This window comes from Giraffa tippelskirchi, chromosome 10 (assembly GCF_054371585.1).
Source record: "Giraffa tippelskirchi isolate mGirTip1 chromosome 10, T2T-mGirTip1v1.2.pri, whole genome shotgun sequence".
NCBI lineage: Eukaryota > Metazoa > Chordata > Mammalia > Artiodactyla > Giraffidae > Giraffa > Giraffa tippelskirchi.
In genome coordinates, this window is record NC_137284.1 from 93981476 (window position 1) to 94053564 (window position 72089).

A 72089-nucleotide genomic window follows, 5' to 3' on the forward strand; every position below is an offset into this window, starting at 1 on the left:
CATTGCAGTTTTTTCATCTATATATCTTTTCTCTCTAGGCTACAAATAATATGTCTAAAGCCTGTCTTAAAGAACCTTCCTCAAAGCAAATAATTCATTCTTCATCTATTTATTGACCACTGGCACATCTTACTGTGTTCTTACTTTCTAATCTGCTTGATCTTGTGGTTCCCATAGTGTTGAATGTGATAATAAGGTCAGACTATTTGATTATATTTTTTCAGTCACAATATAGTGTATGTCTACTCTATGGAAAACATAGTGCTGGATATATGGAGATTCACAGAAGGGCAAAAAAGAAGAAAAGAGAAAAACATACTAATAAAATGGGATAGTGATAAGGCCAAGAGGGGTTCTACCCTGAAAAATCTGGGGATACAACTAGTAAATAATTCCTCTGTGTGGAGGAAGTATCTACATATAGGAAGGAGACACTGGCCATTATTTCTCCCCTGAAACAATGACTACATATAGTCAAATTTTAGGGACTATATTAGGACTTGGGGAAGAGCAGGGTTCTTAATCTCAAACCACTAAAAAAGTCTGAAGTATTTGCAAGTTTAGTCATAGAACAGACAATATTTGCATAATTGGACTTAGATGAGTAGTTCCTACAGAAGCAAGAAGATTCAAGAGGTAGAGTCTAGCATTTCTGAAATAATGTATGTTTGTGTGTGTGTGTGGTGTCAGGTTGTCAGGACTTAGTTGCCTCTATCTGTTGAATGATCTGGGGAACAGAGTTGGCCAAGCTTATGGTCCCTCTGTGGTCACCCCTACCAGCCCCAAACTGCCACTTCCACTCCACCCACCTACCCCTCCACACATTCTAGGTAAATCACAGCTTGGCCAGCTCCTGGGGGGTGGCTTCTTGGTGCCTCCCTCAAACCAACCAAGAAGGCTAACTTAGAAGCTTCAAAAGCCACCAGGCTCCTATAGGAGTACTCCTTTATAGGAATACACTTTGGAAAGCTGATAAGATCCATCTAAATATTTGAGAGGCAGCCCTTGAGTTAATGGCTTACCCATTGATGTCAACTATTACAGCACTGTTTATAGAAAGCTAAGATCCAAGAGGCCTGTGGTAAAAGGAGACAGATTAGATAATCATTTATCTCTCAGAGTAATTGAGAGAAACTCTTAATTATCCATCTCCAAGGAACCTGTGAGGCCAAGGCTATGTTCACCTATTGTCCCTGGGCCTCAGTGGAGTCCATGAGAGCCTAGGTTGAAGGATGAACTCTGGTATAGGAAACCCTGGAAAGGAGGAGAAGGGCACTGTTTCAAGATCTAGAAGGAACTGAGGTTACTGGAATATACAGAGCTGCTATAAAAGTGACTGAGGATGGCTTTTCTATGGATTCTCCACTCCCCTGGGAATCAGGAGCCACCTCCCAGAGACCCTCTCGCTGGTGAGTACTCAGCTCCCAACCCAGTGACACCAAGAAACCTATTTTGTCTGCAGTCAATCACTGCTCTCAAGAAGTCTCCACCCCCAACACACACACACACACATGCACACATACACATACACACATACACATTGTACTTTCAGTCTGAGCCTGTGATATTTTGGAGCCTAAATGTTTTGAAAAATAGAAAACTGTCTCACCAACCTAAGGAAATGAACTTTCAGACCTTGTCTTTGAAAATGTTCAACTTGATAACCAGACCCCTGGATCACTAGGTTTCTCTTTCCTCATCCCTCAATTACAGGGTATGAACAAGGGGTCATTTGCATTTCCATGAGGGAAAATTCATTGAATGGGCTTCGCAGGACTAATGGGTTTCCTTTGCTCTTTAAAATCTTCCCACCAGGCTGGCTCTCTAATAGCATAGCTAGGAAGCCTTTCTCTCCACTGAGAACTAAGTGGAAAAATAGTTCACGTGTGCGTGTCTCATGAATGCATATCTGGTTTGAATCTATGTCATTTTATAATAATTGGTTTGCACTCTTGAAATTAAAAAAAAAACAAACAGTTCATAGAGTAAAAAATACATATACTTTCATGCTTAGTTCTCTGTGTGTGCTTTAACAGGAAATGCATTTCTTACACTTTTAAAATGAGCAATCACACATATAATCAAGTTGGTTAAAACTTCCTTCCTGGTAACTGCAACACTTCCTCTGCATCTGGATGTGAAGGGAGACCCAGAAAAGCGGAAGAGTTTAGAAGCACACTGGGTACGTTTGAATTTGTTTTGTTTTTAGAAATTAAACAAATGATCCTTCAACATCATTGCCTCTGCTGCTGTATCAGGTATTGCTTCCTTCTATTTTTTGCCCTTTGTTGGGTCTGACTCGCAATAGTGACACTTCCTTCTCGGCCAGAATATTTTTATCTGGAACTGCTGTCGCTCTTCTGACGATGCTGCCACTGACTGTTTCATCGTCTAGTCCAACCCGTGTGTGTGGATATTCACAAGGTTCCGGCAATAGCTTTGCAGGTGCATCAGTCCTTTTTTGTTTTTGTTTGGGAGGAAGAGGGAGGCCAGCCAGCCTTCAAGTTCTTACAGATGAATGATTTGCGATTAGTGTGCTAAACAGTGTTTTTAACGTCTCTCTCTCATAAAAGGAGAAAGCTTCACAGCCTCAACCATGAAGGAAAGCAGTGAGTATTTAGTCAGCCAGTTTTTTTCTGCATCTCGTATCTTGTAAGTCTGTTTGATGTCATGAAGGGAGAAGTAATTGCTGTGTATTTGCATGTTGCCTAAATTTGGACCTATTTTATTTCAAGTTAGTGCCAGTATTCGCAGCTTACAGTTCTCTTACTTTGTCATTCTGTAAAGTAGCAAAAGAGCAAATAGTGAAGGGCTTAAGCTGCAAGAGACAGTTCTCTGGGACAGTTGGTTTCATGTATTTAGTAAGCGTAACTTCATAATATGTTGAGAGAGGGACTGCTGACTTTAAAAGTAAATTTAAGTCAAGATTTAAGTCAAGAACAGAAGTTTGGATCTAATGAAACTTGCCTTTCTTACCTTTTAATCAAACTCTTCTTTTTGGTATATATCAAATGCTCCACTGTTTCTTAAGGAAATAAAGAATTACTTTTATGTTTCACTAACATTAGTACTTTAAGAATAGTATTTTCTTAAACATTAATTTTTGTTTTACTAATTGATTCTTATTTAGAATAAGAATCAAAATATTAAAGGGTAGTACTAAATAGTAAAATCAAAATACCTTATCCATATTTCAACTTTAATATGTTAAGCATTTCAATTGTTATTTGAAGAGTTTCACACTGCAATAAGTAACATTTATACTTAAATGCTTTGTGAAAGTAGGTCCTTATTAACTATTTGTGGAAATAGTGGATAAATTATTGAGAATACATTGGTGAATTCTAGTTATAGAGATGAAAATATTAGAGCAAAAAGAAGTTAAATAGTCAATAGGGGTCCCAAAGCACGTCCTTCCTTCCAACGTGTAGGTTCTCCAGAGGCAGATGAGATGAATTGGTACAAAGGTAACACTACTTGAAAGTTCATATTTGGAGAGTACAGCCCTGGGGACTCCCCTGAGATACTGCCCTAGTGGAGCAATGACAGTCAAGATACTTACATATTTCATGATTCACAGTTAAGAATATCTGCAAATGTTCTTGAGAGGAGCTTCACCAATTCTGATCTTTTTGAGTTTTATCAATGAAATGAGTACCTCTCCTCATTAGAAAGAAAAAAATGAAGAGAAAAAAAATAGACAGGAAGTTGACGGGGGCGCAGATACCTGATCCAGACAATTTGAAAAGGGATCATGAGGCAACTTGGATAAGGTGTCTGAGTCCCCCAGGAGACATGTGAGACTGAACAAAGAGGAAATAAGCCAAAGGCTTGCTTTCAAAGGGAGTTGTTTCAGCATCTCACATGGCACCTTGTAAACTAGAACTTGATGCTCTAACCGGATTATTTGACTCATCCATGCGTTTCAATATGCTTAAAACAATTACCACTTAGAGCCATTACAGTTCATCAGACAGCATGCTAGAATAGTGCTTTACCTCTCTCTTTTTTTCAATTAAAATTTCAAACATAACAGAAGTAGAGAGAATAATCAATGAGTCCCCATCTACCCATGGCCCACATTCAACAAGTTATTACCTTATTTAATGCTCCTGTCTACCCTCTGAAGTATTGCTAACCCCATTTGATGGATAGAAAACAGGCTCAGAGATTAGTTAAGCACCTCCTCCCCCAGTTTCTAAGTGGTGGGGCCAGGATTCCTGGGCCCCTATTCCAAACCTCCTGTGTCCTCCTGCACATGTCCCTGCCATCCGTCTACACCTTCTCCTTGCCAACTCACAGGCCGCCATAAAAGGCAAGCGCCCTCCCTCTGAAGAACCCTCTGTTCCTCTCTCTGCTCTCAGGTCACGTAGGGCATGGAGCTGGAGAGCCATGAACAGCCTGTGGTGCTGAGAGAGGACAACTGCCGCCGGCGCCGGAGGATGAAGCCACGCAGTACGGCAGCCAGCCTGTCCTCCATGGAGCTCATCCCCATCGAGTTCGTGCTGCCCACCAGCCAACGCAACACCAAGACCCCCGAAACGGCACTGCTGCATGTGGCCGGCCACGGCAACGTGGAGCAGATGAAGGCCCAAGTGTGGCTGCGTGTGCTGGAGACCAGTGTGGCAGCCGACTTCTACCACCGGCTGGGCCCCGACCACTTCCTCCTGCTCTACCAGAAGAAGGGGCAGTGGTATGAGATCTATGACAAGCACCAGGTGGTGCAGACCCTGGACTGCCTGCACTACTGGAAGGTGCTGCACCGGAGCCCCGGACAGATCCACCTGGTGCAGCGGCACGCGCCCTCAGAGGAGACGCTGGCCTTCCAGCGCCAGCTCACTGCCCTCATTGGCTACGATGTCACAGATGTCAGCAATGTGCATGACGACGAGCTGGAGTTCACACGCCGCCGCCTGGTCACCCCGCGCATGGCCGAGGTGGCTGGCCGCGACCCCAAGCTCTACGCCATGCACCCCTGGGTGACGTCTAAGCCCCTCCCTGAGTACCTGCTGAAGAAGATCACCAACAACTGCATCTTCATCATCATTCACCGCAGCACCACCAGCCAGACCATCAAGGTCTCAGCTGATGACACCCCGGGCACCATCCTCCAGAGCTTCTTTACCAAAATGGCCAAGAAGAAGTCCCTGATGGATATCCCCGAGAGCCAGAATGAACAGGACTTCGTGCTGCGTGTCTGCGGCCGCGATGAGTACCTGGTGGGCGAGACACCCATCAAAAACTTCCAGTGGGTGCGGCAGTGCCTTAAGAATGGTGAAGAGATTCACCTGGTGCTTGACACTCCGCCGGACCCAGCCCTGGACGAGGTGAGGAAGGAAGAGTGGCCACTGGTGGATGACTGCACTGGAGTCACGGGCTACCATGAGCAGCTGACCATCCACGGGAAGGACCACGAGAGCGTGTTCACTGTGTCCCTGTGGGACTGTGACCGCAAGTTCAGGGTCAAGATCAGGGGCATCGATATCCCCGTCCTGCCCCGGAATGCAGATCTCACAGTTTTTGTGGAGGCAAACATCCAGTATGGGCAGCAAGTCCTTTGCCAAAGAAGAACCAGCCCCAAACCTTTCACAGAAGAGGTGCTCTGGAATGTGTGGCTTGAGTTCAGTATCAAGATCAAAGACTTACCCAAAGGGGCTCTGCTCAACCTCCAGATCTACTGTGGCAAAGCACCAACCCTGTCTGGTAAGGCCTCTGCAGAGACTCCCAGTCCCGACTCCAGAGGCAAAGCTCAGCTTCTCTACTATGTGAATTTGTTGCTTATCGACCACCGATTTCTCCTGCGCCACGGGGAGTATGTGCTCCACATGTGGCAGTTATCTGGGAAGGGGGAAGACCAAGGAAGCTTCAATGCAGATAAGCTCACATCTGCCACCAACCCCGACAAGGAAAACTCAATGTCCATCTCCATCCTCCTGGACAATTACTGTCACCCCATAGCCTTGCCTAAGCATCAGCCGACCCCTGACCCAGAAGGGGACCGGGTACGAGCAGAAATGCCCAACCAACTTCGGAAGCAACTGGAGGCAATCATAGCCACTGATCCACTTAACCCTCTCACTGCGGAAGACAAAGAATTGCTTTGGCATTTCAGATACGAAAGCCTTAAGGATCCCAAAGCATACCCTAAGCTCTTTAGCTCAGTGAAATGGGGACAGCAAGAAATTGTGGCCAAAACATATCAATTGTTAGCCAGAAGGGAGGTCTGGGATCAAAGCGCTTTGGATGTTGGATTAACAATGCAACTCCTAGACTGCAACTTTTCGGATGAAAACGTAAGAGCCATTGCGGTTCAGAAACTGGAGAGCTTGGAAGACGATGATGTTCTGCATTACCTGCTCCAACTGGTCCAGGTAGGGGAGGCGCTCATGTCAAGGAATTTATCTGCATGTGCAGACAGTCACCATATTAAGCCATCTTCCAGTGCACATTGTCCAAAGAGAGTCAATGATCAGTCAAAGTAGATCTCTCTTTTTTTTTTTTTTACTACTCAAAGAGTAGTAAACATTTCCTTTTACTTTTTTTCTGTCTTTGAGGGCTTTCTGACCAGCATTTTGATGACACGAATAATTCCACTTTTTTAGGAGAACTGGCCCAGTGGGAATGAGAGTTTACACTGTTAATGATAGACTTGACTTATTGAATTCTCCCTTATGCCAAGGCTCCAAGTGATCTACATAGTTTTCATGTATTATCACATTTAACTCTCCCAACAATGTTGATAGCGGTCCAGTTAATATTTGCATTTTATATATAAGGAAACTGAGGCACTGAGAGGTTAAGTAATGTGCCCAAGGTCACATATTTTGAAAGACAAATTCAAACCCAGAGGTCCGACAACAGGTCTGCTCTTTTCATTGTGTCCCAATATCTGCATGTGTGCAGGATAGTATGTCCTAGAGAGAAAAGGTCATACTCTCTGATCATGTTTGTCACAATTCATAGAGTAACATCTCAATTCTGAATGGGACCTTGAAAGCCCCTCTCTTTAGACAGGTCTGGTACTCTGTTTCCACTCTTCTTCATATGCCTTTCCCTGTGTCCAGAGAGACTAAATCATTTGTCAAAGGTTTCCTTAGGAAGTTAAATAAAGGAGGACTGGTTCTCTTGCTCACTATAGACATTCTCAAAGTATATTGTACTGCTTGACAAGCAAGAGGGAAGACAGGAATTGGAAGAGAATTCTACTTTACAGAGCAGATGTGTTCATTCACTAATTCAACAACTCAGACTGAGTGCTTCCCCTTTTCTCGTTGTTGGATATAGAGCAGTGATCAAAACACAGCTGGACTCTGCCCTAGTGTAGCCTGTAGTTCATGGAGACAGACATCAAGTGAGGACACATACAGGCAGATATTGAATAACATATTGTGACAAACATTTTGAGGAAAAGCTATAGAATGCTATGAGAAAATAGTCAGGAGTCCTGGGGACACTTAATTTAGATTGAAGAAGCCAAGGACAATTCTGAGTAGGTGATGTTTGTCAGGCTAACTGTTGGACACCAAACTGTCTAATCATTATCTATATTTATAAGCAGTTTCTGGAGTTTTCTGATGCAAATTTTGGATAGTCTAAACTTTGAATCTTCACCCTCCCATTACTCAGATACTTGAAACATAGTTGGCCTTTGTCTCTATCTAATCAAATATACCCAAAGCTTTTCTCTGCCCATGAGTTCAGAGGCTAGCCTAAACACTAATGAAAATTTAATAAAAATCAAAGTATCCTCAGTTTTCTAGCTCGCCATAACAAAAAGAACATGAGGCAAATTTGAAAGGGATCTGCTTCAAGTCCCAAGGCCATCATGAATTATTTTACATTGTCATTTTCACAAGTGAACTTTGCAGGCTTGGAAAATGTATAGTATTCTTCTTAGAAACGTGTAAATAAAAGAGGTCAGTGATATTAACATTGAGTTTGTGGTCCTAAATTTGAAGAAGAGCAGTCATTTGCAGATATGGCCAAATGACTCATTCATTCCTGATTAAAATGGTCTCCTCGTTGAGACCTGCATCATCTTTACAGAAGTGAAACACGAAGAAGGTCAAAAAGACTCACATTTAGGTTAAAAACTTAGTAACACTTCTGAAGTGACTACTGGTGGCTAAATAACCATATTCTCAGAACTAAGATCTTAACTACAGTTAGAGTGGCACCAATTTGAACATACATCATCTTTGAAAGCATGGGGATAATTGAAATATTATCAAGTCAGTATTGATCATTTCCAAACTGGAAAACCAAAGTAAGGATTAGAAGTTACCCAAAAGTTCCCAGGCCCTAAAACATAAAGTGAATGGAAATTTCTCCTGTTTCTTAGGGAAAAGGATAGACCATGTCTGTTTATAAAGGAAATACTCCTGAGATATTTAATTTTAAACTTCTCTATATGCTTATATATCACATCTATCCTGTAACTTTATATATGCACCTCTAATAATCAAACAGTATTTGTTAGTCTTACTGCATTTAAAATTATGATCTATTGCAGACATGAAGAAAAGTACAGAAAATGATGTAATAAATATCCATGCACCCACTAGAATTTAATTTTTTTTCAGTTTTTTTTTTTTTTTGGCTGAGTAGCATGTAGGATCTTAGTTCCCCCACTAAGGATGAACCCGTGACCTCTGAATTGGAAGCACAGAGTCTTAACCACTAGACCATCAGGGAAGACCCTACATTTTATTTTTTATTTGCCCAGGCTGCCCTGGGGAAGGAGTTAGGGTGGGAGTGGGGGACAGAGTTTGGGGCAGCCACCCACCTGGGCCTTATTTTTTTTTTTTTTACTTTTAATTGGTTCTTTTCTTTTTTCAGCCATAGGGCTGCCACCTTTGTAAATATCTCCGTGTTAGCCAAGTGATGCGAAAACTACTCAACACTGCTAAACCTGAGGAAGCAGATAAAACAAGAGATTTTCAGGCAAAAAAACCCTGTATACTCTGAATCATAGAAGGGAGTGATGATTACTCTGTTGCAGTAAGAACCTGGGAGGCAGTTGAGTGACTTGCTAGTGAGATGCCAAGCACATATCTTGAGCAGAAGAGGAGCTACACAATTTTTAGGATCTTCATATCTAACAGATATTTTTCTCCCCAAGTGTACAATATCCCCACTGTTTATTTTCTTCCCAACAACCTTTCTTTCCTTCCCCTTTTATAGACTTGTGTCCGTCTTTCTCTTCTATCCTTCCAATCAGAATCAGGTAAGCCCTTCATGGGAACAAAAGCCCTCCCCTCTTCCTCTTTAAAGTTATCAAAAGCACGTTATTATGAGTCAAGAGTTCTGGCTTCTAATACTGGTTCTTAAGCAAGTGGTTCACTCTGGCCCAAAGTACCCTTGAAGAGAAAGGGCTGAACTTAAGTGACTGGTCAGTTTCTCATCCTCCTATCCACACAAACCCACCAAGGCAGAGACCAATTTTTCTCCATTTCCTGTTTCCTGATTAACCAATGGAGAATGCAGTCCTACAAATGCCAATATGTTCTTTCCTTAGGCTGTGAAATTTGAACCATACCATGACAGTGCCCTTGCCAGATTTCTGCTGAAGCGTGGTTTAAGAGTAAGTACTTCTATTTTGATAAGAGCATGACATTTAAAAGGTTATTGAGAATTGACTGATAGATCTGGAGCATTAGTCATAATAATTTTAACCTTCTTGTTTCCACTCTCAGAACAAAAGAATTGGTCACTTCTTGTTTTGGTTCTTGAGAAGTGAGATTGCGCAGTCAAGACACTATCAGCAGAGGTTTGCAGTGATCCTGGAGGCCTACCTGAGGGGCTGTGGCACGGCCATGCTACGGGACTTCACTCAACAAGTCCAAGTAATCGACATGTTACAAAAAGTCACCATTGATATTAAATCACTCTCTGCTGAAAAGTATGATGTCAGCTCCCAAGGTATGGGTGGCTCGATTTTCTTGGTGCTCTTTCCAAATGCCTTTGTCTCCAAATACCATCCCTGGGATCCTTATTCCTTCTGGAAGGCAAGTCGTACCTTCCTCAGGGTAGCCAAGAATACATTTTTAAATTTTCTGTCTTTCTTCAGTAAGAAAATTTCAAGTTCTCCCTTTACAAGTTAATACGTTTTGAAATGATATTTATAGTCTAATGATGAAAGTATGATAATAGATGTTAAACTCTTTGAAAAATTAAAACTGCATTATGCAGATGTAAGATGTATTTTTAAAGAGCAACTGTGCACGTACACATACACAAAGATTAGTTATTTCCAAATATTTACCCTTTCAAAACATGCATATAATTTTCAAATCTTCACTCTTTCAAAGTAATGAATTATTGAGAATTTTTTCAATTTTTTAATATATATGTATATGTATACCTCATACTTTGCAAGATGTATATATATTTATATATGTGCTTCTTATAAAATATATATATCACCACCTCTATGTTCCAGTGTTGTCTTATCTCTAAGAAATTCTAAATGAATCACTCTTTATCTATATTCCCATTGGTTTTGGTTGATACTACATTAAATTAAAGCTATTAACACATTTTTCTGGTCTACTGAGCTGTATGAGCCTTGAGCTATGAATTATCTCTTATCATGCTTGTATACCTAGATTCAGCATTATAGCTCATAATGGACCCTCACTAACATATTCAACCAATTTTAAGCTTTTGAATATTTTGATTTTCCATTTTTCCCTTTGATTCTTTTCCAATACACCAATAATTCTCTCTCCTACAAATAATGGTGATAATAATCTTACCTTTTTTGTTGTTGTAAGAAAGAAAGGAGAAAATTTGTACCAATCTCCAGTCTATCTGTTACCCAAGCAGTAATTTTCCATTTACATATTTGCCTTTAGAATTTTGAGGCTATCATATTATTTCTATACAACCTAACTTCCTCTTTTGAAAAGAATTTACCAAACCCCAACCAAATCCATTTAATATGGTCTTCAGATATGTTTCCTAAATCAGATGGCAGTTTAAAGTTTCACATGTTGGAAAGAAAACTACAGTAATTCCCTAGCATTATTCATAAAGCATCCTTCTGTACCTGTCTGGGTATGCCATATATATTCAGATATTTCTGTCCCCTGTTGTAATGTGTGTGCATAGTTTGTTGGTCTCAGTAAACCTGTCACCATGAAAGGTTAGTTTCTCAAGGACAGAAACCTACTCCCTTTTCTCCTATTCTTCACCTTACCAAATGTGTAGAATGTTGTGAATATGTGTGATTTCAGGAAATGTTATAGGTGATATTGGTAATTTCTTGAACTCATATAACTCTTGTGTGCTTTTGACAATTACAGTTATTTTCCAACTAAAGCAAAAGCTTGAAATCCTACAGAATTTGAATCTTCCCCAAAGCTTTAGAGTTCCATATGACCCTGGACTGAAGGCAGGCGCACTGGTGGTAGGTATCGTTGTGATGTCTCCCTGTGGTCTTCATGTCTTGACAATGTCTCTGCCTGCTTCACCAGGCCTTAGTGAATAAAAGCTGACATTTACTGAGATACAGGGAAGCTGGAAAGTCCCTGGATGGGCTTCTGTCAAGCTGTTCCGCAACTGCTAGATACTAAAAACCTCAGCACTGGGCAATGTCCCATCCATTTTAAGTCAGCTTTCTTGAGGAACCATTTGTATACAATAAAATGTATCCATTGCAAGCTTACAGTTCAGTGAGCTTTGCCAAATGTACACAACCACATAACCATCACCACCACCTCCAATTATTTTGGCCACCTGATGTGAAGGGCTGACTCATTAGTAAAGACCCTGATGCTGGGAAAGATTGAAGGCAGGAGGAGAAGGGGATGACAGAGGACGAGATGGTTGGATGGCATCACTGACTCAATGGACATGAGTTTGAGCAAGCTCTGGACTTTGATGAAGGACAGTGAAGCCTGGAATGCTGCAGTCCATGGGGTCGCAAAGAGTTGGACATGACTGAGCGACTGAACCGAATTAAACCATCACCAAAATCAAGACAGAGAATATTTTCATAGAAATTTGTAGAAAAATTCTTTCATATCCCTCTGTGATTAATCCTCTCCTCCTTCCGTACTCCATTCTGGATAACAGATCTGTTTTCCATCATGAAATTTTGCCCCTTCTAGAATGTCACAAAGTGGAATCATACAATATGTAGTTTTTGTTATAATCAATCTTTTTAATTTTAGCCATTCAAATGGGTATGAAGTGGTACTTCACTGTTATTTTTATTTTCATTTCCCTAATGATGTTGAGCATCTTATCATGTGTTTATTCTCCATTTTTTTTTGAGAAGCTTCTTTTCATATCTTCCATTCATTTTTAATTTGGGCTATCTTTTTATTCTTATTTACAAGTTACTTATATATTCTGGATACAAATCCTTTATCAGGTATATAGTTTACAAATATTTTCTCCCAGTCTATGGCTTATTTTTCATTTTCTTATTAATGTATTTCAAAGAGCAGAAGATTTTAATTCTGATTAAGCTCAATTTATCATTTTTTTCTTTTATGGTTCACACATTTTGTATCCTAAGAAATATTTGCTTTATCCAGTGATTTACAACCAGGGGTGAACCCCTACCTCCTCCACCAAGGGATGTTTGGTAATGTCTGGAGACATATTTGATTGTTCCTACTGGGACAATGCTACCAGCATCCAGTGGGCAGAGACCAGAGATGCTGCTAAATATCCTACAATACACAGGATAGCCTCCCCACCAACAAACAATTATCCAGTCCAAACTGTTAGTAGTGCCAAAGTGGAGAAACACCTCCTAATTCAATGTGACAAATTTTTTTCCTAAAGTTTTAATTCTCACATTTAAGTCTTTAATCCATGTTTAATTTTATACACAATTAACAGTAACCTGGCTCTTTAGCAAAAGCACACACTACTTACTGTCCTTTTGAAGTTAGAAATTGGTTCATGCTCAGTCACTTCAGTCCTGTCTGACTCTTTGCCAGGCTCCTCTGTCCATGGGCTTTTCCTGGCAAGAATAGGGGAGTGGGTTGCCATGCCCTCCTCCAAGGGATCTTCCCCACCCAGGGATCAAATCTGCATCTCTTGCATTGCAGGTGGATTCTTTACTGCTGAGCCACTGGGGAAGCCCGAAAACTTAGTAGGAATAATGATATAGTAATACAGCTTCCTATCATTTGCTTTTTTAAGGTCACATTTTTGATCCATAATGAATTCACTTTTGGCTAAAACTCCTAAGATTTTCTATTTGGAAAGAGTAGCTGCTAAATCACCTTTCTCCCACCTTGAATTCATTTCAATGTTACTTGGGTTTTCTGGAGGGGAAAGGCATTGTATAATATCGGAGTGCAAGAGTTTCATTTATTGCTGTTAAATTTCACCTTGTTAGATTTGGCCTAGAATTAGATTGCATCTAATTTTGCAACAACCACGTTTAGGCAGTATGGTAGCAACAGAACTCTTTTTTCAAATTAATTCTTAGAATGAGGCCAAATATATAAACAAATAACAGCAAAATTGCTCTGTGTTAGAGGGGACATAAAAGTACAAGAGTCCTATGAGAGTGGAATATCAGAAGATGGGATATGCCATGCCTCCTTGGCACTCCACAGATGCTTGGGTTTCCTTGGAACACACTTTGAGAACCACTGGTTTAAGCATTGTGAATTGCTTTCACTAGCATTTTTGGATTTGGTGAAAATGCCATGTGCATTTTTACCCAAATCACTGAAATCCTTCTCCAACTGAAAACTTGTTCCTAGGTGTTTATAGTGATGCTTTGCAGGAAGATGTATGTCTCCACGATGTGTTTTCAATTGTGTGTAGGAAATACATGGCTGTTTTCTTACAGATTGAAAAATGTAAAGTGATGGCCTCTAAGAAAAAACCCCTGTGGCTTGAGTTTAAATGTGCTGACCCTACAGCTCTATCAAATGAAACAATTGGAATTATCTTTAAACACGGCGATGATCTACGCCAAGACATGCTTATTTTACAGGTATACTGTTGTTAAGGATTTTTTTTCAGTTGTTCAAAAAAGAAGTCTGTACTAACTGTAAAAAAAAAACAAAACCTTCTACTGACCCTGTTCCATTCTCCTATTTTGTATAATGAACAGTGATCAAAGATAACATAATAGAGTTTTCAGTGGGGGAGTATGGCCACAGACCATTAGATATGAATCTAGTGAGCCTCATGGTTCTGTCCACTCCTGAAGAGATGCATATCCAGCATTCCCAAATAACCTGAAACACATCCCTCACCTAACTTCTTTTCTATACACCCCATTCCTAGTGTGGTAGCGTGAAATAGAGATACATTCACCCCCAAGCATCTACTTTATTCACATTCATTGACATTCGTTGATTCATTCACATTCATTCATTACACACTCAATGGACGTGGATTTGAGCAAACTCCAGGAGACAGTGAAGAACAGGAAGACTAGCTGCAGTCCATGGGGTTACAAAGAGTTCGACACAACTTAACGACTGAACAATGAACAACATACACTCACAGATGTTCTCCTTACATACATCACCTTTGGTATATATCCACATACACAAATTCAAGTGAATGATCTGATAGGATGGAGGGAGAAGATGAATAGGGAGATGATTGGAGAATTCATGCAGTTTACATAACAAGAGTGAATAGATTTTTAGAACAGAAGGTGGATGACGAAGGTATCAATGTTGATCATTTTCATATTTTTGAACATAAATTTTAGCTTTGCAGATTTGTAAAGTAATATTTGCTGTACCCTAGTTGTTCAGTACTGTAGAAGTAATATAATTTCTAATATGTCATGTGGTTTATTTAAAATAGGTAAGCCATGGAATCAAAAATATGGTACAAATGAACTTATTTACAAAACAGAAATAGACTCACAGATATAGAAAGCAAAACTATGGTTACCAAATGGGAAAGGGTGAGGGGGATAAGGCAGAAGTTTGGAATTGAATTAACAAATACACACTACTATATATAAAATAGATAAACAAGGACATAGTAGATAGCCCGGGGAACTCTATTCAGTATCTTGTAATAACCTATAATGGAAAAGAATCTGAAAAAGAATGGGAATAATAATCATACCCACACTAGAGGGTTAATGCAAAGGATCAACATAAAACAGCCTCAGTGAATGTCAGTTATCATTCTTGTCATTGTTACTGTTGCCCTGGTTGGAGCCCAAGAGCGCTTTATGGATAAAAATGTGTAAAGATGTTAGAATGGAATTTATATTCATTATAGCAAAATATACATAACTAGGAATAATAGATGGATCATGGCTAAAACCTACCCCCAAAGAAATCCAATTTTCCTCTTCTCCAAAGTACCACTCAGGAGCCAAAACTGAGGCTCCCAAGGAAGGGAAACATTAGAGTACCAGGTTGACAAATAAAAGTACATTCATTATTTATGTATGTTACATTCACTTCAATATTTTGTGTTACCAGAAAAGATTGTTGTCATTTTTAATGGAGAAGAGAAATATGTATTTGTAAAGGAAACATTTTTGTGTTTTGATGTCCAGATTCTACGAATCATGGAGTCCATTTGGGAGACTGAATCTTTGGATCTGTGCCTCCTGCCATATGGTTGCATTTCAACTGGTGACAAAATAGGTATGTGGGGACCTCAGGAGATGAATATACTGCTCAGCTCATTTTGAAAGGCCATCATCCCATGGGACATCCCTGGTGGTCTAGTGGTTAAGACTCCCATTTCAGGGGGCATGAGTTCAATCTCTGGTTGGGGAACTAAGATTCTGCACACCACATGGTCCCCCCAGAATTTTTAAAGACCATCATCCCTTCAGTGTAGGCCTTTAATAAATGAAAAATTATGATCATAATCCATATAAAAGGAAGAGGATGTTCCAAGTCTAGTGAATGTGACTCTTACAGGTATACTGCTGTAAGACATGTTGAAAATATGGACATGTTGAAAATACATGGACATGTTGAAAATACATGAATGCATGATTTAATTCCTTGTGACTACATATGGAAATGATTTTAACAAGAACTTGTTCCCTCCTCTAAACTTTAATATGGACATGTTGAAAATACATGAATGCATGATTTAATTCCTTGTGACTACATATGGAAATGATTTTAACAAGAACTTGCTCCCTCCTCTAAACTTTCACTCTTTTCATTGCACAGTAAATTTCTCTCTCACAAAAAACATTCAAAAGTAGATGGAAAGATCTGCCACTTGTTTTACGAGCCTGACTTCACATTATCAAAGCTATTATATACTCTCCTCTTAGGTGTGTTTGTAGACATTTCACATTTTAGTTTCAATTAAACAAATTTTTATTCCAGTTTCCAATTTGAGAAGTAGAGAACAGCCTTCCCATTTGACTCTGGAATTTAAAAAAGAAAAAGGAACAGGTTGCCAAGTGAAAAAAGATGTGCTTGGCATATTAATGGTTTTGCTTATCAAAAACCAGCCCTTTCCTCTTTTCATTCATGGATACTGAAAGCAGGTCCCACACAACTTCCCTATCCGCCTCCTTTTCTTTCTCTTCCTCATAAGGAAACCACCAGCATGAACCTGGAAAATAACCTTCTGGTTGAGAAAGCTCTCTGCCCTCCACTGAACAAAGACACAGCCATTCCTCTCTGGGTCAGGTGCTCGGCTCCAGTTCACATCAGATCTGTGCATCTTCCCACAGGAATGATTGAGATTGTAAAAGATGCCACAACGATCGCCAAAATTCAGCAAAGCACAGTGGGCAACACGGGAGCCTTTAAAGATGAAGTGCTGAGTCACTGGCTCAAAGAAAAATGCCCTATTGAAGAAAAGGTGAGCTCCTGCTTCTCCCCACTCTGAAGGTTCCTGAGAAATTGTGAGATACAGCAGTCTAACGACACGTTTTCAAAGGGTCTGCATTGCCATGCCTCCTAACACAGTGTGGAGCACTTTCTTCCTGAGCTCATAGGGGTTTAAATGCTGGTGACATAGTAGATCTGTGCAAAACAGAGGCACTCATTCAGACCTCACTGAGCATTTGCTTCTCTTTTGATTATCAGGCCTGCTTTGCATAAAATTTGGTTCTGGGACATAATTTGTTAGCACTTTTTCAGACCATCTATTTTTGTCATTCAGCAAAAAAATTTAGTTACCACAGACAAACTCCTTCTGATCTGGAAACACTCCAGATCATAAAAAGTAGTTTGCAATTTACCCCTGCACCCTAATCTAAATGGTAAATTAGGGATGTTGAAAATGCTACTTCCATTCCTTGGAAGTACATGTGCGAGTCCTTCACAAGATATGTGGTTAGGCTGCTTGGTTGCTGGTTAAAATTCTGCTGTACAGGATTAGCGCTTCTTGTTTGCATGGGTAGCAGCCTTTTGGGGGAGGGCATATAATTAGTAGAATTTATTAGCCTGTTATACTGTGGATTTGTGAACCCATGCATACTTTAAGTGGTCACAAGCAAAACATATGTTCACCAACAAAGGAGGAATCATTATGGGGTCTGAATTGTTGTTGGCAAGTGATGCATGGAGAGGCAGTGAACCCTTTGATTACATTACTGTTGTCCTTTGACTATTGTTTCCTTCTCATGCTGTGAGTCACTGTATCTTCACCTAGAATGTAAGGAGGGCAATGGAGAAAGTTGGCACCTCACAGATGAAACTTTAATGAAACCAAGCATACTGACTTTCTCCCTGAAAATGATTCCCAGAATAGCATCTTTTGGGGAGTCCTTTATGATAGATTCATGCTGCTCTTTGTAGTTAGAACACAACTAATATTCAGATGCATTTTAATTAGTTTCAGGCAGCGGTGGAGAGATTTGTTTATTCCTGTGCTGGCTACTGTGTGGCAACCTTTGTTCTTGGGATAGGTGACAGACACAATGACAATATTATGATCTCAGAGACAGGTGAGTTTTGTTTATTACAGAGTAATATTTTCTGATTATGGTAAAATATGCCTAACATAAAATTTACCATTTTAACCAGTTTTAAGTGTCTATTTTGGTGGCGTTCACTGCACTCACATTGTTGTACAACCATCACCACCATCCATCTCCAAAACTTTTTCATCTTACCTAATGGGAGCTCATTAAATACTAACTTCCCAGCCTCACCCTACCCACCTCCCCTCCCCCATCCAGGACAGAGTAATTTTTAAATGCAAGTCAAGGTTGGAGCACAGATCTAGAAGTCATTATTGTGTAGGGACACAGAGGCTGTAATCACCCTAGGGAGGACCCAGGAGTGAGTAATGGAAGAAGATGCAGGAAAGAAGACTTCAGAAGGACAAGCTGGACGGTAGCTGGAAAGCTAGGAAGGTGGATGTGATCAACAATGTCAGATGGTACAGAGAAGCAACAAAAAAGTCACCAGTAAGGGACTTTGCTGGGGGTCCAGTGGTTGGATTCCATTCTTCCAATGCAGAGAGCACAGGTTTGATCCCAGGTAGGGGGACTAAGATCCCACATGCTGCTCAACCAAATAAATAAGATGTTTTTAAAGTCACCAATGCCCTTAAATCTAAAATGCTGCGCCTTCCTAACTTACCCATCCTTTCTGGTTCACTGACTAACAGTGGTCAGTATTGGCAGCATGCCATGACATTTTTCTCTAAGAAATTTGATTCTTTACCATCTGAGCCACCAGGGAAGCCCCAATTTAAGAGTGAAGCCAGAGGGAAAAAAAAAAAAACAAACAACACTGTATTGGGGTAAATTGCTGATTATCTTTGGGAATCAAGAGATAATGCACCCTTCAGATGACAGAGGGCTGAATAAATGAAAAGAGATGAAGGGAGTTGTGATGGTGATGGTGATATGGTAGAAACTGACCCAAAGGAAATTCAATGTTTTATTTGTAAGAATGAGACATCTGTCTCCCCTGAGTTCCATAAAGGGTGTAAGAGAGTCTTGGGCATAATGATGACATATATACGCCAGAGAGTTTGGATTTATATTTGTAAGAATAGTTCTGAGACAAGAATTTTTTTAATGATATTTGGCTGTCATTTAAAGAGCATCAGAAGGGTATCAAAACCACGCATGTTTCAAACAGTGCTTTGTGGATACTTACTGCACACACCTGCTAAGACAAAATATATCACAAGCAGAGAGTAAAAATAGCTCTCACACCCAAGATAGCTCATTTTCAGTCAACTGCAAAATATGTCCAGAAATGAACAGACCAGGGTGTTGTTTGCAAGTGCTGTTGCTGGTATAATGACGTCAGACATTTTCTTTTCTTAAGGAAATCTATTTCATATTGACTTTGGGCACATTCTTGGGAATTATAAAAGTTTCCTGGGCATTAATAAAGAGAGAGTGCCATTCGTGCTAACTCCAGACTTCCTGTTTGTGATGGGAACTTCTGGAAAGAAGACAAGTCTACACTTCCAGAAATTTCAGGTAATTGCTTCCCTCTTGACTGCCTGCTGGGAATACCAACCAGATGGTGCTGCAGCCCTCACCTCTCACTTTGCTTTGAGTCTCCTCTTGCCTCTGCCCACCCGTTTCTCGCATGACTCCCCCCACCCCCTGTGCCCCACCTCTTCCCAGTCTCTTCTGTTCCTTTCCAAAGTACAAAATAATGCTTCTCAGTCATCCCCTCCTAAAACCAAACAGCAAGTAGGAGTATTCCATCATCAATGGGACTGGTTAATATAGAACAGCAGGATGATGTGGCCCTTAAGAGAGGGCTTTTAAGAAACCTCCTGGTGGGCAGGTTTAGCCTTTGAATATTTACCTAATCAAGATGCTGCCTAGAATATCCAGATTTTGCATGTCTTTTTAGGACTCACCAATGATAGTGAGCTTTTCTTGATTTTTGCTCCAGGTGTGTATTTATCAGTTACTATTAATAACACAAGGAATTCTTGCTTGTCTCTTTCTGTAAAGGAAGGTCCCTTCTCTCATTGGAAACCTTGTCAGCTCTATTATAGGTTGTCCCAAGAGCTTTGGGTTGTCCCGCTCACCTGTCTACCCACTCCTCTATGAGTCTCCCATCTCTTTAAGGGTGTCCACATTCGACTTTCTCTATTATTCCTTCCTGGTCTACATCCATTTTTGACTATCAAATAGTAATTCAAATACCTGAGGAGTAAAATGTTTGCTCTTTCAAATTTAATAACTGTGAATGAACTCAGAAAAGTTGTCCTGACTACTGCAATACACCTATTTTAAAGCCATCAAAACACAAACCAGACCAGCAGTAGCAAAGAGTGATTACTTTATATGCATGTTGTTCTCGAGCTCCCTTTAAACAGCCTCCCCCTTAACACCTTTGAAACATGGTTTGATTGGCATCCAGCATTTCAGGACTCACTCTCTTTTCTGAGTGTCTTCTTGAGGCTCATATTAACCTTGGGAGATGACATGGGCCTTGACATTCAGGGAAACAGGAACTGGAATGTGTTGTTTTGAAACCTGTCTGTGCTTGTTTGTTCTCCTGGCTGATTTTCGATGTGGTGGTTACCAGACTTCCCCTTCCACAGCACCAGGGGTGTTGTCAGAGAAACTGAGATCTCTGTGGCCAGATGGTCTTAGGACTTTTAGTGTTTTTCTGTGTAAACTCAACTGGGTTGCAGACTATTTCCAGGGATTTGACACATTTCAGTCCTGTTTTTCTTTAAGGTTAAAAAAATCACATATTGTGACAGCTTTCTGGAAGAGAAAAATGGTTACACACACACACACAACCTGGAAGAGTTTTACCATCTGGGGGGAGGTGGGCAACCCCCTCTAGTTTTCTTGCCTGGCGAATTCCATGCACAGAGGAGCCTGGCAGGCTAGAGGACATGGGGTAGCAAAAGAGTCGGACTTGACTTAGAAACTAAACAATAGCAACAAATAATAAATACTCATTTCTCATCTCCTGGAGATGGGGTTCATCTGCTTAGAACAAACACAGCAGCAATAGTGCCATTTAAACACTCAGACACGAGGGTCTTGACCTCACAACAGTCTCTCCATGTTTCTCTATGTATGTTCTCTTCCTTCTGGCCAGGGGTTGTCCCTAAAATGACTGCTCATCGGAACTATTGTTGACAAAATTCCCATCCTATAGTGCCCGTATCACCCCACAAATCCCAGCAATACTTCCCCTTTAGTCTTCCTTGTTGTCATTTTTAAGTTTCAAAATATTCTTTAATGAAAAGACTTGGGGTTTGGGGAGGCTCACTCCCTGTCCAGACGGCTTCCTCCCAAAGCAACAATTCTTTGCAGGGAGTCTGTCCCTTCCGTCTGGAAGCATTTCTACATCCTCTGTGACTGAAAGCTTGTTTTTTGAGCCACTAGAACTGCTTTCATTAAAGCAACATTCTAGGTGCGTGTGTACTGCCAAAAACATACCTTTGTCAATTTTATTGTATTTATCTATGACTGTTTTACAGTACTGGCATACTCTATAAGTGCCTGTAAATGAACCTTAAACAGATCAGCATGGTATTGTAGTTGAAAGGATGGGCTTTGGAGCAGACCAACTTTTGTGTGCATCTTGGCTCTGCTGCTTAAAGCCTACGAATATAATACAAATTACTTTTCCTTTCAGAACCTCAATTTCCTCCTCTGTGGGGTGGGAATTCTAAGACCCACCTCAAGTAGGGTTTTTAGGGATTATTTACATGAAATATGTAGAATGCTTGGCCCAGGACCCAGACTACAGCAGGAACTCAATCAACGAGGCCTCCATTGTCACATATATAACAGCAGCTCTTCAAACTTTGAACACTTTTAGGATGAGAAGCCCTCTGTGAAATGAGATCTCAAGCACCACTATAATATAGAAAATATGAAAAATAGCATTGTTCCTATTAAGGAGCAAGAAGGGGTCTGAACTCTGCTTGTTTTGCCTGCCCAGCCAGCCCTCTTCTCTGCTGGTCTCCTCGCCTTTTCCCCTCCTCACTCTCAAGAGGAAAAAGGCTAAACATTTATATTATACATGTATGTATACAACGTTACATATGCAGAATTTCTAAAGTTTCCAGCTTGACAAAAATGAGCAGCAAGTTTTTTCATCATTTGACTCAGACCTGCTTACAGTTGTGTTTTTTTGTGTGTGTGTTTTTTTTTGTTTTTTTTTTTTAAATACTACTAAACCTTCTAGAATATTTTCTGTTTCTCACCTTGTGCTCCTTTTTGAGATGAAGTTCTGCAAGGTCAGGGGAAGGGAGCATCTTCCAACTCTCTAAAGAGCATCCAAGGATCTTGTATGACTAAGCTGCAATTTCTAGGTTGGGTAGGAAGCGTCGTATATATTTATTCTTTGAAGGAAAGTTGTTCTTGGTTCCAGCGAACCACTAAATTTGAATTGATAAGGTTCATGAATGCATGCAGCACATTTGAATCACCTTGAAGAGTTGACCCACTTTTGTCAAGGGTGAGGGGAGCCTGCTCCACAAAAACGGAAAAGCCTACTGAGTTCGTGATGAGAGGACTGGAGTCAGGGGAACTGAAAGAGGAAAGTGTGGCTCTATCCCACCTCCTCTCCTTTCTGAAGTAGCTGGTCGAACCTAGGAGCAGATTCATGAGTCATTTCTAGAATAGGGCAGAGTTCAGGAACAAGCTGTAATTAGGCACACCAAGGCCCACTACTTGAACCCAAGATCATCTGTTTGCTTTCAGTAGCACCCTACACACAGGGTGCTAAACAGATATGTTGCAATGATGATGATTTTGATCAATAAATTCTCTGCGGGGGGTGGGGGAAATAACTCTGCTTTACTAAAGAGATTAAAAAAAAAAACAATGGTTTTCCCACTGGTGGTGTATTTGAGGATCATTTTGTTTGATATGTCCCTGACCAATTATAAAACATACTCCCAAACAAATACATTGATATCGCTGGAAAATGAAATTTGGCTTCCCATTTACTTTATGTAAGAATGTAGTTTTTTACTAAATTTTAATTTTGTTTTTTGGTCCCATCACATAGTATGTGAGATCTTAGTTCCCCAACCCAGGATGGAACCCACGCCCCCTGCATTGGAGTGTGGAGTCTTAACCAGTGGACCACCAGGGAAGTCCCCTAAATTTTAAAAGTAGTAAATGTTTCCTTAAAAAAAACAAAAGCCAATAAAATATTTAAAATATCAAGATATAAAATGCTGCCCACTATATCACCTTCCAAAAATAACACTGCCAACATTTTAGTTGATGTTGTTGTTCAGTCATTCAGTCATGTCTGACTCTTTGTGACCCCATGGACTCCAGCACACCAGGCCTCCCTATCCATCACCATCTCCTGAAGCTTACTCAAACTCATGTCCATTGTGTCGGTGATGCCATCCAACTATCTCATCCTCTGTCATCCCCTTCTCCTCCTGCCTTCAATCTTTCCCAGCATCAGAGTCTTTTCCAATGAGTCAGGTGGCCAAAGTATTGAAGCTTCAGCTTCAGCATCAGTCCTTCCAATGAATATTCAGGGTTGATCTCCCTTAGGATTGACTGATTTGATCTCCTTGCAGTCCAAGGGACTCTCAAGAGTCTTCTCCAACACCACAGTTCAAAAGCATCAATTCTTCAGTGCTCAGCCTTCTTTATGGTCCAACTCTCACATCCATACATGACTACTGGAAAAACCCTAGCTTTGACTAGACAGATCTTTGTTAGCAAAGTAACGTCTCTGCTTTTTAATATGCTGCCTTGGTTAGCCATAGCTTTTCTTCCAAAGAGCAAGTATCTTTTAATTTCATGGCTGCAATCACCATCTGCAGTGATTTTGGAGCCCAAGAAAACAAAGACTCTCACTGTTTCCAATGGTTCCCCATCTATTTGTCATGAAGTGATGGGACTGGGTGCCATGATCTTAGTTTTTTGAATGTTGAGTTTTACGCCAGCTTTTTCACTCTCTTCTTTCACTTTCATGAAGAGGCTCTTTAGTTCCTCTTCACTTTCTGCCATAAGTGTGGTGTCATCTGCATATCTGAGGTTATTGATATTTCTCCCAGCAATCTTTATTCTAGCCTGTACTTCTTCCAGCCTGGCATTTTAACTTTATTCTATTGTTTCCTTTATTCTATTAAGCACTTTGTCTTTTACCTGAATAAGCTCTTCCATCAATGGTATCATTGTAGCTTTAAATATTTCAAACTTTTTACTTCTCTTTTGTCATTTGGATTAGGAAAAGAATGAGGAGAGAACATTGTAATTTGAAAAATGCTGAATTTGAGTTTGGATCTGACTTCTAATCCCATTCCAATTGCTATCACCTTCAAGACCAAATGAATCAGAATTTGGTTAAAAACTGAACCTAAGAACCGGACACAGTGTTACTCCCTTTCCTTAAACTGTTTAGTGCCTTCTCATCTCATTTTGAATTAAATCTGAACATCTAAGCTTGCCCTGCCAGATGCTATTCCTCGGAGACCCTGCTCCCCTCCAGCCTTACCCTACGGCTCTCACCTGCCTTCTCTCACCCGGTCAAAGAGGCCTTCCTCTGCTTTTCCCCCCAGTTCAGCTGCCCCATGCTCAGGCCTCCTCCCTAGAACATCCTTCACTGCCCTTCTAGATGAGGTCTCTGGTGTTATCCCAGCCACAGCCCCCTGCCTGTTGCCTTCAGAGGATCCATCAGAGCAGGACCGCATCTGACCTGCATCCTGCACGTGGTACCAGTTGGTAGAGGAGCAATTTCTGCCCCAGGAGGAGTTAGATGAGACTAGGGAACCCCTCAGGTTTCTTCCTTCCCCACAATTCATTGTATTTAGTGAGTTTATGAAGTGGTGACAGGCACAGATTCACAGGCTGCCATTGCCTGGATGTTAGTTAATAAGCCTTTAAAATGCATTTTAAATACCATACATCCAGAGAGGAAGTAAGCCTAATTATGAAACCTAATGTTTTGGTAAATAATACAGATATGTAAATGTCATCTGATGCCTAATCACATTTGTAGAGATTTCCTTGCTGACATAAACACGACTTCCCCCCACCCCCATCAGAGCAGTCGTCACGCCAAATAGGACATGCAGTATAGACCTAGAGTGTACATTCAATATCGTTTGCAAGGAGAATGAAACTTGGCCTTGCGGAGGCAAGCATTTTGAAGATGTTCTTTGCACACAGTAGGCACTTAGCAAATGTGTGTCAGATGGAGCTGAAGAAGTCAAGGGAGTTGACCTCTTCACATACACAGTTCACACATGGGTGGTGATGAGCGTACTTAAAAGGCACTTGCCCCTAGGTGTCACTCTTCAGAAGGGTTTGATAAGAGAGAGATCTGGAGTCTATTCCTGGTGTTGCTTTAATTTAGGAGGCTCTGCTGTGTTGCCACCACAGGCAGTGTTGTCCCCAAGCCAGGGCATCCCCAGGCCCCTCAGCCATCAGGCTCAGCCCTGCACCAGGTTGCTACACAGGGTCCTAGCGCCAATGCCTAGGAACTTTTATTCAAAATCCTTTTCTGCTGTGGTCTTGCTTTTATCTTAGATCCCAGGCTATTATAGGAAAACCCTCAGCTTTTCCTATTAACCTGTTAGCCCTGCCTATTTACTTGCCTCTAGAACTGGGACCATGCTCCCTCCTGCTACTGCCTTGATGGAGAGTCATGTGCTCTCCCTGACTCCAGCCACAGGGGCCAGGGCACCACAGAGATCCCAGCGTCCGACACTCCTCTGAGGACTGAGGTCACATCACCATCACTCCCCAGTCCTAGGCTCCCATTCCCTTCCTTGTGTGGTGACTCCTGCATTTGTCTACACCTCTGACTGTCTATACCTGTTGCCTGCCAGGACGGGCTTTCTCAGCCTCCCGCTCCATCCTGTTGGAGTCACCAGGCCCTGTTTCTCCCGGTCCATGAGAATACACCCATTCAACACATGACTACCTTCAGGGACCTGTACCAGGTCCAGGGAAGGCTTGAACCTTTACAGTTGAACCCTCTTTATATATGACTGGTCCCTGATTCACCATCATTTTATTATTTTTTAAGATTTTTTTTTTTTTTTTGATGTGGACCATTTTTAAAAAATCTTTACCAAATTTGTTACAATATTGTTTCTGTTTTATGTTTTGGCTTTTTGGCCACAGGACATGTGGGATCTTGGCTTCCCGAACAGGGACTGAACCCACACCCCCTGTACTGGAAAGTGAAGTCCTAACCACTGGACCACCAGGGAAGTCTCCACCCTAATTTTAAAGCAGTGAGTCTTGCCCCACACTGAACTTGGCTTTGGCACAGAAAGCATTCATTCATCATGCACTGGCAGATTATTAGCAATGTGGAGGTCGCACTGCTGGGCCCAGCTGACATGAGCAGAGGTTCGACCCAGTGCACCACAGAAGAGATGCGCACACAGCTTTGTGGTTGAGGGTTTCACCCATGGTTTGCAGAGGGAGCAATGACTCCTGCCCAGGTGGGTAGAAGAGGGGTGTGGCAATGAAGGGAGTGTTTCATCGGAGGCCTTAAGATCTGAGTCCACTTATATTTTGCCAAGCAGATGAAGGGAGCGGAAGGAACAGCCAGGCAGAAAGAAGAACATGAGAAAAGGCATGGAGTTATTATTTAGTATCAATATTTTATGAATGAAAAGTATAGTTGTCTGGAATGGGTAGAACCTAAGTATATGTGGGAGAGTATAGGAACATTTCATGCAAAGATGGGCTCGATAAAGGACAGAAATGGTATGGACACAACAGAAGCAGAAGATATTAAGAAGAGGTGGCAAGAATACACAGAAGAACTGTACAAAAAAGATCTTCACGACCCAGATAATCACGATGGTGTGATCACTCACCTAGAGCCAAACATCCTGGAATGTGAAGTCAAGTGGGCCTTAGAAAGCATCACTACAAACAAAGCTAGTGGAGGTGATGGAATTCCAGTTGAGCTATTTCAAATCCTCAAAGGTGATGCTGAGAAAGTGCTACACTCAATATGGCAGCAAATTTGGAAAATTCAGCAGCGGCCACAGGACTGGAAAAGGTCAGTTTTCATTCCAATCCCAAAGAAAGGCAATGCCAAAGAATGCTCAAACTACCGCACAATTGCACTCATCTCACATGCAAGTAAAGTAATGCTCAAAATTCTCCAAGCCAGGCTTCAGCAATACGTGTACTGTGAAATTCCAGATGTTCAAGCTGGTTTTAGAAAAGGCAGAGGAACCAGAGATCAAATTGCCAGCATCCACTGGATCATCGAAAAAGCAAGAGAGTTCCAGAAAAACATCTATTTCTGCTTTATTGACTATGCCAAAGTCTTTGACTGTGTGGATCACAATAAACTGTGGAAAATTGTGAAAGAGATGGGAATACCAGACCACCTGACCTGCCTCTTGAGAAACCTGTATGCAGGTCAGGAAGCAACAGTTAGAACTGGACATGGAACAACAGACTGCTTCCAAATAGGAAAAGGAGTACGTCAAGGCTGTATATTGTCACCCTGCTTATTTAACTTCTATGCAGAGTACATCATGAGAAACGCTGGGCTGGAAGAAGCACAAGCTAAAATCAAGATTGCCGGGAGAAATATCAATAACCTCAGATATGCAGATGACACCATACTTATGGCAGAAAATGAAGAGAAACTAAAAAATCCTCTTGATGAAAGTGAGAGAGGAGAGTGGAAAAGTTGGCTTAAAGCTCAACATTCAGAAAACTAAGATCATGGCATCTGGTCCCATCACTTCATGGGAAATGGATGGGGAAACAGTGGAAACAGTGTTAGGCTTTATTTTGGGGGGCTCCAAAATCACTGCAGATGGTGATTGCAGCCATGAAATTAAAAGACGCTTACTCCTTGGAAGAAAAGTTATGACCAATCTAGATAGCATATTGAAAAGCAGAGACATTACTTTGCCAACAAAAGTCCGTCTAGTCAAGGCTATGGTTTTTCCAGTAGTCGTGTATGGATGTGAGAGTTGGACGGTGAAGAAAGCTGAGCGTCGAAGAATTGATGCTTTTGAACTATGGTGTTGGAGAAGACTCTTGAGAGTCCCTTGGACTGCAAGGAGATCCAACCAGTCCATCCTAAAGGACATCAGTCCTGGGTGTTCATTGGAAGGACTGATGTTGAAGCTGAAACTTCAATACTTTGGCTACCTCATGCAAAGAGTTGACTCATTGGGAAAGATCCTGATGCTGGGAAGGATTGGGGGCAGGAGGAGAAGGGGACAACAGAGGATTAGATGGCTGGATGGCGTCACCAACTTGATGGACATGAGTTTGGGTAAACTCTGGGAGTTGGTGATGGACAGGGAGGCCTGGCGTGCTGTGATTCATGGGGTCACAAACAGTCGGACATGACTGAGTGAGTGAACTTAATTGATAGCAGAATTTGAGTCAAGAAGGGAACTTTGTGCCCAATTTGAAGCAGTGAACTGGCTGGATTAGGGCGGTAGAGAGCCAAGCAAAGAAACCACTTGGAGCTCAATTGATTAACCACAAATTAATGTGATCAAAGCCTATTATAGCTCAACAGGGAGAAGAGTTTATCTATTGAATTGCTCATACTATACTGAGTTGATAAAGGATCTGCATCCTCTTGGGATTTGCACCCTGGCCTACTAATGACGTGGAGCTTAGCCTCCTCCACCCAGGTCTGAAGCCTGAAGTTTCACCCTTTCTTCACACTCTCCATGGGAAGATGCCCTCAGAGAAGGGTTTGCATCAGCCATGGGTAGGAGCTGGAATATGTTGATGTGACTTCTCTGCCAGATACAGGCTTGCATGGGAACTTAAGATAAGCTTTGCTGAATTTTATCACTTTTCTGGAAAGATAGGAATACAAGACTGGAGAGATGGCCTTGGTTTGGATTTGTGCATTAATCCACCAGCATGCGATGTCACTCCGTTCCTAAGATCAGACCCCTGTTACTTCTAAACATTTATCAAGAGTAACCTTCCAACCGGCATCCTTCTCTGTGTTTAGTTTCTCTTAGAGAATTGTTTTGTCTACCATCAGAATATTATCGAGAACATTATTCACCATGTTACAAAGTGTACTCCTTGTAAAGATCCTCTTGCAAAAGTTCTGTCAGGTCTTGGTCTCCAGAAAAGCTGTGTTTCTCCTAAACAAATAGATTTTTTTTTTAATCTTCTGAACATTGGATGAAGTAACAGTCACCTTTCCTTTTGACTGAAGATTTATTTGAAGGCTGCCCTTAGCAAGTCTGTAGGATTTGTGATATACAGTTTTAAATTAGTCTCTTTTCCAAACCCATTGTGGATCATTTCCTGTGTTATTCCCTTTGCTTTTACTACCCACTTCTAATTAATGTTATTGTGACTCTTATGTATCTAAATAATCCACCTTCAACCCTCTTTTGGAACAAAGCTAAAAGACAAATACACACACACACACACCCCTACAGTCTAGTTAGAATATTTAAAGTAGAACAGTTTAATTGTAACCTGTAGATTTCTAATGAGCGCCTAGCCAAGTACTTGAGAAAAAGGCAGTACAGCCTTTCCCCTGGTAGACAGAGCTAGTCTGGGAATCATTTCTAAGTCCTTAAGACAATCCTAAGTCAAACTCCGAAAATGCACAGCAAAGAGTTGGACACACTCTTCTTTCGGATTTACCAGATTCCTACATTGTTAGGTCTGCTAATTAGTGACCTTCTCTGTTTTGCCAAAATAACTTCTAAAGACATTGCTGAGTCAAGTGATTGATTTTTTTCTTTCTTGATTAATTCATCTTTATTTTTTTTTAAATAAATTTATTTATTTTAGTTGGGGGCTAATTACTTTACAATATTGTAGTGGTTTTCGCCATACATTGACACGAATTAGCCATGGGTTCACATGTGTTCCCCATCCAGAACCCCTCTCCCACCTCCCTCCCCATCCCATCCCTCTGGGTCATCCCATTGCCCCAGCCCTGAGCATTTGTCTCATGCATTGAACCTGGAATGGTGTTCTGTTTCACATATGATAATATACATTTCAATGCTATTGTCCCAGAACGTCCCACCCTCACCTTCTTCCTCAGAGTCCATAAGACTGTTCTATGCATCTGTGTCTCTTATTCTGTCTCACATATAGGTTTATAGTTACCATCTTTCAAATTCCATATATATGCATTAATATACTGTATTGGTGTTTTTCTTTCTGGCTTACTTCACTCTGTATTATGGGCTCCAGTTTCATCCATCTCAATAGAAATGATTCAAATGTATTCTTTTTAATGGCTGAGTAATATTCCATTGTGTATATGTACCACAGCTTCCTTTTCCGTTCGTCTGCTGATGGACGTCTAGGTTGCTTCCATGTCCTGGCTATTGTAAACAGTGCTGCGATGAACATTGGGGTACACGCGTCTCTTTCAATTCTGGTTTCTTTGGTGTGTATGCCCAGCAGTGGGATTGCTGGCTCATATGGCAGTTCTATTCCCAGTTTTTTAAGGAATCTCCACACTGTTCTCCATAGTGGCTGTACTAGTTTGCATTCCCACCAACAGTGTAAGAGGTTTCCCTTTTCTCTACACCCTCTCCAGCATTTATTGCTTGTAGACTTTTGGATAGTAGCCATTCTGACTGGTGTGAAATGGTACCTCATTGTGGTTTTGATTTGCATTTCTCTAATAATGAGTGATGTTGAGCATCTTTTCATGTGTTTGTTAGCCATCTGTATGTCTTCTTTGGAGAAATATCTGTTTAGTTCTTTGGCCCATTTTTTGATTGGGTCGTTTATTTTTCTGGAATTCAGCTGCAGGAGTTGCTTGTATATTTTTGAGATTAATTGTTTGTCCGCTGCTTCATTTGCTATTATTTTCTCCCATTCTGAAGGCTGTCTTTTCACCTTGCTTATAGTTTCCTTTGTTGTGCAAAAGCTTTTAATTTTAATTAGGTCCCATTTGTTTATTTTTGCTTTTATTTCCAATATTCTGGGAGGTGGGTCATGGAGGATCCTGCTGTGATTTATGTCAGAGAGTGTTTTCCCTATGTTTTCCTCTAGGAGTTTTATAGTTTCTGGTCTTACGTTTAGATCTTTAATCCATTTTGAGTTTATTTTGGTGTATGGTGTTAGGAAGTGTTCTAGTTTCATTCTTTTACAAGTGGTTGACCAGTTTTCCTAGCACCACTTGTTAAAGAGATTGTCTTTTCTCCATTGTATATTCTTGCCTCCTTTGTCGAAGATAAGGTGTCCATAGGTGCGTGGATTTATCTCTGGGCTTTCTATTTTGTTCCATTGATCTATATTTCTATCTTTGTGCCAGTACCATACTGTCTTGATGACTGTGGCTTTGTAGTAGAGCCTGAAGTCAGGCAGGTTGATTCCTCCAGTTCCATTCTTCTTTCTCAAGATTGCTTTGGCTATTTGAGGTTTCTTATATTTCCATACAAATTTTTTATTTAAATTAATTTAAAGAAATCAAATAAAAATGATTTTTATTTAAAGAAATGAAATCTTCTTCAAATGAAATATCATTTTCCCCCTTATTTCCTTCCTCTCATAGACAGAGGCCACATTATTAATTATGAAAAGTAGGTGGGTGAGAGCATTTCTTTCTCATTGATGAGTATTATTATGAGTGTTATTTTTCCCTCTCCTGTCAGCACTGAATTCTTTTTCTGGAGTTTCTGTTTTATGGCCCTGAGGTTACTTCCTCATTCTTGTGGCTGTGTACAGTAGTATTTGACTTCCTCTTTGTTTCTAGTTGAGAATGGAGGCGTTTGGTTTTAAGAAAAAGTAGGACTATTCCACATGACGTTGGACCATTTAAGTAGCCACAGCTCACTGGTGGTTAAAAAATTAATAGATTTTGCATAGAAAGGGCTTTGGTTTCAGTACAGTGAACTGATAAGTTGATGATGAATCAAGTCAAAGTGTTGACCCTGAAATGGTTATGAATTCCTTTGTTTCTAAGACTTACAAGAAGGGTAGCTCTGTAAAGCAATCTTTCTTTTGGTTCTGGATATTGTCAGTTAAGGTATTTGAATCAACTCTGAAATAAAGAGCAGATGTACTATGTTGGCTCAATCTACTTATTCATGAGTAGTGGTCCAGCCAATGACAGTAATAATGTTACACTGTTTTCCCAGGCTCACACTTGTTAACAAGTGCCTTAAACCAAGTCCTCCAAATCAGGGTCTTCCCTTCCCCCTTCTCCTCCACTTAATAGTACAAAGCCTCAACTGACAGCTGAGAAGGATAGAATGAGGATGCCTGAGGTCAGTGCCCCGCAGTCCTGGCACAAGGGAAAACTCTGTTGCTACAGCCAGCAATTTCTGTATTCTGTGCTTCCTCTTGAGTTCCCCCAAGCCACATCCTCACAGCTGCTCAAACCAGAGGCCTGTGCTGAGACAGCATGGTCAGGACGCTGGGACAGACCCTTCATCTGAGTCTAAAATCAAACCCCTGGGGTTTGAGTGGAAGGAGCGAGTGTCCATTGGAGCCCCTGCTAGCTAGAGAACCTCCTATAGATGTAGCTGGGTGCCATAGGCTTCTATCATCCTGCCCATCCCGGGGGCCAGGACCAAGACTCTCCCTCCATCAACACTGGTGGGAGTGGGACTTATCTCCCCAGCTCACCCCACCCCTAGGTCTCTGCTGTCAGAGGGATATTTTGGACAGGTGTAGATGGCAAGGTGAACTCCTCAGCATTGAGAAGTGTGTGCTCAGTCAGGCAACACCTCATCCTGTCAATAATAATAGCCAACCGCTTACAACAGCACTTGAATCTCACCACAACTGCGTGGCACGGGGTTATTGTTACTGTTATTCAGATTCTGAGATGAGGAAACAGAGGTCCAGAGAGGTTAAATAACCTCTGATGACAAACAGCTTGTCGATAATAAAGCCAAGAGTTCAATGCAAGCAGTCAAGTGTGACTCTGTGTTTTTAACCACTGCCCCTCACACCGTTAAGCAAAGGATAATTAAATCTGTACCACATCTCTAAGTATGCACCACAAGTCAGAACTTAGACATTGTGTCTGACAAATATAGGGTGTGTGGTCTTTCTCAAGAAGTGGCCCTTGCCTGTGAAAATTAGAATTAACCAAATAAATTCAAGCCAGCAGAAAGTCCTTATATAGAAGAGATGACTCAGGAGAACAGAATGGTTTTTTTCCCTTTATGTGTGTCTCTGTGGCTACAATGATTAGTGGATAGGCGCATAGCCACTTAAACATTTTCTGAGCACCTATGGATTGGTGTTACCTGATTCTAGATTTATTTTCCTCCTCAAAATTATTCTGTTAAAGAGCTTGACCACACAGTGGGCTCAGACAGCAGGGGGTTTGCCCAGAGCCCTCCATGTACAGAAAGCTAGAAGATGATTAAAAATCAGAACGCCACCTAATTCAAAATCAGAAGGCATCCCCATTTCTGCCCTTGTGAAGATTGTGCAAGTTGGCACATTAACAAGACTGCTTCCTGGGGTGAAGTATGCTTCTAGCCTGTATCATTACCAAGAGATGAGAGAGATGTCAGTGGGTGCTAGGGATGAGCAAAAGACAATGATTTCCAGCCATAAGTGGAGTCATTAAGAATGCAAGAGTGCTAATGCACCAGGGCTGCTTCCAGGGCAGGCGTGATGGCTGGGCCAAGGCAGGAACAGCCCCAACAGTGCTGTGGGTCTGTGGGTCTCCTGCTTTGTGGTGACTAAGCAGAGAGGAGATGCAGAGTCGCTCTCCCCTCCAGGTAGGGAAGAGAGAGAACGAACATTTATTGAATCCTCCCCATAGGCCAGCCTCTATGCTGGGCATTTGATACATATTGTCTGACTTCAAAAATGCCAGAAGAAGAGTCCATGGGATTTTGTATCTGGACAGGGTGATATATACACAATCTAGCCTTGACATTCAGAGTGACAGAGGCCTGACCCCCACTATCATTGCAGTTACACTGCCACATGCAGGTGACACAAGCAAGACCATCTCTAAAGGCAAAAGGAAAAATCACTACTAACATTTTGGCCTGTAAATTTATATTCTTTTTTCCTATGTAAATATTTTGTGTCCACTTACAAAAATGGGATTATACTACATGTGTTGCTGTGTACCTGCTTTTTAACTCATTTTTACATGCTTATTATATATCCTTCTACAGAGTCATTCTAGTAGTTTCAGAGCATGAAGCCATAGAAACTTTCATAAACCCTTCTTATCAACCTCCAAGTGGTTGCTTTCAAGTTTCTACAATATTAAACAATGTTCTAATGAAAATCCATATAGATAAATCACTGCAATATTAACCAAAAAATTTTAAGGTAAATTCCTAGCCTGGAAATTGCTAAGTAAAAAGATGCTGACATTTTTTAAGTCAAGTTTTTCCTGAAGTACAATTGAGAGAACAGAATTCAGTCTTTTTAGGTGTACAATTCTTTGAATTTTGACAAATGTATCAGTTATGTAACCATCACAATTAAGTTTTATAACATTTATAAGTATTTTAAAGCTTTTGATATATGTTAGCAAGTTGTCTGCTAGTGAAAGTATAACCATTCCCATCTACCATCAGCTTATGAAAGAGAACACTGGATATTATCCTTAAAAATTAAAAAAAAAAAAAAAGACTTTTCAGTTTGGTAGGTGAATGTTTCCACCTCATCTTAAGTTATGTTTATTTGACGGACTAATGAAGTTGCATGTTTTTGTCAAATGTTTATTATCTGGCTTTACATCTTGTAGTATGATATACTGTGGTCCTCCAAGGTGGTGCAAGTGGTAAAGAACCCTCATGCAGGAGACATAAGAGATGCGGATTCAATCCTTGGGTTGGGAAGATCCCCTGGAGGAGGGCATGGCAACCCACTCCAGTATTCTTGCCAGGAGAATTCCATGAACAAAGGATCCTGGAGGGCTGCAGACCATGTTGTGAAGAGTCAGACATGACTGAAGTAACTTAGCATGCATGCATGATCTACTGTAACCCTGGCGTGCATTTCTAGCCAACTCTTTGTCTCTTTCTTACTGCTTTGTAAGAGCTATGGTGGGGGGGTTTGTGGAGGCTAGGAATAAAGAAGTGATCTGTCAGGTTGCAAATATGTTTTTTCTTGTCTTTTGCCTCTTTTAATATTGTTTATAGCTTTTTTTCCTCAAAAATTTGAAGTTTCCATAATCTCTCCATCTTCCATTTGGATTCCACCTTGGAAATCATCTTCTTAAAGTCCTTCCTTTCTCATTTTCTGATTATTTAAATAATATTTTCCCTTCTTACATTTTTCTCAAATTTTACTTTTTTAAAAAATATATTTTTATTTTTTTACTGTGCTGGGTCTTAGTTGTGGCATGCAGGATCTTCAGTCTTCACTGTAGAATGTGGACTCTTGTAGTTGTGGCATTCAAACTCTAGCTGCAGCATGTGGGACCTACTTGCCTGACCACGGATGGAACCCAGTCCCCCCACATTGAGAGCATGGTGTTTTAGCCACTGGACCACCAGAGAAGTCTCCCCTTCTTATATTTAAATGTTTAATTCTTTTGGAATTTGTTTTGGTATATCATATGGAATCAACTTTATTTCTCTCCCACTCCAAATTATAAGCCAATTGTACCAGAGCCGTTGATCAAATAATAGATATTTCCCCCACTAATCTGAGAATTAGCCTTTATTTTATGTTTACTATGTAATATATGATATTTAAAGTTAGATATCTCTGAAATTTACCTACTGTTCCACAAAATTATCTTTTTTTGGAACAGAATAGACACAGTTATAAATATCATAACCTTATAATGTGCTTTAACTGCAAGCACTGATTTTTGTTACTATACTTTTTCAAAATATTGTCTCAGGCCCTAATTACTCCAGATGAACTTAAAAGCTTATCTGAGTTTAAATATCCAATCAGAATTTTTATTCATTTTCATTATATTTATGTGTTAATCTGAGAACATTTATCTTTATAATAAGCACTTTTATCAGTGAGGAACATGCCTTGACACTTCACATGTTCAAGTTTTCTTTTACATGCTTCAGTGAATTTTTACAGTTTTAAAAAATGAGTTTTGCATGTTTTTTGTATAGGTGTTTATCTCAGAAATCACAGAGAGTTGTTACCATTATTCACAGCATGTCTTTTCACTTTACTTTCTAACTGGTAGCTCCTACTTATAGCATTCTGTTTATTAATCTCATAAAAAGCTAGTTTAATAAAAACTAGTTTCAATAGTATTTGAGTTCTTCCCTCCTTCAATGTTCCAAGAAGACAATTGCTATTTGTAAATACTAATGATTTTACCTTCACTTTTCTAATTTTATGCATTTCTTTTCCCTCAAATCATTATTCAAAATGATCTTGACTGGTAATTTCATATAACTCTTCACATTATTACATGTTCATTATATATTAAGTTACATGTTACTTTTATAAAACTCAAAAGTGGATTTTATTACAGTACCTTATGATGAACTATCTTGCAATTTTGTGATAAACCCTAGTTGGCTATAGAGTGTTATTCTCTTAACACGTTACCCAGTATTTTATTTAAAATATTTAAACCCATAATCATTCCTTTCAGTTTTCTTTAATACAACATCTTTGTCAAATTATGATATTAAGGTTGGGCTGTCCTCATGTTGTAAAGTTGGGAACCTTGTAGCTTTTCTTCACATTGGAACAATTTGACATGTGCATTCCTGCCACCTCAGAAGTGAGTTTAAATCACCTGTGTCACCTACTCTAAGGCTTTTAGAGGAGGCAGCAGCCATGTCATTGTTGTAAACTCTCTCTCTCTCAGTATTCAGAGTTTATATTAAATTTCCAAATGTTATTCAACAATTTTGAGAGTCAGACAACGAAAAGCTAATTCATCTGTTTTCTTAAAATAGGACACATTGGGAAATAAAGAAGAAAAGTAGCTAAATCTCAAAAACCGCATTTCCATCTCTCCTTTGGATTCCGTTAGCTCTGAGCAAACATTATGTATGCTTACATAAAGTTAACTGATTCCAGTATGGTGTTCAAAAACTGACTCATTCCTCTTCAGAGACTATAGAAATGTCCACCCTCAATTCCCTAGGAAAGAAATCAAAGTAAAAAGATAGAATAAGAAATAAGATGAAACTTTCTGTATCAGTTTTCTTTGAGCATACCCTAGGTGTATGTAACCACTCTACAGTGCTCCAAAGACTGTAAAAGCAGCCTATGTTCTTGTCAAGTGTTTTTCATCTGAGGCAGGGGACTGCCTTGTTGTGATGATTTTCTCACAGGGACAGGATAATGCCACGTAAATTCCAAAACAGTCTGCTGGTCCTTATCCTACTTTGTTACTGTAACAATAGTTAATAGCTTTTTCTTTTCCTTTATCCAGGATGTGTGCGTCAAGGCTTACCTAGCCCTTCGGCATCACACAAATCTACTGATCATTCTGTTCTCCATGATGTTGATGACAGGAATGCCCCAGTTAACCAGCAAAGAAGATATCGAATACATTCGGGATGCTCTAACAGTAGGGAAGAGTGAGGAGGATGCTAAAAAGTATTTTCTGGATCAGATTGAAGTTTGCAGGGACAAAGGATGGACTGTGCAGTTTAACTGGTTCCTACATCTTGTTCTTGGCATCAAACAAGGAGAGAAACATTCAGCCTAATACTTTGGGCTAGAATTAAAAAGCTTTAAGTAAGCACAACAGTCATTGAACTTGATTTAAAATGCCCTAGAACATTATGAAAGCTGCCAGTTGAGAAACATAGTTCTTTTTCTAGCTGAACTCTTCACTGGAGAAATATCAGCCTAATTGTTTGTTTAAGTGCTGTTCAGTTTTAGGTTTATTTGCAGGTTTGTTTGTTTCTCATTTTTCTCAGTGATGTTGGAGAACATTCTAAGTTTAAACAGCCTAATTACCCCCTCACTGTGACTGATGTTCTGACTATCATATTATTGGGTGCTTCCCTAAATCCTTCAGAATCATTGGTAACATCTCTTTATCTGGGTTTCTTCTCAATTTTGGTTATCCTTGACTTTCTCAAATTCTTTATGGAAAAGAAAAAAAAGCATGCTCATTGTAACCTTTGTCTCATTCCTCTAATGCTTCTAAACATCCCCTCTGCATCTGCAGATGTTACTAATGTGCTAAAAGCAAGGAAAGCGAGCTCCTCTTTTCAGGGTCTTTTGTCATCAGATTCTATTACCACTGAGACCCACAAACACCAAATGGAAAATTGGAAACTTTGTGCCCTGGCCCTCATCTGCTGCTCTGGTTCCACTATTATAAATTGCAAAATTTGTCTCAACTCTGCCCACAGAGTAAACTCTCAAGTACAATTATGATAGCCTGCTTCCCCACAGAAGCAGGAAATAACCAAAGGGAGTCATCTGGGGCCTTTATATTCCTCTCCCTGAGCCCTCCCCACCTCCCTCCCTGTCTCTCTTCCTCACTTCCAACCTTCTTAAAGTTCTTTATGCAGAGTTGTAAAATTTGCAAGAACACTTTTACCCTAGAACTCAACAATTAGTTGAAAAACAATTTCTCCTCTAGGGAATACTAGAATTGTAGGTACTTGTAGAGATGTTTGTTGGGGTTTTTGAAAGGTACGTTATTAAAGGAGATAGTCTAGAAGATATGCATGAATTTCCAAATGCCTTAATTTTAAATTTTGGCCTGAGCAGCTTTTTCTTTCTTTTTTAATGGAAGAAGATATTTAATATCTAAAAAAATCTCCAGGTTAGGAAGAACACTACTTGCCCTATGCACCTCACAACTTAAAGGACTTTTACACTCTGACACAGTCTTCAGATTTCCTAAAAATAATTGAAATGTCTTCTTTAAAAACTATTTTCACCTCTTAAACATTTTACTATTTATTGGAAGTGTTAACAGAGAAAGATGATTATTTATAAAATATTTTAGAATTATCTATAGTTAATACTCGACATAGAAATAACTGTTAATAGTGTCTGTGTTTAAATATCCATGCATGCTAAGTCACTTCAGTCATGTCCAACTCTTTGTGACCCCATGGACAGTAGCCCACCAGGCTCCTCTGTCCATAGGATTCTCCAGGCACGAATACTGGAGTGAGTTGCCATGCCCTCCTCCAGAGGGTCTTCCTGACCTAGGGATCAAACCTGCATCTTACATCTCCTGCATTAGCAGGTGGGTTCTTTACCACTAGTACCACCTGGGAAGCCCTATGTTTAAGTATACTGGGATATAAATATATATTTAATTTTTAAATGTTCTAAATAGATAAATGTCAGACTTTGGTGTAGATCAAACTTTTCTTTATGAGTACACAAAAATCCAGTAGGTCTTAACTCTAGCTGCAAATCAGAATCACCAGAGATACTTTAAAAATACCCTGCCTGAGTGCCCATCTTGGGTTGTAATTAATTTGGGATGAGGCCCAGTGTTTTTCCAAGTGTTTTTCTAAGTACTCCAGGAGATTCTAACAAGCAACCAGTATTCAAAAACCCTGCATGACCTTTAAAGGTGCAGATAACACTGCTTCCTTGCCACTGAGCCTTTCCTCAACTCTTAAGGTATCTAGAAAATGTTCCTCTTCTTTGACAACTCATCCTTTTAAAATCACACTTATCGCCCTGTACATAAGACCATACCTGTAATCAAATGTTTATTGCTCTGTGTTAGTGGAGGATAGACATTTTGTAGTATTTTTAAACCATCTATTCCCCACGATTCTTTTTCAATAACAGGAAGATTGATGCTTTCTCATTCAGAAGAGGATGTTTCATTAATTTCATAAAGCATAGTCAAGCCCAGACCTTGCACAGATTCCACTTATTTGCTTTGCTGAAGCAATCATCTTGAATGTATTTATATTTAACCCATTGGTGCAGGTGTGTACAAATTTGCTCAAGTGAACAAGTTCTTTAGTTATGCAGATTCTGTACCTATGCATATCACATTGAGCTTAATTTTTCCAGATTCCAATGAAGGTACAAGTTTAACTCTATAGACTTGCAAATAAACAAAAATCACTTTTGTGTGCTTCCTTCATTGTCCCTAATGAATCACATGACCCATAACTTTTATACCTTTGAAAATGTGCTAGAACCTGAGTCATCTTTCTATGGAATTGGCACCAGGCATATCTGAATAATGGCTTTGGTGCTCAGCTTACATTTAGACCACATCTGTGTGAGTACAGATAGCAATGTAACCGATAAAAATGTTGCTTCTGCTCTAATTGAAACACTTCATCTCTATGGCTGTACATTAGGTCTCTAAACACTGATCCATGGCTTTGGAACTGGGACTATGGCCACTAAAGTAAAGTAAAACATAGGGAATATTCTAGACCTTGTCCTGGCATTTGCCTGGCTTTGGTGATACTGGTGAGAGAAGGGGGGAAGTGGAGACATTGTAATAAAATATATCAACTCTTAGAGCAAACTCTTGATTTAAAAATATTAACTTTGTTAAATAAACCCTTTACAAGGGATGAATTAGTTAAAAAAGAAAAATTTCGATGTTGGAATTCTGCAGCATAATTTGGAGACTGTTAGTTCTGTATAAATGGAAATTATTTTTTGAAATGAGTCTGAAAAGTAATTTAGAGAGTAAGTTTCTGGAGCAAATTCTGGCCTTCATTTGCTAAGTGAGGCTCCTTTGCCCTGTGAAATAAATTTTCAATTATACTTTACTATATAAAGAAAAAAGAAATTTGGAATTTTAAAGGTTCTGGTGTATTATTTTCTGTTTAATCCAACCAAATAACTCTGGTCACAAAATCAAATGGTTTTAGTCTAGGTGTTTGTCTGCATTTTCTCAAAGATTCATTTTCAGGGCAGATGCTAGGGAACTAAAGCACATACTTTGGCTTAAGTGAATCCGGTTCACTCCCTCTCCAGACAGCCCCATCCTCTCCACTTGAGTTTGTATTTCCATTGTAAATTGTTTTATGTAAATTTAAATAAAAGAAGGAATCTTACATCTTGTGTTCTCTGCACACATTTTTTTAATGTCTGAAAGTTAAGATAGTCCTAAAACTCAAATTCTTTCTTTCAAGAAACCTTTACTGAGTGCCCACTACCTATGAGACACTGTGTTAAGTATTGGATATGAACAAAGCTGACTGAGTCCCAGTCCTTAAAACATTTATAATTTGTTGATGATAGCAGACACTTCATGATGGGGATTGCTGTGAGTTGCGTGTCCCCTCAAAACATATGTTGAAGTCCTAACCCCTGATATCTGTGAATGTGATCTTCTTTGGAAATAGGGTCTACACATGTAATCAAGTTAAGATGAGGAGGGCCCTACATTTACCTGGACAAAACTATAATTCAAAAAGACAAATGTACTTCTATGTTCATTGCAGCACTATTCACAACATCCAAAACACGGAAGCAACCTAAACATCTATAGACAGATTAGTGGATAAAAAAGATACAGTATATATATGTGATGGAATACTACTCAGTCATAAAAAGAGTGAAATACTGCAATTTGCAGCAATATGGGAGGAACTAGAGATTATCATCTAAGTAAAGTAAGTCAGAAAGAGAAAGATATCATATGATATCACTTATATGTGGAATCTAAAATATGGCTTTAATGAACCTATCTACAAAACAGACTAACAGACATAGAGAACAGACTTACCGTTGCCGAGCAGGAGCGGGGAGAAAGACAGATAGACTGGAAGTTTGGGATTAGTAGATGCAAACTATTGCATTTACAGTGTGTAAACAAGATCAGGCTTCAACAATATGTGAACCATGAACTTCCAGATGTTCAAGCTGGATTTAGAAAAGGTAGAGGAACCAGAGATCAAACTACCAACATCCATTGGATCATCGAAAAAGCAAGAGAGTTCCAGAAAAACATCTATTTCTGCTTTATTGACTATGCCAAAGTCTTAGGCTGAGTGGATCACAACAAACTGTGGAAAATTCTGAAAGAGATGGGAATACCAGACCACCTGATCTGTCTCTTGAGAAATCTGTATGCAGGTCAGGAAGTAACAGTTAGAACTGGACATGGAACAACAGACTGGTTCCAAATAGGAAAAGGAGTACATCAAGGCTGTATATTGTCACCCTGCTCATTTAACTTATATGCAGAGTACATCATGAGAAACGCTGGGCTGGATGAAGCACAAGCTGGAATCAAGATTGCCAGGAGAAATATCAATAACCTCAGATATGCAGATGACACCACCCTTATGGCAGAAAGCGAAGAAGAACTAAAGAGCCTCTTGATGAAGGTGAAAGAGGAGAGTGAAAAAGTTGGCTTAAAATTCAACAGTCAGAAAACTAAGATCATGGCATCTGGTCCCATCACTTCATGACAAATAGATGGGAAAACAATGGAAACAGTGTTAGGCTTTATTTTGGGGGTCTCCAAAATCACTGCAGATGGTGATTGCAGCCATAAAATTAAAAGACGCTTGCTCCTTGGAAGAAAAGCTATGGCTAACCTAGACAGCATATTAAAAAGCAGAGACATTACTTTGCCAACAAAGATCCATCTCGTCAAGGCTATGGTTTTTCCAGTAGTCATGTATGGATGTGGGAATTGGACTGTAAAGAAAGCTGAGTGCTGAAGAATTGATGCTTTTGAACTGTGGTGTTGGAGAAGACTCTTGAGAGTCCCTTGGACAGCACAGAGATCCAACCAGTCCATCCTAAAGGAAATCAGTCCTGAATATTCATCAGAAGGACTGATGTTGAAGCTGAAATTCCAATACTTTGGCCACCTGATGCAAAGAACTGACTCATTTGAAAAGACCCTGATGCTGGGAAAGATTGAAGGCAGGAGGAAAAGGAGATGACAGAGAATGAGATGGTTGGGTGGCATCACTGACTCAATGGACATGAATTTGAGTGAACTCTGGAGTTGGTGATGGACAGGGAGGCCTGGCATGCTGCAGTCCATGGTGTTGCAAAGAGTCGGACATGACAGAGTGACTGAACTGAACTGAAACCATGTCCTAATGTATAGCACAGGTAACTATATTCAACATCCTGAGATAAATCATAATGGAAAGAAATATACAAAAGAATGTAAAATTTTTTAAATAAAAAGAGGAAGTGAGCTCTAATCCATCATCTACTTAACAGAAGAGAAGGAAGAATGCCTTTTGAAGGAACTAGAGATTATAATGATGTATCTACAGGCCAAGGAACTCCTGGGGCTACCAGAAGCTAGAATAGGAAAGGAAGGATTCTCCCCTGGAAGCTTCCAAGGGAGTATGGCCCTGCCAACACCTTGGTTTCAGCTTTATAGGCTCCAGAACTGAGAGAGAACACATTTTTATTGCTTTATGCCACCCAGTTTGTGATATTTTGTTATGACATCCCTAGGAAACTAACACAATATCAATAATGAAAAATTCTGTTGGGTTTGAAGGGCTAGGAGGATCACAGAATTTAGGTAACTAAATCTATTTATATTTTCTGCTGTTACCAAAGAGATTGAATTGTGAGCAAAATATATGATAATGTGCTTATATTATTAATGCATTTTAAAAGCTCTAATAATTCACTAAGAGAAAGACAAGTATCTCATTAGAAAATATTTAATTCATACACACACAAAAATGCACTGTGGCTATTAAGCACATGACAGCAGAGTCCAAATTACTACTGATTAAACAAATGCAAATTAAAACCTAGGTTCCTTTTCACCATCCAATAAACAAATATTGGTAATGCCCAGAATTAGCGGTAATTTGAGAGAAAGAGCACTCTATTTCACTGCTGAAAGCAGAACAAGTTGGTAAATTCATATATGGTATTTTGTCAAAGTTAAGAACATGAAGAAGGAATCTATTCTCTAGTCCAGCAAGTCCACATCCAAGAATTTATCTTTCAGAAATTCTCAGACAAGTACACAATGACTTTGGATAAAAACATTTCCCAGCATTCTTTGTAATAACCAGAAATTAGAAATAACTGAAAATTCCCTCTCAGTAGCAGACTGGTAAAATCACATCCTTACAATGGACTGTAATGAACCCTTGAAAAGGTAGATCAAAGTCTCTTGATAACCAGGTAGATCTATGACCTGCTGAGGAATGAAACAACGTGGTAATAAGACAGTGTTTCTTTAGTTATATTCAAGCTAAAATGTAAGTTTGTATATGCCTTGAAGACTGGGGGATGTACTCATGCCAAACCATTAGTAGTGACTTTATTTTTTACCTTGCAGTCATTTTTTTCTCTTGGATCTTGGGGAATTTGAGTTTCTATTAGTTGGATTTCTTAACTAGGGAAAAAAAATAAGTCATTCATTTTGTGAGGGAAAATGCAGTCTGCATGATAATCTTATCCTATAGCTTACCATAGAGCCTCATTAAAAGCTAAGAAAATTGTGTTTTTCAGAGGGAAGATAATCATGTGAAGTCAATAACTATCAAGCACTGGCATCAAAGTTGTTGTTGAAACTTCTTGGCATGAAGAAGACAATGTCAAAGCCTTCTGCCTTACCTGACCCCGCCTGACTGTTATCTGCTCTATGCTAAGACAGTCCCATCCATCTCCTAAAATGTCAATGCTTTGGGAGGGAGGCCTCCAGAGATGCTCTCTTCAATCACTAAGTGATGTCTTGCCCGACTGAGCTCTCAGCTCTGCAAACCTGTGCAGCCAGTGCAGCCATGCTGAACTCTCTAGCTCACATTTAAGGCTCCCCTTGGAGGTGCAAACTGTCTCATTTTTACTTCTCATGAATGTCAGATTTTTTTCTACACATTTGCTTATTAGTGTGGCTTAAATCTCACTGCCTACTGCTTTGGTAAGAATTTTCCTTTCTGGGGGCTGAGCTCTGAATCTGGGTTCATCATACACGTGTTTTTCTGACGTGGAGGATGTAATGGAGATGTAAACAGACCTACTAAGGAACACAAAATCCCTTTGCAGCATCTCAGCAGCACTTCTCTCTGTCCTCACAGCAAATGACCATCGAAGTTTTATACTCAGAGAATCAAACTCAGAATTTTTTTGATGACACTCAGAGTTAAAATGGGTGCCTAGCGTCACAGATGTACCCACCACTACCCCTATCATTTCCAGCCACAAGCAAGGTTTGTGGCTGAACAGCATCTCCCACCATCAGTCATATGACTCCAGCTATTAGGGACCAGTCTGGCCTCCAACCCAGCATCTTGCCTTTGCGTCATCACCAAGCACCTGTGCTACAAAACAACTGGTCTGTGACTGCAGAGGCCTTCCATTGGGGAAATCTCATGTCCACAAACCACTCCCAAACCCCTGACCTTTCTCCAACTCACGGTTCTGGAAACCAGAGAAGACCATTATTCATTTTGGAAGTACCTCCTTGCTGAGATAATCACTGTTCATGGTGACAGAGCACATTCTGCAGGTTTCACTGGGTAGATGGCTTTGACTCCTTTAATCTATGCAGATTGAGAGGAGTCTGAGATCTGAGAGATCCTGGTAGAAGTGCTGGACCATAAGCCAGCATTTTGGTGATAATCTATGTGAGAGTCTGAACCAGATGCTGCAGCAGGAGTTTGGATTAGGTGGGGCAGTAAAGAGAGCAGTTAAGTGACTTTGGTATTAGATCATTCCACATTCAAGCAATGGTTGTCTCTTGAAAAAACTATCTAATCTCTAAATTTCAACCCTCTCCTCTGGAAACTAAGAGGACAGTACTCCCTAATTTGCAGATGTGACTGTGCAGATTAAATGAAATAATGAAAATGAAGCATTAAGTAGAATGTCTGGCTCTCTACTATTGCTGTTGTTCAATAAACAGAAGCTGTCATTTCTCTGTTCCTTTTCAATGAAGGCTGAAGAATCTTGAGAAATAAAAATGAAAAGTTAATAGCATCATCCTTGGAGTGTGACCCTTCAGAGTATTTTCAATGATGGAAATCTTAACAAGTTTCTAAGTATGGTGTCTTCCAGGAAGGACTTCAAAGGAGAAATCATTTCTATTTTATGCCAACATCAGATACCAAAGAAATCTAAATAGCATCTTTCTCTGATGAGTTATTCCAATCAATACAAATTAGTCCCTGGGTTTTTCTGGGCCTAAGGCAAGTCAGATAAACTAGAATCAATTGACAAGGCTACTAACTTCTATTTACTTTTTTCCATCAGCTTTATTAAAAATCAATTTACATAAAATTCATCAATTTAAATATGCAAATTGATGAGTTTTGACAAATGTATGTATCCATGTATCAACCACCACAATCAAATATCAGTTTCATCATTCAAAAATTTCCTCTCATGCCTCTTTGTAGTTAATACCCTCCCACAGAAATGCTTCCTATGACTACAGTTTTGTCTTTTCTAAAAATTCATATAAATGGAAACATAATATGTGGTCTTTTGTGCCTGGCTTCTTTCATATGGCATAATGTTTTTGAGATTCATCTATATTGACTAGTACAATATAATTTAGGAAGGCTCACTTTCTGGACAGATTTGCTGCAGTTCACTCTAGAGCCAAAAAAATCTCTCTCTGCAAACCAGCTTTTCTCCTGTTAATTGATCATGTAACTAAGCAGGGCTACTTCTCAGCTCTCATCTGGTATGACTGTCTAGTTAAACCTCCAGCATATTTGAGATCCAATTAAATTGCACTTAAGGTTATGATTGGCTCAGCTTTGGTTAGGTGTCCACCACAAGGCCAAGCAGTTATGACCAGGGAGGCCCAGTCACGTGGTGAAAACATGGCTACAGGGATTTACCACTGCTCCACTGGAAACAAGGGCAACAGGCTAAGTTTCTCAAAGAGTTTGACCTTGAATGAAGACGTGTAGGTACAGGAACATTTTGGTCAAGTTTTCTGATTTTCTTGCTTGAATATTTCTCTGAATATTAAAAAATATACATAAAGAGATGCTATTGTATTCAAATATTGTACATAGCCTCATATAGAATCTAACTGGTAGGGTACAACTGCTGAATGCAAACATCACTGTGTATCATTCATTAGTAACTATCACAATAACATGGAACAGAGGCAGTTCAACCAAGCCAAGATAGTCTTCTTTACCTTTCACCCCACAAATGAACCCAGGTCATTTACTTCTCATTTAGCTAAGTATGCACTGACATTTAGCACAGGAAACATAAAAAATGATTTCTGGCTATGGGGGTGTGTTTCATGCAAACACTTTTTTTCAGCAGTTTCTGACTTCAAATAAGAACTCCAGACACTAGAAGGCACATTTAGTTCTTAATATATTAAAGAAAAAAGGATAGAAGTTATATCATTAACCTGAAAACATTTTCTAAAGAAACTTGCATCTGTACATTCTCAAGAAACAGGTGTCACAGCCTGAGAATTCTCCCCTGTCCCCCACCCTACTGAGGCCATATATTAAAGGGTCAAGTCCAGGCTTCTCAGCTGTAGTTCTAGGAACAGTGATTGGCCTTGTTTATTTTGCTTAAGGTTATTGCAGTATCAAGGGGCTTCCCAGGTGGCCCAGACAGGAAAGAATATTCCTGAAATGCAGGAGACCCAGTTTTGATCCCTGGGTCAGGAAGATCCCCTGCGGAAGGAAATGGCTACCCACTCCAGTATTCTTGCCTGGAGAATCTCATGGACAGAGGAGCCTGGAGGGCTACAGTCCATGGGGTCATAAGAGTCAGACATGACTGAGTGACTAACACTCACTCACTGTAGTATTAAGTTTTTCTTTACCAGTTGGTTCTACAAGAAAAGTTTTCCCAGGTAGCTTTTGGCATCTTCTGAAGCATTTGCAAGTTCTGATTTACTGAAGGGAAGTAGAAGTCCTGTAGTATGTATCAGAATCGGTGGTGGGGATTCCTCCTCTTCCTCAAGCTAGCTCATGTATTATTATTAGCTATTTGAATCTGAATTCTCAATCCTCTCATGTTCAGATTAGAATAAAAATGACTTGGAAAAGAGCCATGCATATTTGGTATCAGTTCTATAACTTTTTTCAATAGCTATGATCTTATAGAGTTCTTGGGTAAACTTACAAAAACAAACCCAACCTATCAGATTTTACGTAATGTTAGGAAATTATTGAGACCTTGATTCCCAAAGTGCCACAGGATCAAGGTTGAGAATGAGTCTCACATGGCTCAAAGGAATATATTACAAATCATGAGGTTTATATAAGTAACTCCTTCTCCTGCTGCAACACTTCACAATTCTCTTCCTGTTTCCTCCCCTTCCCATGTTCATAATAATCAGGGTTTTTATCTAGGAGAAATTAGCCTGGCTCTCCAAACTTTGCCTCTAATTTAGGGATGTTTATCTTGAGAGGTGCATGTTATTTCTTCCTTGGGAAATCTTGACATTTTAAGGCATCAGCTCAATATTTTGGTTTTAAGGTCTTCTCCCATGTTTAAAGCAGAAAATAAATGAAAATCAAGCAAATCACATAGGAAAAGAGAGTATCATTTTAAGATATGGAAGAGACTGCTTGATTCTATTTAATAGATCAGGAGCAAAAGTTTAACATTGATTAGTCTTGGATGGACAAAAGAAAGAAATATTAGGACAGCACTTACAACAGATCCCTTACTAAGCAAGGCCTCCAAGACAATAGCCTTGTTTCCACTTGAAGTCATCCTTACCACTTGGGATGCCATGAAGCCAAGGCTGAAAGCATCCAACTTACTTTTAAGACAATGTCCTTGTTCTTTCAATGTGATTATCAAACATGTATATGTCAGGAACCATGGGCAATCTTTGGAATTCAGAACTGACAGCAGACAATTGCTTCAGAGACAGAGTAATTAAGTCTCCTGTCTATATTTTTTCCTGGCTCAAACATTTAGGAAAAAAAATCACATTGCCTAATTAATCATGATAAAACAGTATTCAGGAAAAACTTTCATGTATCAACTTAGCTTTTTAAATTTTCTAAAACCCAAGAGTTCAAGTTCTTCAAATGTTTGTTACTGATGAATGACTGTTATCTTTCCTGTCCCTTGCTCTTCTTAGAAGGAAAATGGAGCAAGCAACCCAAATTAACATAAGATTTGTATAAGCAAAAACTACCACTACTCTCTTGCAAAATTCAGTAAAGGCTCATCATTTTTCTAGTGGCTCTTCCCTTTAAATTCAATCCTCTGTCTCTGCAAATCACAAGTGAAATATGCTGTTGATTCAAAACTAAAAGCTGTGCTCCCTTTTCCTCAAATTTCCTGGAACTCTCTTAAAATTTTAAGTTTATCTTAGTAAATATGTAGGGCATGTTTTGAATTCTTGGAATATTTTGTCTTCACCAAGTATGTCAATTGACTTAAGTCAATAGCTTGAAGTTACACAGTGGAATATAGAAACTGCAGAACAGAATTAAAGATTTCAGAATAATTGGACTAAATAATCAAAGGACTGATATTGTGACAACTAGAATTACTAGGATCTAAATGTATTCCGATTTTCAAAAAAATCATTTCAAACTTTCATGAGACAAGTGCAAAATACATCATGAAACCCTGCAGATCTAACATCCAGGAGTTCAGCTACTGATGGGCAACTCTCAAGGTCCATCCATGGTATGCATTAACTGATTATTTTGTAGGAAACCAAGTTTGAACCCAAGCTCTGAGGCTCATGTAGAGTTGAGGCATTTAGCTCGTCTAAATTAGCATTTAGTGAGCTGTTAGGACCCATTGCATCCATATCTCTATAATCCTTTTGGGTGTCCATCAAAAGCATACACAAATAATGTAGCATCACATGCTTTGCATGTTTGATAGTGGTCTGTGTTATGCTTTTACAGTTGGAAAGTCCACTTATTCACTTGTGCATCAAAAATTAGTATGAGTTAGTCATTGGGAATTCTGTAGTGAACAAATACAGGGAAAGTCCCTGTTCTCATGTACTTAAATCATATGGTAAAGATAGAAAGCAAACAAATGAGATAATTACAGACTGTAATCTGTGATTAAAAAAATAAGCTAGGTGATGTGTTACTAAGTCAATGTAGGAGGACAACCACACATAAATGGGTCAGGAAGGGCCTTCTCAGAAATTAACATCTGAGCCAAGACCTGAAGAAGAGAATTAGGGTGCCAGCCCCTAATTAATTATTAGCTTTTGCTGGAGAAAACTAAGTACCTATAGAAATAGATGATGCTATTCACCTATTCCAGGGGTACTTGAGTATCAAAAGCCATTTTGTGGAGAGAACAAGATGGCGGAGTAGTAGGTGGACGTGGAGTACATCTCTCTCCATGGATACATCAGGAATACACCTTCAGACACAGAAGTGCATGCAGAACACCAGCTGAGCATGGACAGGAATACCTGACTAGTGGAAAAGAATATATAGACCCATGCAAAAATCGGTAGGATGAAGGAACTAGGAGGTAAAACAGGTGTGTTAGTAGGACTGGACCTGCCCCTGGTGGGTGGGGGAACTGAAGCAGGGGTCTGATTCCCCACATCAGGGCAATTGTCTGAGTCAGAGGAGAAACATTTAAGGTTGAGAGGGAAACAGCTGATCTGTGACAGCCTAAATGAAATGAGAATCAGTCCTTGCCACAGCCATATATACCCTGGACAGGGACATAGATCCCTTGCAAGATGCAGCAGCTGGGAACTGGAGTTTAGGAATTGTGGAGCAATCTCAGGGCAAGGGCTGCTGTTGACTGCGGAAAGACAAATCCAGGGGATGTGAGGGAGGAGATTGTGGTGGGAAATGCCTGTGGAAGAAAGCCGGAAAGCCATGGAAGCAAGGCAATACTGCTGAGTCACGCATAGCGGGTAGAGCCATCACCATAGCCTCTCTCCCCCAACACGCCAGCATTGGTAGCTGAACAATAGAGAGGCTGGCCCGTCAAATGCCTGACGCACTGAACTACAGAGTAGGACCCCACCCAAAGTGCCCCTTTAAGTGCCTGACTTGCTGATCTACCGAGTAGGACCCCAGCCAGGGAGCCCCCCTCTATGTGCCTGAAACGGGGAACAACAGAGAAGGACCCCAGGCAAGGGAGCCCTCCGAGTGCCTGAACTGGTGGAGTTACAGAGAAAGACTGGCCAAAGAGGCCTTCTGATCACCAGCTACAAGCAGCTTGAAAAAAAAGACTCTGATAGGGCTATAACTCCTGTGGCAGAGGCAGTCCATGTCCCTGCACACTTGGCACTGTCAGGGTCCCCACAAGCCAAGCAGCTGTGCCACCTTCACATTCAACTCTCACTGGGGCAGAGCTCCCACAGGTAAAAAAAAGCCTTGAGTCTAGGCGTGCAGGGTCACTTCGGTAGTGTCTGACTCTGTAGGCTGTGGCCTGCCAGGCTTGTCTGTCAGGGAGCGGGATTCTCCAGGCAAGAATACTGGAGCATATTGGCCAATACTGGTTGCCATACCCTTTTAGAGCACTATATTTCCTGCTGCCCTAGCTGCCAACTCCCCTCAGTACCTGGTGCTGCCAGAACCCCTGCAACCCAAGCAGCTGCACCACCTGCACATCTGGCCCTCACAAGGGCAAACCCAAGTCCTGCAGGGCAGGTTTGGGAACAAACCCCAGTGGATGACCCACATGCAGAGGTGGAAATAAAACTACAGCTGAAACCCAGGGGCAGTAGACTAAGGAAGAAGACCCAAAACTTCCCCACCAGCTGTACAAGCTGCAGATTAAATCCACACGATCAACTAGGCAGACTCTGGGTATATGGAATACATAAAAGGTCATTGAAAGCTTCCACAGAAGAAAACGCACTCGTTCTGATAGCTGTGGACACTGGAGGCGAGAACACATTGGAGTAGGAACAGATTAGAATCTGAGCTGTCCCCACAGCAGGTCCAGAAATCAGCACAGTGTTGGAGGGTATTCTAGGGAGGTGAGGTGGACTGTGACTCCCAGAGAGGGAAAGGACTCTGACAGCAGCGATTCGAGAAAAACATTTATTATTCTTATGTTTTGACTTGTTCTGTAGATTCTGTTAGATTTCTTTTTCTTTTTTTCCCCCTTTTCCTGCCCTCTCTGTTTTAGTTGTTGATTTTATTGGCACTATGAAATCCAATTAAGCTTTTGAGCTGTTTTTCTCAGTCACATTTTTTTATTGTTGTTATAAACCTCTGACTCTATGTTGGACTTTTGCAGTTCTGGGGAATTTTCCTTTTTTGTTTCTTTTCTCTTTTTAAATTTAAATTTTTAATTTTTTTAAACCTATTATTATTTTTTCTAATTTATTCCTTTGTTTGCTTTTCCTACTGTTATTTTCCCCTTGCAGTTAATCTTTAATGTATATAAATCTTTTTATCTACCTCTATTAAACTGTGCATATCCATTCTTTCTTTTTATTCTTTCCTTTCCTCTCAACATATTTGTTTTATTTTCATTGCTTTATTCCCCACCTGGCACCTTGCTTTAGTTTTGTTTTCCAGTTTGTGCTTTAGTTAGTTTTGTTCTTAACTGGTGAATATAATTATGATTTCATTTGTTCACCAGATCTATTATACTTTAATTCTGTTTGTTTTGACTTTGCTTATGGGTATATATGTATATGTGTATATTCCATTATTTTAATTATTATTTTCCTGATTTTGTAACTGCCATTTGTCTGAAATTCATCTTTGGTTTCTTGATTTTGGATATTTGTTTTAATCTCACTTAATGCCATAACAAACCACTTGTGGAATCTTCATTCCTAACTAGAGATCAAGCCCTGAGCCTTTGGAGTGGGAACACTGACTACAAGACCCTAGACTAACCCCAGAGAACTAACCCTAGGGAGTATCAAATAGTGAGAACTCACACAAAGGTAACCACTGGGATACAAGACCTGGCATCACCCAACCACCACTAGCACCCTGTGCAGGACACCTCATCTAAACAACAAACAGAACAAAAATACAAGCCCAATCATCAGCAGACAGGATTACCACATCACTCAGCCTTACCCATCAGAGGACAAACAAACAAACAAACAAAAACTCAGCACAAATCTCACCCTATACTAAGCTTACACAAACCACTGGACCAACCTTGATAGGGCAGAAACCAGAAGGAAGAAAGAATTCAACCTTGAAGCCTGGGAAAAGGAGACCTCAAACACAATAAGCTAAAAAAAAAATAATGAAAAGGCAGAGAAACACTACACAAATTAAGGAACAAACTAGAAACACAGAAGTCCAAATAAATTAAGAGGAAATAGGCAAACTATCTAAAAAAGAATTCAGAATAATTATAGTAAAAATGATCAAAAACCTTGAAAACAAAATGAAGAAAATGCAAGAATCAATTACAAAGACCTAGAAGAATTAAAGAATAAACATACAGAGACAGACAACACAATTACTGAAATTAAAAATACTCTAGAAGGAATCAATAGCAGAATATCTGAAGCAGAAGAACAAATCAGTGAGCTGGAAGATAAAATGGTGCAAATAATTTCTGAAGAGCAGAATAAAGTAAAAAGAATGAAAAGAACTGAGGATAGTCTCAGAGACCTCTTGGACAATATTAAACATATCAACATTCGAATTATAGGTGTCCTAGAAGAAGAAGAGAAAAAGAAAGGTTATGAGAAAATTTTTGAAGAGATTATAGTTGAAAATTTCCCCAACATGGAAAAGGAAATAGTCAATCAAGTCCAAGAGGCACAAAGAGTCCCATACAGCATAAACCCAAGGAGAAACACACCAAGACACATACTAATCAAACTAACAAAGACTAAACACAAAGAAAGAATATTAAAAGCAGAAAGGGAGAGGCAACAAGTAACATACAAGGGAAACCCCATACGCTTAACAGCTGACCTTTCAGCAGAAACTCTGCAGGCCAGAAGGGATGGGCAGGATATACTTAAAGTATTGAAAGGGAAAAATCTACAACCAAGATTACTGTACCCAGCAAGGATCTCATTCAAAATTGATGGAGAAATCAAAAGCTTTTCAGAAAAGGAAAAGTTAAGAGAATTCAGTACCAACAAACCAGCTTTACAACAAACGTTAAAGGGAATTATATAGTCAAAATATACAACAGAAGAAAAAGGATCTACAAAATCAACCCCAAACAATTAAGAAAATGGCAATAGGAACATATATATCAATAATTATTTTAAATGTAAGTGGATTAAATGCTCCAACCAAAAGACACAGATTGGCTGAATAGATATAAAAACAAGACCCATATATATGCTATCTACAAAGAAACCCACTTTAGACCTCAAGACACCTACAGATCAAAAGTGAGAGAATGGAAAAGTATAGTCCATGCAAATGGGAAGCAAAAGAGGGCTGAGGTGGAGTAGCAATGCTCATATCAGACAAAATAGACCTTAAAATAAAGATTACAAGAGATAAATCGGGAAAGGACTATGTCAAGGCTGTATATTGTCACCCTGCTTATTTAACTTATATGCAGAGTATATCATGAGAAATGCTGGGCTGGATGAAGCACAAGCTGGAATCAAGATTGCTAGGGGAAATATCAATAACCTCAGATATGCAGATGACATCCTTATGGCAGAAAGCAAAAAAGAACTAAAGAGCCTCTTGATGAAAGTGAAAGAGGAGAGGGAAAAAGTTGTCTTAAAGCTCAACATTCAGAAAACTAAGATCATGGCATCCAGTCCCATCACTTCATGGCAAATAGGTGGGCAAACAGTGGAAACAGTGACAGACTTTATTTTTTCAGGCTCCAAAATCACTGTACATGGTGACTGCAGCCATGAAATTAAAAGACACTTGCTCCTTAGAAGAAAAGTTATGACCAACCTAGACAGCATATTAAAAAGCAGAGACATTACATTGCCAACAAAGGTCTGTCTAGTAAAAAGCTCTGGTTTTTCCAATAGTCATGTAAAGATGTGAGAGTCGGACTATAAAGAAAGCAGAGTGCTGAAGAATTGATGCTTTAGAAGTGTGGCATTGGAGAAGACTCTTGAGAGTCCCATGGACTGCAAGGAGATCCAACCAGTCCATCTTAAAGGAAATCAGTCCTGAATATTCATTGGAAAGACTGATGCTGAAGTTGAAACTCCAATACTTAGGCTACCTGATGCAAAAAGCTGACTCATTTGAAAAGACCCTGATGCTGGGAAAGATTGAAGGCAGGAGGAGAAAAGGACGACAGAGGATGAGATGGTGGATGGCATCACTGATTCTATGGACATGTGTTTGAGTCAACTCTGGAGTTGGTGATGGACAGGGAGGCCTGGCGTGCTGCGGTTCATGGGGTCGCAAAGAGTCGGACACGACTGAGCGACTGAACTGAATTGAAACTATGGTGGAGGTAATGAAGACAATGGCAACCTCCTTCAAAATGTCCCAAGCATGCACTGCTACACTCACTGCTATTGGAGTGGCTATGAGGAGATACCCCACGTTCAAGGGCAGAGAAGCCCCAGCAAGATGGTAGGTGCTGGAGCGGCAGCTGTGCAGTGCTGCAGCAACTTTGAGGAGATACCCCACTGCTGCTGCTGCTGCTGCTAAGTCTCTTCAGTCGTGTCCGACTCTGTGTGACCCCATAGGCGGCAGCCCACCAGGCTCCACCGTCCCTGGGATTCTCTAGGCAAGAACACTGGAGTGGGTTGCCATTTCCTTCTCCAATGCATGAAAGTGAAAAGTGAAAGTGAAGTCACCCAGTCGTGTCCGACTCTTAGCGACCCCATGGACTGCAACCTACCAGGCTCCTCTATCCATGGGATTTTCCAGGCAAGAAGACTGGAGTGGGGTGCCATTGCCTTCTCCGAGATACCCCACATCCAAGGGCAAAGAAGAAGCCTGAGCAAGACAGTAGGAGGGGCAGAATCACGTTTAGAATCAAACCTCATACCCGCCAGAGACACTCCAAGGGCTCAAACAAACCTTGCACACCAGGACCCAGGGACACCACAGAGACTGAGACAGAACTGTGTTTGAGTGTCTCCTGCAGAGTTACAGGTCAGCAGTGGCCTGTCACAGGGGCAGGGGCTTTGGGTACAGCTGACCTGGGTATGGCATAAGCCCTCTTGGAGGAGGCCTCCATTAACCCCACCATAGAGCTGTGAGAATTTACAAAGGACTGGGGAAACAGCCTCTTGGAGGGCACAAACAGAACTTGTGTGCACCAGGACCCAGGAGAAAAGAGCAGTGACCCCACAAGAGACTGACCCAGACTTGTCTGTGTGTATCCAGGAGTCTCCAGTGGAGGCATGGGTCAGCAGTGGGCTGCTGCAGGGTTGGGGGCACTGAGTGTAGCAGTGCATGCATGGTATGTTTTGAAGGAAGTCGCCATTTTCTTCATTACCTCCACCATAGTTTGGCCCAGTTAAATAAAAGAAATCAAAGGATATCTAAACAAAAGGAGAAGCATCCATGTTTGTGGATCAGAAAATAACATTGTTAAGTTGGTAATACTCCCCAAACTGATCTACAAAATCAAGATAATGTTCAGGAAAATCCCAACTGGCTCTGTTGTAGTAACTGATGATCTGATTCTCATATGGAAAGGCAAAGGTCCATAATAACTACAGCAATTTCAAAAAACAAAAACAAAGTTGGAGCACTCAACATTTCTCAATTTCAAAACTTAACTACAGAGCAGAAGTAAATGAAAAAGAAATGAAAGAGACAATAGTAAATAAAGGTCAATAAAACTAAAAGCTGGTTCTTTGAGAAGATAAACAAGATTGACAACCAATGGCCAGACTCATTAAGAAAAAAGGGAGGAGACTCAAATCAATAAAATTAGAAATTAAAATGGAGACGTTATAACAGAGAACACAGTAATACAAAGGTTCATAAGAGACTACTACAAGCAATGATTTGCTGACAAAATGAAACACTTGGAAGAAATGGACAAATTCTTAGAAAAGTATAACTTTCCAAAACTGAACCAGGAAGAAATAGAAAATATGAACAGACCAATCACAAACACAGAAATCGAAACTGTAATAAAAAATCTTCCAACAAAAAAAAAGTCCAGGGCCAGATGGCTTCACAGATGAATTCTACCAAAAATTAGGGAAGAACTAACACCTATTCTGCTCAAACTCTCCCAGAAAATATTAATAGCAGAGGAAGGAAAACTCCTGAACTCACTCTACAAGGCTACCACTACCCTGATACCAAAACCAGACAAAGATGCCACAAAAAAAGAAAATTACACATCAATATCACTGATGAACATAGATGCCAAAATACTCAATAAAATTGTGGCAAACAGAATCCAACAACATATATAAATAGTCACACATCATGATCAAGCAGGCTTTATCCTAAAGATGGAAGGATTCTTCAATATAAACAAATAAATCAATGTGATACACCATATTAACAAATTGAAAGATAAAAACTATATGATCATCTCAGTAGATGCAGAGGAAGCTTTCAACAAAATTCAGCACTCATTTATGATAAAAAATTCTCCAAAAAGTAGGTATGGAAGGAGTATACCCTGACATAATAAAGGCCATATATGACAACTCCACAGCAAACACTACTGTCAATGGAGAAGCATTTCCTCTAAGGTCAGGAACAAGACCAAGGCGCCCACTACCACCACTATTAATGAACATAGTTTTGAAAGTCCTCATCATACACAGCAATCAGAGAAGAAAAAGAAATAAAAGGAATCCAGACTGGAAAAGAAGTAAAATTCTCACTGTTTGCAGATGACATAATACTATAGATAGAAAACCCTAAAAACACCACCAGAAAATTACTAGCTCTAATAAATGAATATAGTAAATTCACAGGATATAAAATTAATACACAGAAATCCCTTGCATTCCTATACATTAACAATGAAAATTCAGAAAGAGAAATTAAGGAAACAATCCCATTCACCATTGCCACAAAAAGAATAAAATACCTACAAACAAACATACCTAAATAGACAAAAGACCTGTATGCTGAAAACTGTAAGACACTGATGAAAAAAATCAAAGATGACACAGACAGATGGAGAAATATTCCATGTTCTTGAATTGGAATAATCAATATTGTGAAAATAACTATACTATCCAAAACAATCTACAGATTCAATGCAACCCTATCAAAATACCGATGGCAATTTTCATAGAACAAGAACAAACAATTTCACAATTTGTACGGAAACACAAAAGACCTCAAATAGCCAAAGCAATCTTGAGAAAGAAGAATGGAGCTGGAGAACTCAACCTTCCTGACTTCACACTATACTACAAAGCCACAGTCATCGAGACAGTATGGTACTAGCACAAAAACAGAAACATAGACCAGTGGAACAAAATAGAAAGCCCAGGGATAAACACAAGGATCTATGGGCATTTTATCTTTGACAAAGGAGTCAAGAACATACAGTGGAGAAAAGACACCCTCTTCAACTAGTGGTGCTGGAAAAACTGGACAACACATGTAAAAGAATGAAACTAGAATACCTCCTAACACCATACACAAAAATAAACTCAAAGTGGATTAAAGACTTAAATGTAAGGCCAGAAACTATAAAGCTCCTAGAGGACAACATAGGCAGGACACTCATTGACATAAATCACAGCAAGATCCTCTATGACCCACCTCCTAGAGTAATGGCAATAAAAACAAAAATAAACATGTGGGACCTAATTAAACTTAAAAGTTTTAACACAGCAAAGGAAACTATAAACAAGGTCAGAAGACAGTCCTCAGAATGGGAGAAAATAATAGCAAATGAAACAACTGACAAAGGATTAATCTCCAAAATATACAAGCAGTTCATACAGTTCAATACCAGGAAAACAAACAACCCAATCAAAAAGTGGACAGAAGACCTAAACAGACATTTCTCCAAAGAATACATATGGATGGCTAACAAACACATGAAATGATGCTTAACATCACACATTATTAGAGAAATGCAAATCAAAACTACAGTGAGGTATCATCTCATGCAGGTCAGAATGGCCATCATCAAAAAATCTACAAGCAATAAATTCTGGAGAGGGTGTGGAGAAAAGGGAACCTTCTTGCACTGTTGGTGGGAATGTAAATTGATACAGTTGCTATGGAGAACAGTATGCAGATTCCTTAAAAATCTAGGAATAAAACTAGCACATGACCCAACAATCCCACTACTGAGCATGTACCCTGAGGAAACCATAATTGAAAAAGACAGATGTACCCCAGTGTTCATTGTAGCACTATTTATAGTTTATAATAGCCAAGACATGGAAGCAACCTAAATGTGCATCAACAGATGAATGAATAAAAAAGTTGTGGTACATATATACAATGGAATATTACTTAGCCATAAAAAGGAATGCATTTAAGTCAGTTCTAACGAGGTGGATGAACCTAGAGCCTATTATAAAGAATGAAGTAAGTCATAAAGAGAAAAATAAATATTATATATTAACACATACATATGGAATCTAGAAAGATGGTACTGATGAACCTATTTGAAGGGCAGTAATGTAGATGGCATACATAGAGAACAGACTTGTAGACACAGTGGAGGAAGGAGAGGGAGGGACAAATTGAAAGAGTAATATTGAAACATACATGTTACCATATATAAAATAGATAGTCAGTGGGAATTTGCTGTATGATACGGGGAGCTCAAACCCAGTGCTCTGTAGCAACCTAGAGGGCTGGGATGAGGTGGGAGGGAGGTTTAAGAGGGAGGGGACATATGTATTCCTATGACTGATTTATACTGATGCTTGTCAGAAACTAATACAATATTGTAAAGCAATTATCTTCCAATTAAAAATACAATAAAAAATAAAAATTTAGTAGAATTCACATGCAAAAAAAACTTAACTACAAAAGTACAGTAATCAATACCATGTGATACTGACATAAGAATAGACATATAGATCAATAGGCTAGAATTGAGTCCAATTTACAAATGAGTAAAGGATCAGAATAGACATTTCTCTAAAGAAAATGTGAAATATCAATAAGCATGTGAAAAGATGCTCAGCATTTTTAGCCATCCAGGAAATGTAAATCAAACTCTCAATTAAATGCCACTTCCTACCCACTGGGACAGTTATATTAAAAAAGAGAATAATGAACATTGGTGAGGATGTGGAGAAACTGAAACCCTCATACACTACTGGTGAAAATGTAAAATGGCACAGCTGCTTTGGAAAACAGCCTGGTGGTTCCTCAAAAGATCAAGCATCGAATTACTACATGTGTGTGTCAGTCACTCAGTCGGGTCCGACTCTTTGTGACCCCATGGACAGGAGCCTGCCAGGCTCCTCTGTCCATGGAATTCTGATCCAGCAATTCCACTCTTAGATATATATATAAGAGAAATAAAAACTATGTCCAGATAAAAACTGGTATGAAATATTCATAGAAGCATTATTTACAACAAGCAAAAATTAGAAACAACACAAAATTCACCAGTTGATGAATGGATTAAAATGTAGTTTACAATTGAATATTATTCAGCAATAGAAAGAATAAAGTATTATTATGCTATAGCATGGGTGAATCTTGAAACCACTGTGCAAAGTTTATGTGAAAGAAGCCAGTCACAAGGGTCACAAAGGGCATGTATTGTATGATTTCACTGATATTAAATGTGCAGATTTGGCAAATCTATAGAGACAGAGAGTAGATAAGTAGTTACCCAGGCTAGGGGCAGGGTGTGGTAGGGAGGAAGGGGGGAGTGACTGTTCATGGTTATGGGGTTTCTTTTTGATGTGATGAAAATGAACTAAAATTGATTGTGATGATGGTTACATAACTCTGTCACTATACTAATAAAGTATACACTTTAAACGGATGAATTGTATGGCATGTAAATTATATCTCAATAAAACTTTTATATTAAAAAAAAGTAAATAAAAAAGAATGTGTAGGGCTTCCCTGGTGGCTCAGTGGTAAAGAGTCTGCCTGCCAATACAGGAGATACAAGTTTCATCCCTGACTCAGTAGGACACCACATGCTGCAGACAAGTAAGCCAGTGAACCACAACTATTGAGCCTGTGCTCTGGAGCCTGGGAGCCACAACTACTGAGCCCATGTGCCGCAGCTACTGAAGCCTGTACACCCTAGAGCCCGTGCTCCGTAACAAGTGCAGTCACCACAGTGAAAAGCCCATACACCACCCCTAGAGAGCAGACCCTGCTCTTTGCAACTAGAGAAAATGCCCACACAGCAATGAAGACCCAGCACAGCCAAAAATAAAAACAAAATTATATATAAAAAGAGAATGTCTCTATGTGTATAACTGAGTCACTTTGCTGTAGAGCAGAGATTGGCACAACATTGTAAATCATCTATACTTCAATGAAAAACAAAAATTTAAAAATAAATAAATAAATGTAAATCAGAGATAATATCAGGAAATATCAATGCTCCTATCATTTTCTGAACTTTAAGATCAGAAGAGTTAACAACAATTTATTATTCAACTTACCTATTTTGCTTTCATATGTGACCTCTTTGGAATGACACTAGATGAAAATCTGTTCTGTTTACTGGCTTTAAGAAAAGGAGCATCCATCAAGTATCTCAGTAAACCACTCCAGTTCTGACAACAACTCCATGAACCAACAGTCTTCCCTAAGACTAACCTCACCTTAGATTTTTGGCTAAGATTTATTTCCCTTAGGGAGAAAGATTAATACAGTAATTACAGTGTTTCCTTTTTCTTTTTTTCTTTTGGTGTTTCTCTTTCTAATCTAGAACCATGACTGTGGTCATATCATACCTCTGCTCTATTGGTTTCATCTTGGGCTTGATTCTTTATTGCAAACACTGAGTAAAAGTCCCTCATCTTAACTTAGGACAAGAGTGATGCTGTACAGATAAATGACTTGCTCCCTGCTTTCATTTCTCTCTGATATTATTCCTTTTTTCCTTATAATACTTATTTATTTATTTGGCCGTGATGAGTCTGTTGCAGCTCGTGGGATATTTAGTTGTGGAATGCAAAGTGTTAGTTGCAGTGCATGGGATCTAGTTCCTCAACGAGGAATTGAATCCAGGCCTCCTGCATTGCGAGTGCAGTCTTAGCCACTGGACCACCAGGGAAGACCCCCCTGTCATTATAAAATGAAACTATCTGATCATGTCAATTTCAAGGAATACTATGATAAATGAATCACATATAAAAAGAAAATGATTACCTAGTAGCAACAGCATCATTTTAAAAAATGGTATGATACTGATTACTATTTTACAGCTTTGCCAAACCCAAAAGATCTTGTCTTCTTTCTGCGAGTGCTTTTAAGTGCCTTAATTTAAGGTTATTAACTTTTTTACTATACCACAGCCTTCTGAAAATCTGAAACTAGTATAATCAAAGCTACAGTTTTTCCAGTAGTCATGTACGGATGTGAGAGCTGGACCATAAAGAAGGCTAAGTGCCAAGGAATTGATGCTTTGGAACTGTGGTGCTGGAAAAGACTCTTGAGAGTCACTAGGACAGCAAGGAGATCAAACCAGTCAATCCTAAAGGAAATTAACCTTAAATATTCATTGGAAGGACTGATGCTGAAGCTGACACTCTACCTAATTACTTTGGCCACCTAACGCGAAGAGCCAACTCATTGGAAAAGCCCCTGGTGCTGGGAAAGATTGAGGGCAGGAGGAGAAGGGGGTGACAGAGGATGAGACAGTTGGATGGCGTTGCTGACTCAACGGACATAGTTTGAGCAAACTCCAGAGGATAATGAAGGACAGGGAAGTTTGGTGTGCTGCAGTCCTTGGGATCGCAAAGAGTCAGACATGACTTAGCAACTGAACAACAACAGTGACTGGAGAGTGTGAGGAAAAGTTTTGAAAAAGTAACTTTTCCTGGGGGAGGAGAGTTCTCTAAGAAGATAGAACGGAGGAAGAGAAGAGTGACAGGTAAAAGCTAATATGAAGCTTTTAATTTGGCATTCTATCAGTTTTCCTTCCACCCAGCATATTTAGATGGGACTCTGTCCTCAGTTTATACTTTATATTCATTGCCTCTGATGGAGAAGGCAATGGCACCCCACTCCAGTACTCTTGCCTGGAAAATCCCATGGATGGAGGAGCCTGGTAGGCTGCAGTCCATGGAGTCGCTAAGAGTCGGACACGACTGAGCAACTTCACTTTCACTTTTCACTTTCATGCATTGGAGAAGGAAATGGCAACTCACTCCAGTGTGCTTGCCTGGAGAATCCCAGGGACGGTGGAGCCTGGTGGGCTGCCGTCTATGGGGTTGCACAGAGACGGACATGACTGAAGCGACTTAGCAGCAGCAGCAGCAGCATTGCCTCTGAAGCTGTCCTAGAGAGTTCTGGCTGAGGTATTTCCCATCTAGAAAACTTTAATAATGGATCATGGAATAACTATAATTTATTTTAATGCAATAAGAGCTTGCCACACTAAGATAGCTTTTTCTCCAGATTATGTTGTGCTTAATTTATGCTTTTTTCAGATTTTTACCCTAATGGAATCCTTGTTTCCTTAAAATCGTGAAGTTTTTGTCTTTAAGTGAAATTCCATTTCGGCACAACGCTTATTGAAAGCTTTGTCGCTGTGAGGTTAAAGAAGATGACTTGGCTACAACACTCTAGGATCTTAGAGTGTAAGGAGGGGATAAAAGGACAAACAACGTAGAAACAAGCCAGAGCATGACAAGTGTCAGCCATCAGTATTGGTATTTAGTTGATGATTTTCCCCAAACTTTCCTTCCCTGTTTAATTCCCAGTGGCTAGTAAGAATTTGAATAAAATGCAAATATTGGGTTGGCCAAAAGTTTGTTCAGGTTTTTCTTTTTTCTTTCTTCTTTTTTAATGTGAACCAGTTTTATTGATTGTGGACAGGCTTTATTGAATTTGTTACAATATTGCTTCTGTTTTGGGTGCATGCTCAGTCATGTCCGACTGTTTGTGACCCTATGGACTGGGGACCAGCAGGCTCCTCTGTCTATGGGATTCTCCAAGCAAGAATACTGGAGTAGGTTGCCTTGCTCTCCTCAAGTGGATCTTCCAACTCAGGTATCAAACAGGATTCTTTACCACTGAGTCATTGGGGAAGCCTTTGCTTCTGTTCTATGTTTTTTTTTTTTTAGCTCTGAGGATCTTAGCTCCCTCACCAGAGATCAAACTCACAACCCTGTATTGGAAGGCAAAGTCTTAACCACTGGACTGCCAGGACAGTGCCACATTATGGAAAAACCCAAACGAACTTTCTGGCTAACAATTATCCCAATATGAGGCCTTCTACACACTATTATATATTATTTTTTCCGGTTTACAGTCCTGCTCAATACCACTCCAGTACTCTTGCCTGGAAAATCCCATGGACGGAGGAACCTCGTAGGCTACAGTCCATGGGGTCGCTAAGAGTCGGACATGACTGAGCAACTTCACTTTCACTTTTTCCTTTCATGCACAGGAGAAGGAAATGGCAACCCACTCCAGTATTCTTGCCTGGAGAATCCCAGGGATGGCGGAGCCTGGTGGGCTGCCGTCTGTGGGGTTGCACAGAGTTGGATACGACTGAAGCGACTTAGCAGCAGCAAAGGTAATAATAATACTCAAGCCCTCTAATACTCTAGCACTTTGATCTCTTTTCAGTACGAGATTTACTCCCTCTAAAAGAACAAACCATGATAAGCCAGAAAAGCAGAGAAAGTCTCAAAAGTAAGCCAGAGACTCCAGTAGAAAACTGTTTAATTCTCTATGATCTTAGAAGATTCAGCTGTTTTTAGATTGCCTCAACAGTTGGATCCTTCTTTAGATAGCTCTCACAAAAACACAGGTAATACTAACATCTTAAAATCCACCAATATGATGCATAAATATTAGAAACTTTCACAAATACAAAACTCCAACTCCCTTTATACACCAAAGAATTAATGGAGTGTTCCCACAAAGCAGACAATAAGGTCTCTCTCTGGCAGAGATACAGAAAAACGTTTTATTTTAGAAGGTGGTTGTGAAGGCTTTTATTCCTCTAGGTGTGCATGCCATCTATTTGAAGCATGTGTCATATCCATTATATTTTCTCATTTTCCTCTAATGCTTCAACTACTAATGCTGCAATCTAATATGCTACCCACTATTAAACTTGAGAATTTAGTCTTGGATAGGCCAACCAGATAAAGTTGGCTGATAAGTTTGACTGCCCAGCAGATCTAGTGAACCTGTTCAGTATGTCTTAGTTGCACTGCTATGGCAAAAATCCCTGATCCCATACAAATTCACCTATGTCTCCTAAGGCAGGTTGATTCTGCCCTCAAGAAGTTTTATTGAAGTTCATTTGCTCATGTTCAAAATCCCTGCATAGACCTGGGTTTCTTTTCTAGGAGGCGACAATAAAAAACAAACAAAACAAAACAAGCAAAAACACAAAAAGAGAAAGCACTATCCACATGAGATAATTCAGAGGATGTACCAAATATATGAGCTATGATGCCTGTCCCACCACAGTCCAAGCTAGGGAGCTCTGCTCTGCTCCAAGAGACTGTGACTTCACCTGGAGACAGTTGAACATGAGCCAGTCCATAGCTCAGCTAATGACTTGTGAGGTATCCTAACATCCTAGCATGGGAAGCTGATGAATCCTTGTCTTGAAAGTTTTTAACTAAGAAATATTGAGAAGATAAGGGCATAACGATCTCACACTCTGTTTCTCATCTTCATAACGGAAATGGTAATATAAGTATTCACAACATAGCAAGGATTAATCAATAATAGTAAAGCATTTGGAATAAGATCTGGCACTTAATAAACATACAATATATGCATTGTCATCATCATTATCGTGAGTGATTGTCGCCTATTCAAAAAATCTCGCATGAGAATGCATATGTATATATGTGTAATGAGGTGAAAAAGAAAGGAATGAGAGATGATTAGCCCTACCAGATATGAAAATAAAAGAAAAATAAAGCTACTTTAAATAAAATGATATACAATTCATTAGAAAGAGGCAGATATAAATTGTTCTTGAAATTGACCCAAATATATATGGAAATTTAGTATATGATAAAGGTGGTATTTCAAATTAGTGAAGCAAAAGTACATTAATAAATTATTAATAAATATTTTTAGAACAACTTGGCAGTTACTTGGAAAATAAATCTCTAACTCACCTCTGATATAAAAAAAATTCTAGATAGGTCAAAGATTTAAATATAAAAAAATGAAAATAATAGAAGGAAATATGGATGAATATTTTATAATATTAGAGGATGCTTTTCTAGGATGAAAAAATTCTGAAGGCATTTTAAAAAACTGTAATTAAAGCAAGCATTGGAAGAAAAGTTAGAAGCAAACATTTGGGGGCAAAAATAATGAAGTGAAAAACAAATAGCAAATAGAAATATCTGCAACACAAATGAAAGTCTGAGGACTAATTCCTATAAAATACAGAGAACTATGACTTCCCAGGTAGTATAGTGGATAGGAATCCGCCTGCCAATGCAGGGGACACAGGTCCAATCCCTGATCTGGGAAGATTCCACAGGCCTTGTAGCAACTAAGACCATGTGTCCCAACTACTGAAGTCTGTGTGCTCTAGGGCCTAGGAACTGCAACTACTGAGCCTGTGTACTGTAACTACCGAGGCTAGTGCACCCTAGAGCCCGCAGGCCACAACCACTGAGTCCATGTGCTGCAGCTACTGAGGCCCACATGCCTAGAGCCCGTGCTCTGCAACAACAGAAGCAACCACAGTGAAAAGCCTGTGCACCACAATGTAGAGTAAGCCCTGCTCATAGTAACTAGAGAAAGCCCGAGTGCAGCAATGAAGACTCAGCACAACCAAAAGTAAAGTAAATAAATAAAATCAAGCTTCTCTTTAAAAAATACAAAGAACTCTTAAAAATCAATAAGAATGATTTTTCTATCTCTTTCTTTCAAAAGAAAGGGCATAAAGGGCATACAAATAACTAACAAATATAGGGAAAATATTTAATCTCTTGACAATTCAATACATGTAAATTTTAAACAAAATTCAGTATCATTGCAAAATTATCAGATTAGCTAAGATTTTATTTATAACCATATGTGTTGTTGAGAATGCGGGAGAAACTATTTTATTCACTGCTAGTAGGACAATTTGATCATATATTTTCAATTTTCCTAGCAATTCTCTTTCTACATACTTGGACAAAAATACAAGAGTACATGTAAAGATGTTCACTGCAACATTGTTCTTAAGAACAAAATACTGGAAACAGTCTAAATGTCTGTTAATAAATGCTAGGTCATTCAGTAGTGTCCAACTCTTTGCAGCCCTATGGACTGGGGACCAGCAGACTCCTCTGTCCATGAGATTCTCCAGGCAAGAACATTGGAGTGGGTTGCCATGCTCTCCTCCAGGGGATCTTCCCAACCCAAGGATCGAAACTTCATGTCTTATGTCTGTTACATTTGTAGGTGGATTCCTTACCACTATTGCCACCTGGGAAGCCTATTAATAAGGCACTAGTTTAAAAAATTCCATAGTCTAGAATACTGTATAGGCATTAATAAAACCATGGGTAGATGTATATATTGCATGTACTAATATGTGGTGCTAGTGGTAGAGAATTCACCTGCCAATGCAGCAGACGCAAGGGAGACGGGTTTGATCCCTGGGTTGGGAAGATCCACTGGAGTAAGAAACGGCAGCCCACTCCAGTATTCTTGCCTGGAAAATTCTATGGGCAGAAGAGTCTGGTGGGCTACAGTTCGTGGGGCCACAAACAGTAAGACATGACTAAGCAACTGAACATACATTGACATGGAAAATGCCCAAGATATATTTTCAATGGAAAAAATAAGATGACAGAAAAGAATTTTTAATAACCCATTTAAGTATTTCAATATCAATATAAATAAGCATATGTCCCATCTATATATTCATATGTACATAAAATATATTCATACTAAAATATATGCATGAGGCATATTATGCGTACATCTATAAGTAGTAGTAGTGGTTGTGGTGATGTACCTGTGGTGATCATGTTTGTATATACTTTGAGAGTGTCTATGTGGTATCCCCAACTCCTAACCTCTGGGGAATGGGGTGGTAGGTAGGAAACAAGGCAGTCAGGAAGGAAATCAAAAACCTTTACTTTTTAATCTTATACATTTTTGTGCTGTTAGAATATTTTTATAATGAGTGTGTATTATTTTTATAATTTTAAAAACTCAAAGAAATTATTAATCTTGTGATGGCTCCTTGTGGCAAAAAAATTAATCTCAAACTCCTTAGGATCACACAAAATTGGACACAACTGAAGCAACTTAGCACGCACACCATGGGATATGGTCTTTCATGGACCTAGTGCCGTAGGCAGGTCTACGTTCACTGCTGCTCCCACAAGATGGTCCCAGATCCCAGGGTCTGGTAACATCTCTCTTCATCTCTCTAGCCCAACTGGAGGCAGCAGCTTCCAAGCTGTTGCTAAACTTGAAGCTGCCTCGCCACCTCTGTTGGAATTATTAGCTCTTCCATTGGCCATGTAACCACTTCTCTGCATTCAGTTTTCTCCTTTTGAGATAACTGAAGTGCTATGTGTTTTCTGGACTGAGAATGATGTCCTATTCCTTCTTCCTATCATAATTAAAAACTAACACAGTCTGTTCTACCTTATTATAAATAAGCCCAGCAAGTACTCCAGTACCTCTGGGCTTTTGTTCAAGTTATTCCCTCAGACTAGAATGTAATTCTTTCCCTTGTCTTTCAGTCAAAAACTTACTCATTCCCTAAAGCTCAGCTCAAAGCCTAGCTTCTCCAGGAATCCTCATCTACGTCTTACACATATTCACCGGCAGCCTGCATTCCAACCACAAGTAGAAGCAAGTGGATTATCCCAATGCACTTTGTGTAAAGTGTTGAAAAAGACACTCCAGTGGCAGGGGACATTGTAGGCCAATCACCTAACACCTTACTGGCTACTGAGTTATCAATTTTTTTTCTATTTTGAAAAGCTGAGAAGTAGTCACCTCATCATAGAGCCTTCTGCAACCACCCTATAAATAATGCATCCTTTTCTGGGGAAATGTAATTGCCAGTAAATTCCAAAGTCCTTTGTTTTATTTTTTAATGAGCTCACTTTTGCATTTAGGTGCCTTTTAATACCACTTTTCTCTACGGTTTGGTAATAAATGGCTCCACATTCTTGCTCCAGTTCAGTGAAAGTTCTTTTTAAAGACAGTGCCAGCCAAAGTGTAGTCATGTGTGTCCTATCCCAGCGTAGATGCATTTATGGAAACCAACCCCCAGGGGTCAGAATTAACAAACTAGAAGTGGACTCAGGGATTTGGTCATTAGCTCAAGAACACTCAGCTCTGTTTCTCTGGAGAGTAACCTCTTATCTGTCGTGAGAATTGGGTTTTCCCCAAGTAACTTTTGACTCCCTAGCACCCGGTGATATGGAGAAGGCTATGGCAACCCACTCCAGTACTCTTGCCTGGAAAATCCCATGGACGGAGGAGCCTGGTAGGCTGCAGTCCATGGGGTCGCTAGGAGTTAGACATGACTGAGCGAATTCACTTTCACTTTTCACTTTCATGCATTGGAGAAGGAAATGGCAACCCACTTCAGTACTCTTGCCTGGAGAATCCCAGGGACTGAGGAGCCTGGTGGGCTGCCATCTATGGGGTTACACAGAGTCAGACACGACTAAAGCGACTTAGCAGCAGCAGCAGCAGCACCTGGTGATACAGGAGTAGGTTTGAATGACAGAGAAGATTATGAGTAAGCTAATTAACCTTGTGTATATTGTACCAAGATGTTTCTGATCTGACAATTTTGATGACTATTTTAGGTGTTTTTTAATCCTTTAACAAGGAAGAAGTTGTTAAAGCTGTTGAAGCTGAAACTCAGATACTTTGGCCACCAGATGCGAAGAGCTGACTCATTTGATAAGATCCAGATGCTGGGAAAGATTGAAGGCGGGAAGAGAAGGGGACGACAGAGGATGAGATGGTTGGATGGCATCACCGACTCAATGGACATGAGTTTGAGTAAACTCTGGGAGTTGGTGACAGACAGGGAGGCCTGATGTGCTGCAGTCCATGGGGTCGCAAAGAGTCAGACACGACTGAGCAACTGAACTGAAATGAACAAGGAAGAAAGTTCTTTTCTGATTTGCCAACTTAGACCAAATAGGCCCTATATTTACCCTGACAATTCTTTCTTGTCACAAAACCACAATATGTATCTTTTTAGGAAAAAGTTACATTATGTAATATATATATAAAAATTATAATTAATGAATGCTCTTCAGAAAATTGTTTCATAGATGCACACTTGTATCTGACTTCAGTTTATAGAGTGTAGCAAAGGCAAACGGTTGAGAAATGTTTAATGTTTAAAATATTTACAGTATTAAAATTTCAGATTAACACTTAATACCTCTTAGTGGATATTCCTATTAGGAGAGTTGCTTCTTAGGAGACTTCCTTCCTAGGGAAAATTACTCACTAGGGAGGAAACAAAAGTCCCAGAGTGCCCTGCATCCCAGCTGATGCTACTTTTGCCCCCCAAGGAAGCACAAAGAACAGCACAGGGCACTGTGCATGGTGAACAACCAGGCCTGTGGCACCTGCATTAACCCAACTTTTATCCAAGTTCCAGCAACCCCACTATCATCCTTGGCCATTATCAACATTGCAAACCCCTCTAATCATCTATCCCCTTCCCCATTCTCCTCCTCAAATCCAATTTTCTACTATTCACCTACCGTCAGCTGTCATTCCTCATGTGACGGTAAATAATCCTTTTTATTATTAATCTCATTAAAGAAGTTCTGCACCCTCTGTGTCCTCTGCTTTCCTTGTGCAGAAGCAAACTCCACTCTCAGAGTCTTGCCCTTTTCTGCAGTCATCTGCTACAGAAGTTGCGCTGTCTTTTCAAGCTCTACTTGAGTCCAGACTCCTGCCATTTCCACTCCCAAGTCATTAATATCACCGTTAGTCCCTCACTGTTATTCTCATCTCTGACCTCACCACACATTCACCTTAAACTCAGTGACTTATGCTACGATTTCTTTCCAGAGCACATTGCAAAAGACTATTCATAGACCACCTTAGTCTCCCAATACCTTGGGCTTTCAAGACCACACCCTGAGTTTAATTGCTCCCTAGAATTTCTGCTGTTATACCCACTCTATGCTACTTTACTATGGTAACGCAAGCAAATTGAGACAACATCCAGCATCAACCTGGGTTCTCTATATGAACTTTTATACTACTCTGAAACAATGAGTTTTCTTATGCAAAATTTAGATGCACAGTTTTAAGACCAAAACATGAAGTCATCCTCTGTAATCCTCTGTCTCTTCCTCTGTAAAACAGATATGACATTTCCTGCTCTGCCAGTCTCACATCATTACTGTGACAATCAAACACACACGAACACACTCTGCAAACCTGTTAAGTGCTAGGAAATGCAAGCATCACGTGATCAGGCTCCTGGCCACCTTTTGAGCCCAGAAGGCAGCTGCACATTATGAATGTCAGCTCCTTGCTTCCTTTTTCACCCAGAACAAGCAGTTACTATAATTCTTAGTTGAAATAATTACATGGGGAAGCATCCAGAAGCAGCAGGAAAATTTCAGGCAGCCCATTCCAGGGAGTCAGCCCAGGAGGAAACCTTGGAAAACCTTAGCCAGAGAAAGGAAGAATAAAACAAATGTGCAATTTAAGGAAGGAATAGAGCCAAAAAGCAGAGAGAACTCTGGCTTTTGTTTCCAAGGAAACAGTCTGTGTCCGGAAAGCAAAGGCCCTTCCAAGGGGAAGAGAGAGAGAATCTTCTCTGGCTGTGGGGTTTGGTGCGGGTGTAATGGGGAAGAACAGACCTAACTCCATGTTGGATCTGTTTCTTTAACTTTTGTATTCTATTGCATTTGCTACAAGTCACTCACCACAGATGTTGCCTATAACTTAAAGTATACATAATGATGCATCTCTGGGGAACTCTGCCTCCCATGCCTGAATGTTAAGCTAAAATACCTTTGTTTAGCACAGTTGAGACATCCTGACTAGGCCCACCTGTGAATGGCTTCAGGAAAGAAGAAATTAGCACATCCCTTCTGGAGTCTAGCCAGAATCAAAAAAATATTTACAAAAACTTACTGCCTTTTTTTCTTTCACCTCCCCACCTGCCCCTTTTCATTCTATAAAAGAAACTAGCATCCAAACTCAGGCAAGGTGGTTCTTCAGGACACTAGACCCTCATTTTCTCAGGCTGCTGGCTTTCTGAATAAGACTCTATCCCTTGCTCCAGTGACTTGTCTTTCAATTTATTGGCTTGTGGTGCAGAGATCAGTATAGCTCGGATTGGGTAACAAGGGTAGGAGAATGTATATTTAAGGCCTAAGAGAAAACAAATCATTTCCCCTGAGCATGGATAAAATTGAAAGCAATAAGGAGAGGAAGAAGGTGAACAGCCTGAACCTGGACTAAAGTAAATTCCATCAAACATGGTTAAATACACACAATGCCTAAAGCAAAAGCAGGAACTCAAGTTCACACATCAGCCAAAC

General features: G+C 39.9%; 1 protein-coding gene across 6 annotated transcripts; it reads left to right on the forward strand.

Moving 5' to 3' along the window:
- Positions 1 to 2146: 2146 nt before the first annotated feature.
- Positions 2147 to 45610, forward strand: PIK3CG (phosphatidylinositol-4,5-bisphosphate 3-kinase catalytic subunit gamma). 6 transcript variants are annotated; one of them, XM_081535912.1, is made up of 12 exons: positions 2147 to 2445; positions 2574 to 2609; positions 4365 to 6371; positions 9518 to 9583; positions 9696 to 9921; positions 11307 to 11410; positions 13823 to 13969; positions 15512 to 15602; positions 16661 to 16791; positions 17770 to 17881; positions 19221 to 19378; positions 37161 to 40743. In XM_081535912.1, exons 3-12 carry the CDS (start codon positions 4377 to 4379, stop codon positions 37437 to 37439), a joined length of 3309 nt encoding a protein of 1102 aa, XP_081392038.1. In that variant the 5' UTR covers positions 2147 to 2445; positions 2574 to 2609; positions 4365 to 4376; the 3' UTR covers positions 37440 to 40743. The 6 variants fall into 6 exon arrangements, with proteins under 6 accessions (XP_081392038.1, XP_081392041.1, XP_081392043.1 ...); XM_081535915.1 differs by lacking the exon at positions 37161 to 40743 and adding an exon at positions 44141 to 45610 and having other exon boundaries at positions 2147 to 2609; XM_081535917.1 differs by lacking the exons at positions 2574 to 2609; positions 37161 to 40743 and adding an exon at positions 44141 to 45610 and having other exon boundaries at positions 2147 to 2258.
- Positions 45611 to 72089: the final 26479 nt, after the last annotated feature.

Coding starts and splice junctions, on each gene's coding strand:
- PIK3CG (XM_081535912.1), top strand. CDS start 4,377: ATGGAGCTGGAGAGCCATGAACAGCCTGTGGTGCTGAGAGAGGACAAC. Junction 9,922..11,306: donor GTATGATGTCAGCTCCCAAG/GTATGGGTGGCT, acceptor TGACAATTACAG/TTATTTTCCAACTAAAGCAA. Junction 13,970..15,511: donor AAGACATGCTTATTTTACAG/GTATACTGTTGT, acceptor TTTGATGTCCAG/ATTCTACGAATCATGGAGTC.